The 72,089-nt window shown below is 31.6% G+C and overlaps 5 protein-coding genes across 6 annotated transcripts; 4 read left to right on the top strand and 1 right to left on the bottom strand.

The window, feature by feature from the left end:
* Positions 1 to 20,898: 20,898 nt before the first annotated feature.
* On the top strand, positions 20,899 to 22,959 carry LOC108322247 (exopolygalacturonase). The gene is made up of 5 exons (XM_052875944.1): positions 20,899 to 21,105; positions 21,211 to 21,534; positions 21,948 to 22,237; positions 22,427 to 22,646; positions 22,741 to 22,959. Exons 1-5 carry the CDS (start codon positions 20,899 to 20,901, stop codon positions 22,957 to 22,959), a joined length of 1,260 nt encoding a protein of 419 aa, XP_052731904.1.
* Positions 22,960 to 30,396: 7,437 nt separating this feature from the next.
* Positions 30,397 to 32,719, top strand: LOC108322223 (ethylene-responsive transcription factor RAP2-3). Its single transcript, XM_017554244.2, has 2 exons — positions 30,397 to 30,839; positions 31,694 to 32,719. Exons 1-2 carry the CDS (start codon positions 30,665 to 30,667, stop codon positions 32,212 to 32,214), a joined length of 696 nt encoding a protein of 231 aa, XP_017409733.1. The 5' UTR covers positions 30,397 to 30,664; the 3' UTR covers positions 32,215 to 32,719.
* Positions 32,720 to 44,893: 12,174 nt separating this feature from the next.
* Positions 44,894 to 55,689, top strand: LOC108322306 (phospholipase D zeta 1). Its single transcript, XM_017554354.2, has 20 exons — positions 44,894 to 45,397; positions 46,210 to 46,311; positions 46,449 to 46,573; positions 46,667 to 46,808; positions 47,686 to 47,856; positions 47,975 to 48,148; positions 48,493 to 48,735; positions 48,875 to 48,991; positions 50,064 to 50,203; positions 50,332 to 50,481; positions 50,772 to 50,928; positions 51,021 to 51,554; positions 51,777 to 51,887; positions 52,169 to 52,315; positions 52,402 to 52,596; positions 52,668 to 52,769; positions 53,785 to 53,916; positions 53,996 to 54,061; positions 55,036 to 55,097; positions 55,192 to 55,689. The coding sequence occupies exons 1-20, from the start codon at positions 45,146 to 45,148 to the stop codon at positions 55,436 to 55,438; spliced, it is 3,369 nt and encodes a 1,122-aa protein (XP_017409843.1). The 5' UTR covers positions 44,894 to 45,145; the 3' UTR covers positions 55,439 to 55,689.
* Positions 55,690 to 56,086: 397 nt separating this feature from the next.
* On the top strand, positions 56,087 to 59,571 carry LOC108322313 (uncharacterized). 2 transcript variants are annotated; one of them, XM_017554363.2, is made up of 8 exons: positions 56,087 to 56,577; positions 56,659 to 56,789; positions 56,949 to 57,026; positions 57,329 to 57,366; positions 57,470 to 57,514; positions 57,625 to 57,676; positions 58,367 to 58,473; positions 59,044 to 59,571. In XM_017554363.2, the coding sequence occupies exons 1-8, from the start codon at positions 56,322 to 56,324 to the stop codon at positions 59,207 to 59,209; spliced, it is 873 nt and encodes a 290-aa protein (XP_017409852.1). In that variant the 5' UTR covers positions 56,087 to 56,321; the 3' UTR covers positions 59,210 to 59,571. The 2 variants fall into 2 exon arrangements, with proteins under 2 accessions (XP_017409852.1, XP_017409853.1); XM_017554364.2 differs by having other exon boundaries at positions 56,101 to 56,577; positions 57,322 to 57,366; positions 58,377 to 58,473.
* A 317-nt stretch (positions 59,572 to 59,888) lies between these two features.
* LOC108322312 (uncharacterized) lies at positions 59,889 to 66,057 on the bottom strand. The gene is made up of 7 exons (XM_017554361.2): positions 65,544 to 66,057; positions 65,197 to 65,394; positions 62,422 to 62,694; positions 62,073 to 62,175; positions 61,412 to 61,530; positions 60,997 to 61,173; positions 59,889 to 60,815 (listed from the first exon to the last, which is right to left on the bottom strand). Exons 1-7 carry the CDS (start codon positions 65,847 to 65,849, stop codon positions 60,063 to 60,065), a joined length of 1,929 nt encoding a protein of 642 aa, XP_017409850.2. The 5' UTR covers positions 65,850 to 66,057; the 3' UTR covers positions 59,889 to 60,062.
* Positions 66,058 to 72,089: the final 6,032 nt, after the last annotated feature.

Below are 72,089 nucleotides of genomic sequence, written 5' to 3'. Positions count from 1 at the left end.
AGTGAGTCTTTTGTGCAAGACTCATATCCTCCAATTGTTTAGATAACCTTGCAAAATGTTCTTCCATAGAAATTGAGGAAGAGGAGGGTATGTTGGATGGTCCAGCATCAGACGGAGCAGCGGCACTTACGGGGTCAGCCATATGAGTGTCCATGTCATCATCTTCAACTACATCAGGATGATCATCATCTTTGTGAATAAGGACCCTGCCTCTAGTAATGAATCCCATCTGACGAAAGGTAGTGTCGCCGATTTCCGAGCCAACAACTTGAGTGGCTTGGGCAAGTTCTCCTTCAATATTGACCCCTTTGTACTCCAAGATTCTAGAAATAAGAAGAGCATAAGGAAGGTGATAAGAATGGGATTTCTTAGCTTTTACCATAGTGTCAGCAATGAGAGCAGGCCAATCGATGTGGATGTGATTCAGGATCCCATATAGAAGAAGTAGATCCTGTTCAGAGCATTGAGCATGATTGGTTGCTCTAGGACAGAGGATCCAGACAAGTAAGTAGTGAATCATCCTTTCTTCAACCTTGAAACCTCCAACAAGCAATTGCCTTCGATTAGTCTGTTGTTCAGGGTGACGTAGGAAGGATTGGAAGGTCAATAAGCGATCGAAATCTTGGAGTCCGAGATGAACTTTGACAGCATCATCCCAGATGGGTAGGTGGGCAACGTTGGTCCACACATCATCATCTAAAATTATAGGGACACCCTTGACTTTGGTGGAAATAATCCCATCTCGATATCGCAAGTTGAAGTAGAACACTCTGATGAGATCGGGATAAATGCAACCGTTTTGCTCCACCAGATTTGAGAGTCCTTGATCATTAAACAGCGCTGGAAATTGAAATCCATAGAAACCGAAAAAATCAAGGCGAATATACTTTACTGCCATGATGCGTCTCTCTTGCCAGGAAGAAACATAGTCCGCATGTCTTTCTTGATCTGAAATCCATCCATCAATCGTTGCCGGACGTGGTTGAGAGGAAGAGGATGCTCCAACAGCTCTGCGGCGATGTCTCCTTGAATCTGCCATGGAGAAAGGTTGAGGGAGTGATAGTTTGAGAGAGTGAGCAAAATTGGAGGGATTTGAAGCTCAAGATTTTGATTTCAGTAGTTTCTAGGTGCAAAGAGATGGCTAACAATCGATTATCGAGGCCTATTTATAAGAAAAGGGAAGAACTAGCCGTTTATGACCGTTTTGAGCCGTTATGGAGTCTCTAACGGCTTTATTTTTGAAACTGGTAGCGTGATAATCGATTATCGTAAGTGATAATCGATTATCTGCTCATTGGTCTCGTTCCAGAAATTGTGCGATAATCGATTATGTATGAAGATAATCGATTATTTGCTCATGATTTTCCAGGGATGAGTTTGAAGATTCATAATCGATTATGGTAGTGTAGAGGATGTATCCCAGGTTTGGAATAATCGATTATGACCTGATGATAAGCGATTATTAACGTTGATATTTTGAAAATTTGCAAAGAACCATAAATGTGGAGTCTAAGACATGTCTAATACCCCTAACTCTCTTCTAAGCTCATAGAATCTATCTTTAGGCAGGGCTTTAGTAAAGATATCAGCTAATTGATGTATCGTGTCAATGTATTCAATTTGGCAATCTCCCTTTTGAATGTGATCTCTCAAGAAATGATGTCTAATTTCAATGTGCTTAGTTCTTGAGTGCATTATGGGGTTCTTAGTTAGGTTGATAGCACTAGTATTATCACATTTCAAAGGAATGTGATCAAGGAAGATATCAAAATCCTCCAGTTGCTGTTTCATCCATAAGATTTGGGCACAACAATTTCCAGCAGCAATGTATTCAGCTTCAGTAGTAGATAATGCTACACAAGCTTGTTTCTTTGAATGCCAAGACACTAAAGAACAACCCAGAAAATGACAAGTGCCACTAGTACTTTTCCTATCAATTTTACAGCCACCATAGTCTGCATCAGAATAACCTATTAAACTAAGTGAAGCATCAGATGGATACCAGAGTCCAAAAGAAGTGGTTCCTTTAAGGTATTTCAAAATTCTTTTGACAGCAATTAGATGAGATTCTTTAGGATTAGCTTGGTACCTAGCACACACACATACACTTTGCATAATGTCTGGTCTACTAGCAGTTAGATACAGTAGGGATCCTATCATTCCTCTAAACATGGTTTCATTTACCCCTTCACCAGATTCATCCTTATCTAAATAGCAAGACGTTGCCATAGGTGTGTTGGCTTCTCTACAAGTATCCATACCAAACTTCTTAAGTACTTCTCTACAATATTTAGTTTGAGAGACAAAAGTCCCCCCATCTATTTGCTTTATTTGCAGCCCTAAGAAGAAGGTAGGCTCACCCATCATAGACATCTCAAATTCACCTTGCATGATTTGTGCAAATCCCTCACATAATGAATTATTTGTAGACCCAAAAATAATGTCATCTACGTATACTTGAACAATCAAGATATGTTTTCCTACTTTCTTAATAAATAGGGTGGAATCAACCTTTCCTCTAGAGAAATCATTTTCAATCAAGAAGGTGCTAAGTCTGTCATACCAAGATCTAGGTGCCTGTTTAAGACCATACAAGGCCTTTTTTAACTTATAAACATGATTAGGATATTTAAAATCCTCAAAACCAGGAGGTTGACTAACATATACCTCTTCTTTAATAAAACCATTCAAAAATGCGCTTTTCACATCCATTTGGTACAATTTAAACTTCATCAAAGAGGCATAAGCAAGTAATAATCTAATTGCTTCTAACCTGGCTACTGGAGCGTAAGTTTCATCATAGTCGATACCTTCCTCTTGACAGTAGCCCTTTGCAACTAACCTGGCTTTGTTCTTTGTGATGTTTCCATCTTCATCAAGCTTGTTTCTAAACACCCACTTTGTTCCAATGACTTGAAGATCATCTTGTCTAGGAATGAGTTGCCAAACATCATTCCTTTCAAATTGATTAAGTTCTTCTTGCATAGCAACACACCATTTATCATCTTGAAGAGCTTCCTTTATGTTCTTAGGTTCTACCTGAGACACAAAAGCTACTGTTAAGCAGAAATTATTAAGATTGTGTCTAGGAGTTACCCCTTTTAATATATCTCCGATGATGTTGTCCAGAGAAAGTCCTCTTGGTTGTTGATAGCTTTTAGGATCAACTACTTGATGTTCATTTTGAGTTTCTGGTGGATAGTTTTCATTTAGATACATCTCTTCAAGAGCTTCCCTCAAATAATCCTCATCACCTGCAATTGATTTATTTGACTCAAGAGGGTTCACCTCAAGGTCCACAATTTCATCAAAGACAACATGCATTGATTCTTCAATTGTCAAGGTTCTTCTATTAAACACCCTATATGCTTTGCTAGTTAAAGAATATCCTAAGAAGATTGCCTCATCAGATTTAGCATCAAATTTGCCTAAATTATCTTTACCATTATTCAAAACAAAACATTTACATCCAAAGATTTTCAAGTGAGATACATTTGGTTTTCTACCGTTAAACAGTTCATAGGGAGTTAGCTTAAGAATAGGCCTAATTAGCATTCTGTTCAACACGTAACAAGCAGTACTAACTGCATCAGCCCAAAAGTATTTTGGCACATTTGATTCATTTAAAAGAGTCCTAGCTAGTTCTTCTAATGACCTATTTTTCCTTTCAACAACACCATTTTGTTGGGGAGTTCTTGGAGCAGAGAAATTATGAGCAATTCCATGTTTTTCACAAAACTTTTCAAAAGATTCATTTTCAAACTCACCACCGTGATCACTTCTCAAGGTTTTGATTTTCAATTCCTTTTCATTTTGAACACGTTTTGCAAACGATTTGAATGCTTTAAAAGCTTCATTTTTAAGGGTTAAGAAGAATGTCCAAGTAAATCTAGTGTAATCATCAACAATCACAAGAGCATAGTAGTTTCCACCAAAACTTTTAATTCTAGATGGACCAAACAAGTCCATATGCAGAAGTTCTAAAGGTTTTGATGTTGAAATCATAGTTTTAGATGAGAATGAGGATTTGGTTTGCTTTCCCTTTTGACATGCAGAGCAAAGTTTATTTTTCTCAAATTTTAAATTTGGCAAACCAATCACAAGATTTTTTGAAATCAATTTATTCAAATGTTGCATATGTATATGTGCAGCTCTTTTATGCCATAGCCAAGGGTTTTCCTCTTTAGCAACTAAACATGTTATATTATGACTAGATGCATTTTCAATATCAATCAAGTAAATGTTATTATGCCTAACACCTTGCAAAGCAATTTCAGTAGAATCTTTAAGATATACGGTGCATCTATCACGTTCAAAAGTTACCTTGAGACCCTTGTCACATAATTGACTTATGCTTAGGAGGTTATGTTTGAGACCTTCAACACATAATACGTCCTTTATAGTCAATGTGTTTCCTCCTCCAATGTCTCCATTTCCAATGATTCTACCTTTGTTGTTATCTCCATAAGTCACAAAGCCTTGCTTCTTCTTCTCAAAAGAAATGAACTTTTTCTTGTCACCGGTCATGTGTCTTGAACAACCACTGTCAAGATACCACAGTGACTTTTTTGACTTAATAAGTTCCTACAAAACAAATTTGAGCAAGACTTTAGGTCCCCAATCTTATTATGGGTCCTTGGGGTTAGTTTATGCCAACATACATCATTTTACAGTTTTAACCCATGCATATTTACCATTTGGAACACCAAAGTGTTTGATGCTGCATTTGTTTGAGGTGTGACCAAGTTTCATGCAGTAAAAACAACAAGCCTTATACACTTTATTTTTCACAAAAGTCCCTTTTTCTACCCAAACTCTACGGGTTCTTATCACTTTAGATTTTTTGTGTAGATGTGTGTTTCCACTTCTTGCATTGCTTTTCTCAAAGTTTGTTTTGGCATATGATTTAGACTTAGTTGCCTTTGCAAGTAAGTGCTCAAGAATGTCAATATCAAATAGATGACTTTTACATGATAGACATTCAATAGGATGTACAATAGTATCAGATTCAGATAATTTAGTTTCCAAATTACTAACTTTGTTTCTTAAAACAACTTCGTCATCTAGAACTTTTTCATATCTCAATTTCAATTCATTATGCTCTTTCTTTAGCTTTTTATGAGCAACATCAAGTTTTTCAGATTCATTTAACAAATCAAGAAATGCCTTTTGTAAGTCAAACTCATTACTTGACTCTAAGCTAGAATCACTTACTTGGCTTCCTGCATCTTCTAGGTCTGCCATTAAGCACAAATTTGCTTCTTCATCTGAAACGCTTGAGCTTGAAGAACTAGAAGCATTCTCTTCCCAAGCTATGTAAGCTTTCTTCTTCTTTGGAAACTTTCTTTCTTTCTTTTCTTCACTTTTCTTATTTTTTGGACAGTCAGTCTTCACATGACCTCTTTCTCCACATCCATAACATTTAATGCTTGAAGAAGATCCATGATTTTCTTTCCTTTCTTCACGGTATTTGTCTTTTCCCTTGGCTTTCATAAATTTTGCAAACTTCTTAATCATAAGACTCATGTTTTCTTCATCATCATCGGAGTCATCATCTTCAATCCTTTTAGAGTTCTTTCCTTTGGAGATCTCGGACTTGAAGGCTAGTGTCTTTCTTTTGCCTTGATCTTCTTCAGCCGTCAATCTTCTCAACTCAAGCTCATGCTCACGAAGCTTTCCAAAGAGAATCGCCGTTGACATCTGAGTGAGGTTTTGAGACTCCGAGATGGCAGTCACCTTTGGTTGCCAAGATCTGTCTAATGATTTCAAAATTTTCACATTCAATTCATCAGTGTCAAAATTCTTACCTAAACCTGTTAGGTGGTTCACAATGTGAGTGAAACGCTTCTGGACATCAGAAATTGGTTCTCCAGGTTGCATTCTGAACATCTCATACTCCTGGATGAGTGTATTCTTCCTTGCACGTTTCACGTCGTCTGTACCCTCATGTGTGACTCTGAGGACCTCCCACATTTCCTGTGCTGTCTTACATACTGAAATTCTATAAAATTCATCAAGTACAACAGCAGATGAAATAATATTACGAGCCTTAATATCAAATTGGGCTCTTCTATTTTCCTCAGGAGTCCAGCTAAAGTATGGTTTTTCTACTTCTACACCATCAACAGTTCTTTTAGGAATATAGGGACCATTTAGTACAGCTTCCCAGATGCCTCTGTCAACAGACCCCATAAAAATTTCCATTCTGACTTTCCAGAATGCATAGTTATCACCAGTAAAGAGTGGTGGTCTGTTGATGGAAGCACCCTCGGCATATACTTGAGTTTGATGACCGGCCATTTTCGAAAAGATTTGAAAGAATATCAAAGCAAGCTCTGATACCAATTGTCGGAACAATCGGTATCGTTATAGAGTCGCGCAGCGGAATAAAATACTTAGAAAGCGTGTTACGGTCACAAATCAAGTTTAATGGTTCGTTTTAGAAATTTAATTTTCTTAGAGACAAATTTCCAAACGGTTGATGTACGTACAATAAAATAAGTATAGGGAATAAGAAGAACAACACAGAATTTTTATCCTGGTTCGAATCAAAAGATTCTACGTCCAGTCGTTAATCACTATAAATAGTGATTAACCTTTTTCACTAAAAATTGTTTAACAGATTACAAGATAATGAACAATAAAAATGAATGGAACTACTCTACCAACTTGAAGAGAACCACTTCAGCAATCGACCAACGATTCACAAGCTTCTCCTTTCACAAGACCAGGCAGAGCACCTTGCTAACTTGAAGAGAGTCTGCTCCGACTATCGACACACGATACGCGAGCCTCTCCTTTCACAAGACCAAGCAAGGGAACAATGAACAAAAAGCTTTCTGAGAACGTTCCTCTGACACACAGTGTTCTAAGCTTTCTCAGTTCAAAAACAACGTTTTTCATTCTAATTTCTCCAAAACAAAATATATAGCCAAGTACACTGAATGCCAAAGGTCAGCTCCCAACTGCCATGAATAATCGATTATTGTAAGTGATAATCGATTATTCAAAGTCCGTTATAGGTTTTCAAAGATGTGATAATCGATTATATGAAGTGATAATCGATTATTCAAGTATGACTTGTGATAATCGATTATTGCTTCATCATAATCGATTATTGTAGTTAAAAATGTAAGTTTACAGGGTTTACAAGAATTTCCTACTACATTTAATTTCTACAAATTGCTTTTAACTAATTCTAATATCTTCTGCAACTAAAACTTCTTGTAACATCATCAAAACAAATTTCTTCAAGATTTACCAATACTCCTTATTGGTAACAACCTTATCCTCACATCTTGCGGGTCCCAAATTCTTCTTCTTTTTCATAAAGAATCGAATCATTTCACCATGATCATATCATCATCATCATCATAATATGTCTGTGAAATTAGTCCAGATGAAGATCTTCTACCACCCATCATCTCCTTATGATCATAATTGTTCTTATCTCTGTAACCTCTTTTCCCAACCCTTATGCTCAGCACAAACACAAGCACTCAGAGATTCGTCTTCTTCGCAATAGTTGCACCTATTTGCACTTGTTTCAACCACAATTATGATTTGACTACACAGAAATCTACAGATAAAACATAGAATCGGAATCGATTTCGAGGTAAATATTCACTTTTTAATGTTTGTGCTCATCAAATCTTACACCTAATAATAACATATTATAACATTTTGACTTCGTTTAGAAGGTGCTGTTTCTTCTCCATAAAATGGGACGATATGATCGTGTCAAAAAGCAACATTTTTTATTTATTTTTTTATCTTAGCTTTTCTTCCTCTAAGTAGCATCACTAACAAGACTCTTCAAATTTAATCTATCATGTGTTTCTTTAAAGAAAGATATTAATATATTCCATGTATAAAAAACCTATATTCTCTAATGGATTTTTAAAGGAAACATGAGAAAATTTGTACATTCTATCATATTAAACAAAATATATCTTAAAGTTCAATCTTAAATCAACTAATTTATCATCACATTTGTTATCTTCTTTATAAATATAAATTACAAAACAAGTAATAATTTACAATGAGTATATAACAATGTCATTTCTGTTTCATCGACCACTGTACAATAGAGAAATTCTTGAAAATAATTGCAACTGAAGTGGAATCACGAACCACTTCAGATTTTAACTTCACAAAGTGGGACAATCAGATCATGACAGAAAGGAACATCTATATAACAGAAAGATTAACTGCATATGTGCATGACATGACAATTCTTAACTTGGATTTATACAATTTTGTTTTCAATTTTTTCATATTTTCTGCTTTGTATTCGATAATATTTCAAAAGGTAATCTCTCTCATACTAGCCAAAGAGAATAATCTGATGTCCACGTCTACTACTGTGCCACCAGCCTTGATGCTATAACAATTCACTGATCCAGCAGATTCGAACCCTATTGAAGGAAAGTTACACCATATATATATATAGCCTTCAAGTTTTACAGTCAGACAATATAGAGCAGTTGTTGAGTTGTTCTTTGTGTAGCTGAGAAATGGCACCACAAGCTGATTTTGCTAAGATTGGGTATGAGATAGAAAAGTTCTTTGGTGGGCTAAAGAGTTTCAGCAATGGCAATAACCCTCCAGCCACTCAAAATCTCTGCCGATACAAATTTTACCCATCTTATGCAGCTACCAAGGTTGTTCAAATGCATGTGGAAGATGTCAAATGCAACGAAGCTGCTTCAAGATTCACACCACAAAACATAACAGGGCTGCAGATCAAAGGTTTGGTTGGACAGTGATTATCAATATTACACTTCTAATCACAAATATTTACCAGTATTTTTCTCCCTTTTATATATTATACACTTTAGAATTCTGCAAGCTCTTGAATCGTTTGGCATATGAGGGCTAGTTTTACTGTTCTTGTACTGTAAAATACACTTATGTATGCCTCAGCTCGAAGATAAACATGAATGTCTTCTGCAGCTTCAAGACTAAAATTATCAGACTCTCATGTATATATTCCTCTTATCAAGAAGTTTGTTCTTGAATATTTATCACCTCTTATAATATGTGCAAGAAGGGAAAATCAATTTCATCAGATTAACTTCTCATAGTATGTAGGATAAGTATTAACTTCCTTTGCTTTTTAATACAATAAAAAAATACATATTTTTGTTTAATCTTTTTTCACTTTTGCCATGTAAATTTAAAATTTATAGTAATTTCCTTAAAAATAATAGCATATTAAGACTCTTTTTTTCTTCAAAGACAAAGGTTATGATTATTAGAAACAAAACAGATATTCAATTGTGCTAAATATTAACCAAGTTTTCTTTTAATTTTCTTAATATTTTTCAATTTGTTTTTTTAAAATAATGTTTGTTGTCACAGGTATTTGGTGTGACATGTGATTATCATTTCAATTAAATTTTTATACGTGTCTGTTAATTTAATTTAGTCTCAATTTTTTTTAAAATAAAATATTATTGTCCATTTCTAAATTGAAATTAAATTTATTATTTGAATAAATGTTATACTGATATTTTTTTATAATAAAAATAGTCTTTTAACATATTATATTATTATGTATTATTAAATTATATTTTTTTAATTCATGTTTTTTATAAGATTAAAACTAATTAAACATAAATAATCTTAAAAAAAATGTAAGTATTTAAATTTAATATATTATTAATCCGTATTTATTTATAAAAATTATTTATATAAATAATAAATTTAGTCATGGATCAAATTTATTATTTGTATAAATATATAATAATATAATATGTTAAAAAATTATTTTTAATAAAAATATTACTATAACATCTATATAAACAATATATTTGTCACAATTTGAAAATAGTATTCTTCTTTTGGAAAAAAATAGAATTGAAATTGAATCAATAAATACATATAGATTAAATTGAAATAAAAACAATGATATTGTTATGAGACACTAATAATGTTAGCGGTTAAACTACGAAGTGATATTTTTTTTTTTAAATTACAAAAGCTATAAATTCACACATGCCCTCATATCATTAGTAATTTTTTTTTTAAAAAAACTTCATTTTGCCACATTGTCAAAATTAAGACGAAATTTTAAAAGCAAGACCAACTTAAAATTTTTTCACTTTATTGAAAAAAAATGTCACGTATTTATTTATTTAAAAACATTTTAGAAAATAGTAAATACATGTAATTATATTCTTTTATTTTTATTTTCTAATTTTACTATATTGTGTACAATTTGAAACATAGAAAGGAAAATGAAAAAAAAATCATATTAAACTTTTTTCGTAAGATTCCCTTACTTCCGAATTTCTGAGCTTAATAATTAAAATGATAAAAAATAGTATTTTTTATGATGTATATTTGTATAATGCAATAGATTTTAACGTATAAATTATATTAAAAATAAATATATATTTAGAATTAGGATAATATTTTGCACTGTAATAAATTTTTTAAACTACAAATAATTCCTAAAATTAAAATTGAAAAATAAAGTTGTAAACGAAAAACTGAAATGAAGTAAGAGATGGAGTGAAATTTGTAAATATTCTCGTTAAAAAAAGTTCCTGGAATTATTCTTCTCAACGAACTCTCAATTAATACTTTTACTCTAATTTTTATATATATAAAAGATTCCTTTTACGCTTTTCTTCTTTTTCGGCTTAAATATATTCTCCTTCTTAATACATGCACAGAATAAGTGTGTGTTATTTTTTTTTATAATATTAAAAATAATATATATTATTATTATTATTATTACTATAAAATTTTATTGTCAGTAATTTTATAATTTTATTATAAGGGATTTTTATTTATTTTATATGTAATTTTTAATTAAAAAAGTAATTAAACTTATAAAAATATTAAAGTAAGAAAATATTAAATTTAAATAAACAAACAATTAAGAAAATAATATTGATAAACTAATAATTTTAATTTAAAAACATTATTTGAAAGATAAAATTAAAAAACAAATATAGACAAAAAAAATAAACCCTTTATATATATATATATATATATATATATATATATATATATATAGATATATAAATGAGTTAGTTCGCATAGAAAAAATCTTGATTTTTATCTTGTAAAATTTGTAATTATTATTCTTATTAGCTTTACAAAATAAGAAAAAACTGTTTTAAATTTTATAAATTTGTTTAATTTTCGTTTGTCAATTATTTTCAAGAAATTTCTATCCCTAAAATTAATTTTCAAATAAATAAATAACATTTATTTTTTGAATCTTAGCATTTTTTCAAAAGGTAATAGTCACATTATGTCATGCCGATGAAACAAAAAACTGATTATGTCATAAGGATTACTATCCTTACCTTGAAATTATTTTGTATAGTACATAAATAACTTTGCGATATTGAAAATAAAAAATAATTATTTATAATTTAGAAAAATTATAATAAAAAATATTGAAAAACAAAATATTCATTTATAGTTCTAGAGAAAAAAAAGTGCTTATTTATTTATTTTAAATTCTTACAATCAAGTGAAATTGGAAGGAAAAATTATTAAAAGCCTTAACGTTTGGAATTGAAATTGGATTAGGATTGGAATCACATATCATATCACTACACCATATTGATGAGGAATATGTATAGCTGGAAAGAAAAAGGAAGCACTTAAATAAAGGAGAGATTCCACAATGAAAAGTAAACTGAATCTTATATTCTACTATCGTTATCATCTATTCATGTTCTTCTTTATAATAGAAAAAAAAAACAGAAAATGACTTAAATATTAACACACAGTAACTTCTGTAAAATCCTTAGCAGAAAATATTATAATTTTTTTCTCTATTGAGAATGATAATATAAATTTAGAGATGAAGCAGGTAATTTAAATTTCACTATGGCACACGTTCTTGGTGGAGCAAATAGATTTTGCAAAATCTTATTATCATCATGAATCCTAGAGACATGAAATCACATACTATATGTTGGAGGTATTAAATGTTTTAATGTTTCTGTTTTATTTCTGGTAGTTTGTTAGGAAAGGAGCCTCTCTGGGCTTACCGGAACCCTATATAAGGGATTCCAGCTTCTGTATTAAGATCTGATATCCATTCAAAAAGAATATTATACAATTTCATTTTCTCTTCTCTGTAAACATTGATCAAGAAAGAAGTACTTACCTTTGTCACGCGTGACCCATTCCGATCTCCTCTTTTCGATCCATCATCATCGCCGCTGGTGGCCTTGCCGGAGCTGGTTGAAGATCGCTCTCCCTCTCGCCCTTGCAGCTGAACGTACTCAACAAGCTTCTGAAAACCAGAAGCTTCTTTCGAGACTTTTGTCTCAGGCGCATGTGGGCCAGGGAGCTTTTGGACTGCTTTTCTTTTCAGATTTGGACCAGCTGTTTTTCTTTAGGAGGGATAGTAATTGTCTAAGTTAATGACTAGTTTCTTATAAAATAAGTTAATGACTAGTTTCTTTTGATGATTCTTTTGACTAGTTACTTATCCACATATTTTATCAGTGGGTAAATTTGATATTTTTTTTTCTTTTTTAAGTATTCACAGTCAAGAATTAATATAAATCAACATAAAAGAGGAACAAGAACGTTGGAAAAGAATGAGAAACAAAAGAAATTTCCATTTAGATCAAACCAATTGTGCATGAGAGAATTCGCTCAAGGAGACACATACTAGCAAGAAACAAGGGGGACTCTCGAGCTCAGTTACGCTCAAGCGAAGGTATTTTAGCATGAAATTTTTCGCGGCTTGAAGCATAGCATTAGCTTGAGTGAAATTTCACTTGCTTAAGTGAAAATGAGTAAAAAATTGGGATTTTTTTTGTTAGTTAGTAGGTTTTAAGCCTAACTCAACTCCATAAAACCGGCTTAAACTATGAATTGGCCTTATCTCTAGGGGTGTGTTCTTTTGGGGTGATTTGTGGGAGATGATTTGGGGGATATGATTTGAATGGATTTGAGAGTAATTTTTTAGTTGTTTTTTTGAGTGGATTTGTGGGTAATTGAGAGTGGATTTGGAAGTAAAGTTTATGATAATTAGTGTAGGATTTGATTGATGTGATAGATTTTAAAAATTAGTTTAATTGGTAGAAAATGAAGATGATCAAATTGCCCCTAGTTATAAAAGTATTATAAAATGTAATTTTGTAATGTTATATTTAATTGTAAAAATGTTTTTGAATAGGAAAAAATTACAAATAATTGTTAAAATTAATGCTTAAAAATTATAAAAGTTATAATGTAGTAAAATGAATGTATTTTAAAATGTAAATTTAAATTGTAATATAATTTAGTACGAAGTGATGTGAATTTATACGTCATTGAAATGAGAATGATTAATATTAATCAAACAACCACAATTAAGTAGCAAATTATAATATTACATGACCTAAAAAAAATATTTATAAATCCGTCATAGAAATATAAGTCACATACAAAGAAACTTATATATATTAAAGTCATGTAATACATTATCGGAAATATAATGAACTTAATCATCTAAATGGTGAAGAATCGAGTTCACATTTTGATTGAGGTGAGCAAATTGGCGGTTCATGTCTAAGGAAAGGTTTGCCAAGTTATCTTCAATACGTTGAACCCGCACCTGCATTTGTTTCATACCCTGCATTCTGTGTCTCAAGTCTTGTACTCCTTCCCACATTTGAGTGATCATGTTAGCATTAGATAGAGGTGGATGAGGCTGCACAGTGTGGTGATGAGGGTCTGCTTAGTCTTCTTCTTCATCATCATCCTGATCGTGTTGCCAAACACCGTTGACATTAATAATTTTCATCCTCTTCAAAGAATTGATAGAAAAGTGATGTCGGGACCCTATATGAGTGCTGGCATCGGCATCGACGTGAACTCCACAATATTGCATGATCTGTGTGATAAGGACACCGTATGGGAGGGGTGTGTCACTGGCCTTGCATTTAAGCATATGCTGCATGATGTGATGAGGCCAATTGATTGCTATATTATTTTTAAGCACCCATATCATAAAAATATCTTCATGCAATAACCTAGCAAAATTCCCTGGTCGTGGAGTCAACATATGCACAATAATATAATGCAGAAGCCTATTATTGATATTCAAACAACCAACCGTTAAAACACCTTGACCACCCTGCAAATCTGGTATGATCATAGTAGCTAATGCCATGTCGTGGTCATATGGAAAGTCCTGTGGAATATTTGAATAACATAATTTCTGACCGTCGTACTTCAAGTTGGCTACATTCAACCAATCAGCAGGTTTGAATCTAATTTTTCTCTTGTTTACCTCACTGAGCATATATCCATTTGATGATATCTTCAGATTTGAATAAAATACCTTGATTAAATCCGGATAGTAGGGTCCCTGTAATGTAAGAAATTGGCTCAACCCTTGAAATAGAAGATGCTGCTGGAAAAATAACCCTGAACCGGTAAATGAATCAAAATTCATTATCTTGGGAGGAACTATAGTCCTTGTACAGAAATCAGCTGCATAGTTTTCCATTTGATGACTGTGTGTGAAAAAACGACGCTGATCTAATTGCTCCTCTACAGATGGTCTTACAAGGGGTGCATCTTCTGCCTCAGTGAGAGTTTCTTTTCCCTTACGGCTTTTTCTTGGCCTTTTTGTTGATGATGAGGCCATCTGATAATTTCTTCAACAAATCATTTCATTAAAATAAGAAGAAAGTTCATCATAAGATATTACTTATATTTCATAATAACAATGCATAACAACACATAAGAACAAATGTCATACATCGTAACCATTAATATAACTACAAAATGACATCGACCATACAAATATAATAATTCATAACTAAATTACTGATACAGAATTTCATTTAATACTAATAGAAATAAGTCTGATATGAAGATTCCTAACAGTCACCGCCCGATATCATTTTACATAATTTATTCCACCGTTTATGTGGTGGCAGTCCCATCAACCTCTTTGTACATGTGGGGTTTCCACATAAGAAATCATAACATTGGTCCAGCAAATTCTCGTCAGCAATGTTCATAGAAGTCAACATTTCATAAATGTCCGCCTCTGTATATATGTAATTCGGGTTGCGACGGAGTATTTTATTTCTATCCTCCATTACTGACACTTGACGCACGGCTGCATCAGAGATCACACCAAAATGAACATTTGATGAGCTAAGGACATTTGCGAAACCATCCAGGCTGGTGGTCAACTTATCAAACTGACAATCAATAACATCGACCATAGGTGTCTTCCTTTTCGAGCCCCGTGAAGATGAAGTTCCACCGGATGGGACGGAAGGCACAGATTGAGTCTGTCCTGGACTATATTCATCCACAAATGGAGGAGGTGATGGTGGAGTTGGGTCTCTATACCCCGTCCACTCAGGCTGTTTAAGAATGTACTCAATATTTTGATTCAAATCAACACTGACACGAGGAGCAACCTGCTGTCGACGAGCTTCACGAGCAGTCCGAACACCACTCCCAGTGGCTCGATCAGCTGCCCATAACTCGACCATTAAATCATAATGTCTTATACTATTAACTCTCCACTTTGCCGCAGTTGGCCTGGACTGAAAGAACAAATAGAACAATCAACATTTCATCATATTATGTGTTATAAGGATCCATAAAATGTTTGCATTTTTATAAATACCTGACTGAGGTCCATCCAAACTTCGTCCTCAGCGTGGAATGTCATACTAACCGGGTTCCACGCAAATCCACTCAATCCAGAAAACAAGTCATGTACCTCCTGCCATTTTTCTTTCAAGACTTTCTGACGATTTTTCACATTATTTTTTGTTATTGCGACATACCCAGAGCTATGAAGATGATCAACCATGTTACTATATGCTTGGGATGTCCAGCTTCCGTCAACCCTATTACCGATTCGTGATTCCTCAATCATAGAGTGCAGAAGACGTGCATCCATGTCCTCTGTCCACTTAATAAACTCTCTAGTAGGAGCAGAGGACTGAATGTATGTTGCCTTACCTCTATTCATTTTATACCTATTTCATCAACAAAATTGTAAGAAGTTAACATTAAACATCCTTAATATAATGTTCAACTCAAACACAAAATATCAAATAGTCATACAATACAACAAAATATAATAACTAAGAGTTTTCATAATCTCGCCACATATGATCGGCTATAGAATCCCTAATACTACTACCAATCCTATGGTCCTCTTCTATGACTTGAGATGATGAAACATTATGGTCTTCCCTATCATTCAAGTCGTTATCAACTTCTTCAAGTAATGAGTCATCGTTATCCACGCCACGAAGGAAGTTGTGTAAGATACAACATGCTAGTATGATGTTTGTCATTGTATCCAATCCATAGTGTGGTTCAGTGCCACTTGCAATGATAGGGAATCGTTTTTTCAACACACCAAAGGTTCTTTCAATAACATTTCTCAACGACGAATGACGATGATTAAACAGCTCACGTGCATTTTGTGGTCCTCTGTGTGTATATTCTTTAAGGTGATATCTGACGCCTCTATATGGAGTCAAAACTGTGCTTTTCAACATGAATCCTGCATCACCAAGGTAGTATTTTCCTACAAATTTGCGCATATAAATGTAATTAGTCAATACACAATTTAATCTTCAACATCTCAATGTAGACACTAACCTTGGGGGATAACCAACGGATCATCTCGATCAAGAGCATTTTTTAAAATTCTAGAATCAGATGCAGTTCCTTCCCACCCAGCAAGAACGTAAGTGAATTTCATGTCAAAATCACACGTCGCAAACACATTTTTTGTTGGCCAGTCTTTTCTTCCTCGAAATCTTTGAGCATTACTTCTTGGGACCTTGACACGAACATGAGTTCCATCTATGGCCCCTAAACAATCCTAAACATACAAATAACTAATCATCATAAAACTGAATAATTGTTAGCATCCTTTGATCACAAAACATCTACACATATGATGAAGTAAGTACCTTAAAGTACGGGTATAAGCGATTATTGTTCAACACATATGGATGAACCTCATTTCCTGAAGGTTGAATTAGAAATTCAGATTCCAAAGTTAAGATAGCATCCAACACATTGTGAAAGTGTTTGCTAACCGTGGAACCGGATCGATGAAAGAAAAATGCGACACTGCGATTCTTAACATTATGGCCAATTATATGAAGAAATTGAGCTACTTGTTGCTCCACAGTAGACCGAATCGCATCCTTAACTAACCCAGTTGATCTTAGTTTCTCACAAAGTGTAAGAAATGCCTCTGGACCCATTCTAATAATGTCGCGACACCGATTAGTATGCACAAGATATGACATTAATTGCTCCCTGCGACGGTCTCTGTCCGGTAGGTAATTGCTTACACTACTCGAATCAGTCGAGTACATACGCAAGATACTCAAGGCGTGTGCAACAATGCATAACATTGTCAGTGCAGCCAAGGAAGTGGTTATTTGTAATTGTTGACGTATCATTGCGATAATATTGAAGTTTACACCAACAACATCATCATCAATATCTTCACCGTCCAAATATGATAAATCTAATTCTCCTTCCATCTCTATTTACTTAACCAAAAATATAACATTAAACAACCATATAAAGACAACTAAAATTAACAATCAAATTCATTTCATATATTCATATTTTTCTGTGGGATATTAACAAAATCAAACATTCATACGAGCAATAAAAAAAATTACATTCATATATATATATATATATGTATATATATATTTATATATAATTATATATATATATATATATATATATTTATATATAATTATATATACTGAGTAAAGTATTATCAATGCTCATGCACATTAATTTAATACAATAATATTGAACATACCTATTTCAGTGTCAAACTTATCAAGATTTCTTCAGCAGATTTCAACGAAGATAGAATGAATGCTACCACCAAGTAAGATATAAGATGGATATTTTTTTTCTAGAGATTCAAATATAACATTAGCAATTCCACACGAAACCTGTTCAGAAAATACATGAATATGGTTATATTATATACTGCTTTAAGCAAATAAAAAAAATATAACTTGGTTAAATATGTACCTTTTCTCAGCATGCGTCTTCAATGACCATCAAATAATGCCTCACCACAACCATTTATGAAGGTGAACACAAGGTAATGCAACACCGTTGCTCGCATACAGCCACCAACCTTTTTCGAACCTCAAAACATGCTCTACTCATGGTATAAGACAAAGTTCAGTGTAACCAACAAATCAAATTCCAAATTCCAAGCACAACGTTGTCTTTAACAATATTTTTCATAAACAAAATGGACACAACACATGTGTCTAACGTGGTCAGAGTAGTTATCCCTCAGATGAAGTTATTAGCTTGCCAACTCCACGTTAATCTTTCCAAAAACCTGCAACACATACAAAGGGTTAGCCTCGTCCAATTAAAAAACAAATTCTTGAACATGTACAGCTTCAGGGAACCCAATTTCGCCGACGCCGACGACGTCGTGGGGCTGCTGCTTCATGTAGGGCTTCATGGATTCCTTTTCTGGCGAGGCACAGGGTTCATGATGATGGACAGAGTTTTCCTTTACCGTACACAGAAACGTCTTCCTCCTCCTCTCCACCTCCGTCTCCATCTCCATGAACCTCTACTTAGATTTCCAGTCCTCCATGGCCACCACAACCACATGTCCTCCAACAAACAAACCTTCATCCATTTTAAAATCTCCCTCATCTCCCTCTTCTCTATCCTCCCTTTCACGCTGGACCCATCCATAGCCTCAGTAATGACGACGCGAATGCACCATTGGGAGTGGATTGTGCATGATTTCGTCAACCATAACAGCAAGCTGTAACCGGTTACGTTCACATGTAACCGATTACACCAGGGCGTGCAAATCTTCCAAAACCTGTAACTTGTTACGATCATTGTAACCGAATACAGATCCGATTTCGGACTCCTTCTTCATCGTCAACCACGTCCTTCGTCGGCGATTAACCACTGCCTTCTTCTTCATCACCATGACGAACTTCAACCTGAAACAACCACACCAAAATTCAAAAATATATTATTACCTCTACTCCGTCCTCACTGCCGACACACAACTCCAGCACACACACACTTCTCAGTCGCCCTCAGCTGTTGGAAGGAAACCTCTTCACCCTTAGCTCTGTACGTCCAAACACGCTTCAACACACACCAAAGACATCTATCAAGCAACTACTTATTAATCCAGTCTTGTGTGTGTGGTCAGACCTTTGTTTTCACATTCAAACTCCTCTGTAAGCATTGTTTAGTCAAACAGAGAATCTCCCCACACTGCTATGCCTGCAAAAGAACGCTGCAGCTTGCTAGAAATGCATTGCCGAGGACACTAGAAAGTGCTATATCACATGGCCAAGAACAGTCTTCGCTACTCGTGAAAGCAGAGTTAATTTTTTAGATTATCTTTACTATGCATGGGAAAAACGTTTTCATGATATGCATTTTTTATTAACCCTGCTGAATACGTGTTTGGAAATTGCCAATTCCTTCAGGGCAAACCGGTCTTTGTCTAACAAATCATTGCAAATCTTCGCAAATTACCGGGATGGTGATAACGTGATAATCTCGCAAATCCTCACTTTTCCCTCCGCGCAAACCATCCCAACCGAACAGCACTGACTTCAGAAATCAGTCCTCGCAATTCAGCGTGAATAGTTGTATCCACGCATGCGAACACAGGCTAGTAGATGTGGGACTTCCAACACACCCCCTTCACGTCGAGGTATAAACATCTCGTGCGTCATAGTAGAAATACGATGGTCCGATAACGGCATTAGCTTGAGTGAAATTTCACTTGCTTAAGTGAAAATGTGTAAAAATTTGGGATTTTTTTGTTAGTAAGTAACCCCACAAAACCGACTTAAACTATGAATTGGCCTCTCTAGTAGATGTGGGACTTCCAACACAGAATGCCCACTTAGAACTCACTAGGATAGACTCGCACTATGGCTTTGATATCATGTTAGTAAATGGGTTTTAAGCCTAACTTAACCCTACAAAACCGACTTGTAAGATAAAGTTTGCACTCATTTATAAACTATGAATTGACCTTATCTTTAGTTGATGTGGAACTTTCAACATTTTTGACTCGAGTGAATGGTCATTGGGTGAATCAGTTCTTTCACTGAGCAAACAATAATTTTAAAAAATAATATACAGAAAACTGGCCATTGAGCGCCCTAGAGACTCATTAAACAAGTGTACCTTTAGGAGTAATCACTAAACGAGTGAGAGTTGTTATCTAGCAAGTGTGATAGGTTGGAAAACTCCTAATTGATCTCTTTGAATAAGCTTGTGAGCTCGTTGAGCAAGAGGAAAATTTCTTGGAAAGAAAATGAGATTTTGAAAGTCAAGAAGGATGATAGTATGATTTTACACGGATTAAGTTACCAGGCTCTTGAATTTTGCAAATTGGTGACAATAATAATAGTAGATTAAGTAAATATTCTGTTGGTTTGAGATACTAAAAGCAAATTTGTGGGACATCGCATAATTTTCCTCCCAAATGAACAAAAATCTATTTTCTTCTCTTGTTTTCATTCTTATTTTTTCTGAGTATTGGAAAGTGATTGCCAGAGAAAATATAGGCTGCTTTAGAAGGGTAATAATCAGAGCTAGAATTTAGGAGGTAAAAGAATCACGAATTTTATCTTAACCAAACTTAACCACAAAAGCTAACATTCTCCGCTCGTATAGATGCTAAAAATTACAAACCAGTAATAACCATTGTTTCAACCAAAATTGAAGAAACTCAGCTAAATAAAAAGGGATCATTTTCATCATTTTGTTCGCATCATTTTTCTCCTATCTAGCCTCCCCGGAGGCTTTATCAAAAAAATTGAAAAAAAAAAAAGAAAATTGAAAAACTTAGAATTATATGTAGAGAGAACTTAATTAGGTACAATAATGGACATGACAGAGAGAGTAAGTGTTCTTATTCTGTACGTTGCACTGGTTTATCATGTGGGTGCTGCAAAGAAAGTAATGCCAGTTGCAGGTCCTGATATCTACAAGAATAAAAACTTAGATCAGGATAAACTTGTTCCTGGGGAAAAGATAAACAATGTCATAAGCTTTGGAGCCAAAGCTAATGGCAAGTTTGACTGCACTCAGGTATATATATATATATATATATATATATATATATATATATCTTTCTTTCAATCATGATTATTACTGCAACACAAAATTCCTTGTTGATGTTGATTACAAGTTCAGGCTTTCATGGATGCATGGCGAGCAACTTGCCACTCCAAAGTGCAAGCCAGGCTTCTGGTTCCAGTGGGAACATTTGTGCTTTCTTCCATGTTTTTCGCAGGTCCATGTTCTACTCCAGAGCCCGTAACGATCCAAGTTGTAGGCACCATTGCTGCTACAACAGATCTCAGTGAATATGAGAATAACGAATGGCTTCTGTTTGAGGACGTGGATGGTATAAAAATCATCGGTGGTGGTACTTTTGATGGTGTCGGTAAGAATTCATGGAAAACCGCTACCAACTGTAAAGAAGACCCCGACTCAACCTGCGTCAGAAACCCTTCTGTAAGTCAATATCTTATAAACCCTAAACCAACTCACATTCGACTAGATATAAAGCAAATTTATTAGCAAATTTATAATATATAACTGGACATAAACTCACCTTACAAATCGATTTTATAAGTTGAATTAGGTTTAAAGTTCACTTCTTAACATTGTATAAAAGATACTTAACATTGTATAAGAGATATGATTAGAGTCTATCCAAGTTATATTTGTTGTTTATTGAGGTGTATTGAAAGTTCCACGTCGACTAACTAATGAAATTTACCTGTTTTCTATCATCTAAACGTGATTTTAGTCTCATTGGAGTCAGATGTAATTAGCCTTTTTTTTCTTCCAAGATATGTTGGTTTTAATCTCTACAGATCCTTAGAGTTTAGCACTAAGTGAACTTTGTATATTTCGAAATGCAGAGTATATATTTCCACAGAATTAAGAATGGAATTATACAGAACGTTAAATCCACAAACCCCAAAGGCTTTCACATATTTGTGACTAATTGTGCTAACATCAGACTCCGACGACTTAACCTCACTGCACCAGAAGAAAGCCCTAACACCGATGGAATTCATATTAGCCAATCAATCGATGTTGAAGTAGCCAAAAATACCATTGAAACTGGAGATGATTGCATTGCCATGTTACACGGATCCCACCAAGTTTCCATCAACAATGTCAATTGTGGTCCTGGACATGGTATAAGGTAAAAATCAATTCACCACTGATGTAAGTAATGTCAAAAAAACATTTTCTTAATTCGTCGAGCATAAGTAAAACAGTAACATTTTGCTAGATTTGTAATAAGGGTGTGTGTATATCATGCAGATAAGATTTAAATTTGCTGTTTAACTTTTCTTTCTGTTAATTTCTTGGTCTTGAATGTGCATGGCAGTATTGGTAGTCTTGGAAAGTACGAGGAAGAGCTAGAAGTGAAAGACATTCGTGTGAACAACGTGTCGATGGTTGGTACAGAAAATGGCGTGAGAATCAAGACATGGCCAGATCGGTATGCTGGCAATGCATCAAACATCACTTTCAGTGACATCACCATGCAAAATGTTAAAAACCCTATCGTCATTGACCAAGAATATCAATGCTCTTCAAAATGCAAGGTTGATTTATTTGTTTATGTCATTCTCTGTGTTATTACAAGCCTTCCCATTTGGAACATGTTATGTATATGAACATTCATTTATTTCCATGCAGGGTTCACTTGTAAAGTTACAAGATGTTGTTTTTTCTAATATAAAGGGAACCACTACTTCGCCAATTGCAGTGGATTTAAGGTGTAGCGACAAGTTCCCTTGTGAAAGTATTAAACTTGAGAACATAGGCCTGTCGCTTAAATCCAAGCCTACCGGATCTAGATGTGCCAACATTAAACCAATTTACGAGGGCTTGCAAAATCCACCAGGTTGTCTATAATTGCCTCACTTTAAACTGCATGCATTCTGCAGCTCTGACAGTAAAGAGGGAAGGAAAAGTAATGTTTTTGACAGTTATTAGACCAAATTGGAGAACATGCGGCACATGTAAAAGGTTTTTAAGGATGGTTTTGAATCCCAGTTAAGTTTTCTCTGTACAGAGAAAATCACAAATTGTATATAAAGTACGACAATTAACTACTTAGAACTTTCTTAACTGTAAAAAGAATGTCTCTGTAGACAACAGACTTATTGTTTTATTCACATATGTTTCAACATATCTTTCAGTAGATATTTTATGGGACCGAGACACGAATCTTTATGTGATTTTGTCATTTTTGGATGATTTTATCGCTCGCTCCCCTATAATATAGATCGCACGCTCGTCGGGTTGCTCGCGTTCCTTCGGTCTCCACCGTTCATTGTTTATGTTATTGTTTTATTCATATACAACCAATGATATATTGTATATATAGATACTCCTGACCATACACTCAAAACAGAAGAAAAACAACTAAAATCGATTAAAACATTTTTTTTAAATTATTTAGATTTTTATTCAGTTGAGTTAACATAAGATAATAAGCCTTCTCTGTTCAGCTAATCCATCATTGAGCTATATTTCACATTTTCTAGCACTGCAACGATAATGGGTTTCCAAAAAAGAGAATAATAGGAACCTTAAAGGGTCCAATTGGTCATGAAATGCAACCATTTCTGACATGTACGTCTTAAAATTCAAATTGCTCAATTACTCAAATAAAAATTAAGGTTGATTGAGTCGATTAAAAAATGTATTTTGAAGAATTTGTGTTTGTGCAATTTTATGATTATTTTTTAAAAGGTGAATTTTAAATTTAGTCCACCTCTACATTTACTTATAAATTTATTTTATTTTTAATTGACATACAATCTTTTAAAATAAGAATAATCCGATAGTCTGATTCACTCTAGCACAATAAATTTAATAAAAAATCAATCGAATAGATACAATAAATCTAAAAAAAACAAATTTCAAATTTCAAAATACTATAATATCATCTTAAGACGTTATAAGCCGTTTTTATACTATTATTCTGAACATCGCATATTGTTGTCATGATTCAAAATTTATTTTCATTTCAATTTATATTTTATTGCAATGAAAAATATATTTTGCATTAGTGTTTTAAATTTTCTCAAATTACATTCAGTTTACATAAATAATTTGATTAATTAATTAAATTAACTAAAATTATAAAATCAATTACAACATCATAGTCAATTATTTTTTTTAAAACATTCAAATAAATAAAATTCAGAAAATTACATCTAACTACAAAAAAAATACTACTAAACATAAAGCATGCTATTAAACACAATTTTAAAAAAAAAAACTATGAAAAGATCTTTACCAACATAACTTAAAAAAATGTGATGAAGTCGTTCTATAAAACACAATTTTAAGTGCGACAAAAATAAATTTAAAGCCAAAATTAAACTTTAATTCTTCATTCTAAAGTTATGTATATAAATAGAACTTATTTATACTCGTTATTTTTCTTTAAATATTTGTCCATTTTCATAAATTTTAAATAGAATTACACCGTTTTTATATATTTGTCGTCATCCACAAGTAGAACGTTTGATTTCATGGTATTCATGCACTTGATGAGACTGGCACAAACACCGATAGAATTACTATTATTCAATGTTCCATTAGAATTTCATCCGAGTAATTCGCATGATACACGTTTACGATAACAAAAATATGTTATTAGTGTGGAAACTTAATTTGAATAAAATACATACTTTAAAAATAAAAAATCATAACACCTAAATATATTAAAAACAATTTTTAAATAAAAGTGTTAGTTAAAATATAATATTATTAAAGTTGATTCAATTGATTTTAAAATAACTTAAAAGATTATTTTTTAAAAAAAAATTAAAATGCGTAGAATTGTTCTTTAATTTAAACTTTGTATAATATAAAATGTGCGTGTTGCTTAGCTTGAAGAATAAATTTATCTTAAGCAACTTTAAATTAATGTTACTTTTATTAAAAATAAAAGTATTTGTTTTAGCATCTACCAATTGGTTTATTAATCTCCATTGAAAGTTTGTGTTTTTATTATATATAATAGTTTCATAATTTTTAAAAGTTAATGTTTAAAAGAATTTAAATATTTTTTTCTTCTTATTTTTTGAAACGTCTTTTAAAAATAAAATTATAATGAAATTTCAGTTTTCAAAACAAAGATTACTTAAAAAATATAATATAAAATTATTTGATCTAATTAACATTGATATTAAAATTTAATCTAATTAACATTGATATTTTCTATTTTTGATATTTATAATTATTTAAACTAATATGATCAATACTGATTTTATTTTAATTTATTATTTATTTAAGTTATCATCAAATAAACTGATAATAATATAATATAATAACACATATCTTTGATGTTTACTTAAGTTAGTATAAATTTTATTATTATAAATTTGTGTATTGTCATGAAACCGAATAGAAATTATAAATTATTTTTAATTTAAAAACTCAATTTTAAAGATGAAAAATATCTTTTTTTACAATTTTCATTTCTCACATTTTTTTTAATGTAAATCACTCTATATTTATCTCCTTCATCATATTCTTTTTTTTTTGTCATCAACTTTCATCACTTTCATCCATTGCAATAAATTTTAGTTTATTTTTGTTGGGAAGGAAAATGTTGCATGACAATCTTTTTAAATATTTCAACTAGAGTAAATTAAATTAATATTAAAATTTAATTTAATTTAACATCAGCTTAACCAAAGTTAAATTAAATAAATTTTAAAATGAAAAATACATTGTCATCCATTTAGTTAACATTAAATTGTTTTAATTAAAAATTAATTTAAAAGTTAGTGATAAAGTAACATTGACGTAGTCAACATTACTTATAATCGGTCTTCAAAAATATTAATGATTTACCGTTACTGGCTTTAGAGTTCGACCATGTGTGATGCAAATTCGACATTATGTTTTTGCCTGTTAAAGTTAATTATTAATCGAAACTAAAAGTGTATTTTTTTCATAATAATACTAAGAAGAAAAATACAATTTCGAGAACATAAATAACTTTTAAAAAAATTATATATACCAATTTTAAAAATTATTCTAGACGTAATATGTTTTTAAATAAAAGTGACTTGATTTTCATTTTATACATTTTTTTAACCATTTTAAAATTTATAATTTAAAATTATTTTTTATTATTATAAAAATTTCCGATTTTGATTAAGTTCCTCTCCTTTTTTACGGTTTTAATAACATATAAATTCAAAATAAGAAATTAAGCCTGTTTAACTTAAAATATGTATAATATTTATTTAAGATTTTTTTTAACGTATTCTATATTGATATTATACAATGTAGTTTCTCAGATACTATTTAACAGGATAAATAATTTTGTATTTTCATAATTAGCTGATAAGGAATTTAGAATCTCTAAAAATATAATTATTGATTCGAAACATTAATAAATATTACGTAAATTTAGTTTCAAAAGTAAGGTCAATATTTTTCAATTAAATAGATTGTTGAGTATATATAGATTAATAAAATAGTTTTATATTTAACTCTATTAATAAAAAAAAGAGTTGTGTTGAATTTTTTCAATAAAACTATGGAACACAAACATTAATGAATAAAATTCTTACTTCACTTTTTTAAGTCTAATGTTCATAAGGCATATTGGTCTTATGTTATATTTTATGCAATTTATTTGATAAATAGATTGTCTTTTTTTTTTCTTAAAGGTAAGATCTCATACGACTTAATGTATGATGTTTCTCCTGCTTATCTAGACTTAAAAATATTTTATTACTTGTGTTTTTCTTCCACTTTTTAAAATAACCAAAACAAATTTGCTTTAAAAAAATAGTATTTTTCTTGATTATAAGAATGATATGAAAAGTTACATTATGCTTGACAAAATTACTAAGTAGATTTTTATAAGTAGTAATGTTATATTTTATCAAAATATTATTGAGATACACTATATTAGAGAAAATGAAAATGTTTTACTTAATGATAATATATGTCATTAGAATCTTGTTGAAGCAAAAAGCCAGAATGACAATAATGGCCAAAATGTACAACTGAGTTAAAGTGAAAATGCAGACCATCTCAACAACAACATAACAAATCCTATTGAGAGTGAAAAAAATCACAACTACAAAAGGTCAACCAAAGTTAGAAGTAATCTCGGATAATTTAATGACTACATACATTAGATTAACCGATCATCATCAAAAAATTTATGTACAAAAAATAGTTTTGAAACTCCACATCATATTTCTAATGTTCTATCTTATAACGTTTTATTTGAAAAACACTTGAGGTACCCCTTAGTCATATCCACTAGTAGTGAACCTCAGTTTTATTTTCAAGTCAGGACAGAATACGAATGGCATAAATTATACAAAAAGAAATTAAAGTCTTCTTCACAATTAAAGTTTCCATGAGTGAACAAAACACATTGACCTGAACTATCACATTGTATGCGAGAAAATTCAAACATTTTCTTCCATTCGCTTGAATGAAACATTGACGAACATCTTCACCAAGTTCTATCGTTTTAGATTATTAAATATATTATAAGTTATCATTTAGAAGTAATAATCAGATAAATTTTTATTTTTCTCCTTTTTTTTCTCTCTAGTTGTTGTGGAAACCTTATTTAAGTTAGAGATTTCGTTTTTTCTTCTAGACAAGAACACTCAATAATCAATTATAATTTTTTTTTCCTGTTATGTGTTTTTGTTTTTTTTTTCTAAATCTTTTTATATTGGAAATCATGGATGTCCTTGTTGCTCCTACAAGTCTCATATGTCATACATGATAAATATATAATCAATTTTATACGTACAACACGTAACATTGTCGAAAGCGTATTACGAACATTGATAATTTTATCATAAAAATTTACACAGTGCATATAAAAATTATTAAAAAAATTAGAAATAACAATGAGTTATTTAACTTTATTGAAAATCATCACTAAACTTTTTACTAAATGCGTGCATTTAACGGGTATAACAACAGTATAAGAAACGAAACTTTTAACATTTTAAAATTCAAAAAGCAAACAAATGTTTTCATAAAAACTAAAATTTGATATATTTTACATAGCATAAAAATTAATTTAAATTCAAATTTAAATCATACAATGTGTTTGTTTTATTTGTGAGAAAACCAGCTGAACTCAAAGATTTCTGTAAGCAGTTTTGACTACTTGGGCCCACCCTACTTCTGCATGGGGTCCACCATTTTCAATCATTCTGATCGCTGCAGACAATACCAATCAACAAAATCGAATCCACATAAAGTCAAATACAAATACAGTAAAAAACTAAATGATTCAAATTTCATATATGCATTATTTTTAATTGTTTTAGACTTAATTTCTAAATACCTGCTGCCAAGGTTACTTTTACGAAAAATAAGTTTGTAACTAGATTTCTCACAATTTTAGTTTCTAAAGCATAATTGAACTATTTAAAGATTTTTAATATATATTTTATTGATAAAAATATTAAAAAGTAAATTTTAAGTGTATCTTAACCTTATGAAATTAATTTATAAAATGAAATTTATATTTATTTATATATTCTAAAAATTTTACTTTATTTTTAGTAGATATAAAACAACAAATTTTATTAAAATAATCTCTAATAATAATTCTAATATCATTTTAAAAAAGAGATTTTAATCCCAATTCAACTTTATCAATTTAACATACAAAACAAAATTTACACTCACTTATATATTCTAAATTCAATTTATTTTCAGTTTACACATAACTTATAGAGACTAATTTCATTTCTCATACTTTACTACAAATTAATCGTTATATTTAAATATTAAAAAAATTATATGATGGTTTTTGGTTGTGAATAATGAGTGAGGTTGGAATGACGACATGATATATACAATCCCAAAATTGTCGCACTCCACTGAGATCCTAAGCAGGACCACTTTTTCATTTTCATTTTGATTTTCATTTTGATTTTCATTATTTCATTTTCATTTTCCAACCTTAATAAGAAAAAGGTGATCATGCCCCATTTATAATTACGGCTGAGAAATAAATATCTTCAACTTTAACAACTTGCAAACAAGAAACAAAAAAAAAAAAAAAAAACACAAACCTTCGAAATGAGAAGCTCATTATAAAATAAATAGTAGTATATGATTATGATATACTAAAAATCAACTCAATGTAATCTTATCAAGCTAAGAGGGGACCTCATATATTTTCTTTGCAGAAGGGCATGGCGGTTGAAAATATATATGTTTCTTTTTCATTTTCTGAAGCATTTTCGTTAATTTATTTATTTATCTGTTCTTCACATAATTATCTTAAGGTGTTCATATAAATCGGTTAGGACAGCGTTTGATGCATGCAGTTTGATAAGTCTCATCTCAAAGTCCTTCGCTTTGTTTGCGTGTATGCATGCCATGTCAAGGACTCTGCAACTCGTTTGTTTTCTTCTGCAATTTTTCTTTTTTTTATCTTCTTTTTAATACAATTTTACAACCTGTATTATCTCTATGCTTACGTTATTTTTCATGTTTGGGATGTTCGTGCACGTACTGTACGTTATATACGTACATTTTTACGTATACATACCTTTCTTATACGTGTTCCTACTCTTACTGCACTCTACTTTCGTTTTCTTGCCATTAAATATTCCCATTGCATGGATTTGTCTTCAACTGATATTACCTTTCTTTTTTATATGCATATGGAAAAGATACAAGAAAAACTCAAGAAAAGGAAATGAATGAAAATGCTCTATATTTTGAATTATCATGATTTATTACTCTTTGAATGAAAACTAGAAAAGAAGAAGAGCTTATATTGCAGATAATAAATCTGGAATATCATCATATTATAATGATACTATTTATTTTAAAATATATTTTAGAAATCTTATATTACTTTTAAATTAAATTTTATATTTAGTTTAGTTTACTATTCGTGTATAATACTAAAATCAAATACTCTTAGTTATCTCAGATATATATATTCTTCAAGTTTAATCCCACCAGTTTTAAACTTTATTCTTATACATTTATATTTGCATTTATTATTATTTTTATTATTTTTGTTCTGATCTACTTTCACGTGCAGTGATTTCCCTTTCAAGTTATCCCTAGGATGAAGGGAGCAGTGAAAGTTAAAAGCACTTTTAACCGAGAAAAAAAAAATTCACAGTGGTTGGTAAGTGATTGGTTGATAGCAGTAACGTTGCATCAATGGCTTCAAGCGTTATTATTGCTCACTTCGAGGGTGACACATGAAACCAACGTAACTCCAAAACGCACTGGTCCCACCAAAAGCCCGTTTCATCTATCTCTGCCGTTAAATCATGGCGACGAGCGTTAAATACGTCTCTGCCAAAACAAACAAGGCGCAGCACCGTCTCCATCCAAACCAACCAATTTCCGCCACGTCACCACCCCTCAGTCTCCACCGTCTGATCACCACACACCATTCTATGATTCAGGTCTCAAGTGGGACCCACAGGACACGCCAGAATCAACTCAACCCAAGCTCTCTATATAAATTCACACATCCATCGTCTTCTCCTCTCTCACTTGCTCATTTGATGTTCGTCACGAGACTCACAGTGCCAGTAGTTGTTATTCTCCGAAGAAGAAGAAGAAGATGTGTGGAGGTGCAATTATTTCCGACTTCATTGGTGTCAAGCGTGACCGTAAAGTCGCCGCGGAGCAGCTGTGGTCCGAGCTAGACCCTTTCTCTGACCTCCTCGGCTTCGACATCACCACCACAACCACTTCCAAACGCCAACCACCCTTCCCCGTAATCTCAGACAAAAAGGGTTAGTTCTTACCTAATCTAAATCAAGTTCAATTTTTTACACCTACCTACCTATCGCTGCCAGTTTATCTTTTTATTCTTGTTCTAGGTTGTTCCATGTGCCTATTCTATTTCCCCCATGTTCCGACTTACCTGTCTGAATTTTTGTTACCCAGTCAATTAACTTGTTTGCTACTGTTTTGAGTGGACATAATTCAAAAAAGATCCAAGGTTTTAACTTTCTTTTTTATCTTTTTTTAATCCAAAAATGATATATAATTTTTTTCTTTTCTGTATCAACCACAAACCTATGAGTTTTTTATAGTTTATAATGTAAAGATTCTGCCTTGAGTTACTAATTTTGTTAATATCTATGGATAATACAGCATGCAATCGAAAAATAAGATATCTTTGTGTAGTGTCTATTTTTTTTATTTCGAAAAAAAAAAGTATCTGCTTGATGTTGAGTTGCTACTGATGATTTTATTTTCTGAACGATGATGAAAAGTAAGTTGAAGTTATCATTGGGTGGCCTAAAAAGAGTTTTTTTTTTCTTGTTTACCTTGGGGTTTGGTTTGTGGTGGTAGATAAAGAAGTGGTGTGTGTTGATGAAGTTAGAGAGAAATGGAGTAAAGTTGAAGCTTTTCCACCAATTTACATTAAAAAATGAGAAGACGCAAGCGTTTCTTTTGTTCACGTTTTTCCTTGCAGTTGAATGGTAATGGTAAAAAGAAAAAAGCTTATGAGTTTTTTAAAAGCAAACTTTATGACAGAAGAAAGAACGTGTCCCTAAAACAAAAACAGCCATTAACGGAAGAAGTTTGTATGGTGGGAAGTGTGGCAAGGATTAACGCATTGTTTGTCTGTACGTGGCAGTGGAATCATGTGCCAAGAAGAAGAAAAGCGTGGATGCAGGGAAGAAGAGTGAGCGTGCTCGCAAGAACGTGTACAGAGGAATCAGGCAAAGGCCATGGGGGAAATGGGCTGCAGAAATAAGGGACCCACACAAAGGTGTCCGCGTTTGGCTCGGCACCTTCCCCACCGCCGAGGAAGCCGCCAGAGCCTACGACGCCGCCGCCAAACGCATCCGTGGTGACAAGGCCAAACTCAACTTCCCCGACGACACTCCACCACCCTCCAAGAAGCGCTGCCTCAGCCCCGACCTCCCTCAACAGAGCAGCTCCTCTTCCACCGCACCACCGCCTTCCACCGTCTCCTACAGCGGAGACAGCAGCGGAGGAGAGGAACTCGACCTCAAACAACTTGAACTCTTTCTTGGCTTAGAGAATGAGCAGCCTCTGCCCAACAATGGTGAGGAATGGGACAACGGTTACGTGATGGATGACTTGTGGATGCTCGACGACGTCGTTGTGGCCAACCGTAATCTAGTTTATTAGAGGAGAATAATAACATGTTTAGATAAACGTTTTCCTTAAAAACTTGTATTATTAGAAGAAATAATAAAAATAAAATAAACTGAGGTTTTTCTTACAAATTAAAATCGGCTTATGTGAGTTTTATTGTCCATCTTTTGAAAATTAAAATACATAAGTTGGTTTTAATTTGTGATTAAATCTCGATTTATTTTATTGTTTTCTTCTTGGGGTTTTTATAGGAAAGATTATCGAACATGTGGGGTGTTTTCTATATGTTGTATAAAACTATGTTGGTATGTTTTCTTCCAGTTTATGTTGTGTTGTCCCTTCTTCTCGCTAGCTTTGGTAGCTCGTGCCTTGGACGGTCGAATGTTTGAAAAATCAGGTCCACCGTATTAGCGGGAAGATTATCGTGTATTAATAAAGGTAAGTTAGGGCGTAATTATGATTCTAAATGTGTTTTGTTGGTGTTGTAAATAATATTAATGGCATTATTATATGGTGCTACTTTGTCGTTTTCTGCAAACCTAGTTTTTGATTGTGGTGCATGAATCTGATGTCTACTTTGTGGACCAAGTTCGATTGTCTTAACATGTATGTTTAGTTAATTATTTAAATAAAGCTACTTGTTAATAATATGTGATTAAACTATTATGCCCACTCCGTTATTAGTACTCCTTCTATTCTTTTTTGTTTTTTATCTTTTAAGGTTGTTTATGTAAGAATTAAAAAATACAATAGATTGTTCCATTCTAATAAATTATTTTCAGAATTGAGATAGACAAAGAGGAAATATAGGGTGGGAGTAACTGTTATGCCTAGTTACTGATGAATAATTATCTTGGAAATGGATAAGTTTCCTAAATTAAATATATAATTTTTTATTTATTTATTTTCACCTTTTTGTTTTATCAAACACAATTGTTAGTCATTTAATTTAAAACATCTATTTACATAAAAAAAAAAGTAAAATAGACATGCAATAAATACGAGTCTTGTTTGGAGTGCCACTTTTACTATTTCAATCATAATGTACTGAGATATTTTATTGGTGAGATTCAAATGTTCATCCAGCACGAGCAGGTTTGATTTTTGTAATTAAAAAGAGAAATTGCATTTGACAATAAATAATGTGAAATAATCAGAATTTTTGTGACATGTGCTTCCTTTATTTATTATGCATTAACATATGTAAATGTTATTTTCCTCTATTCCATTAAGAATTAACTTATACCTATGAAATCACTTAAAAGTTATTCCAATTTGCTAAGTTTTGTCCTCATCTACATGGATCATATTATTAATATATAGCAATTTGAAATAAAAAATTAAGATTTTGGTTAAACATGATTGCAATATTGATATTCCTCTGATAAAAAAACAAACATCAACTTGTTATTAATATATATATCTTCTGACTTTGGAAATTAAACTTACCTATATTGACTCTGTTTTTGTTCTTTTCAAATGCTTATTTATTTCATTTCTTGAAAGTTGATGGATTCAAAATAATTTGCAATTTATACAGTTGAAAGTATTAAATTTATTACCTACAAATGTAATTTCTCTTTCACTTTAGCCATGTGTCCTTTGAATTATATTTTAAAATAAATGCTTGTGTATATGTATATCATTTTCGTATCTGCATTTAAATACAAATTTTTAATCAAATGTGTTACGTGTAAATAATAAACACAAATATTATCATTTTCCTTCTCTTATATATCCTACATTTTATTTGTATCTTCAACTATCTCTTGTGATACTTTTTTATACCAGTTTGTATTATTGATTACTAGATAGACTTATTGATATCGTGTATAAGTGTCATATTAATTTTAGCTATCATACAAAAATAAAATAATTAGATATATTATTTATTATATATTTTATTGAAATTATATCATAATAAAGAAGTAAATATAATCAAATATTTTGAATACGTACTGATCAATATTGTATATAAAATGTGGGAAGATAATTTTTTTTAATTCATTGAAAGTCTCTCTCTTTTTATTTTATATTGTTTTTGAAATATCATTGAAGGTAAAATGGTAAAAAAATTTATATTTATTAAATTGGATAATTTTTATTGCATATTTAAATGTCATATTTATTGACAACCAATTAATTATTCATTTCATTAAAAAAAAATTATATACATGGTCGTCGTGTGATAAATTAGTGAACTGCCAACTGCTCTTGTGTCATCGATGAAAGATATCTTGAATAAAAAACATCTCAAGACTATAAAACTGCCAAAAAATATAAAAAAATATTTTAGGAAAAAAATTAGTACACTATGATGAATATCTTTTTCACAGCAATTATGATAAATAGTATACGTAGGGAATGTAATATTTTATTTTATTTAAATAGTCACTTCTCAATTTGTGAACATGATATTCATTAAGTTACGTAATCCAGTTAAAATTTGGTTTTATTTTAACTATAACAATTAATAAAAAAAAAACTTATTTGCTGACCAAATTGAAGGTTGTTTTAATAATGTAAGAATATTTAAGAATATATAACCATCCAGTGAAATGAAAAGCTCCACAAAGTAACCAAAGAAAAATATATACCTTCCTTTTTGTTAGTTTGTAAACACTAAAGTGATTCATTTTTGTAATACACGATATTTTTGAAGAAAAAAAATTCATGTTTGTAGAATATCGAAGACTTGAATAAATAGATGTTATATTTCTAATCTCAACTGATCTTTTTTTATTTGTCAAAATGTGTTTATACAATTTGCATTTTCTAGTTTTAATATAAATCTAAAATGTTGTTTAATATGTATAAAAAATTTAACGTTGTTAAGTTAAAAAAATTATATCATTCAATTTTTTAAATTTGAAAACTAAAATGTATCAAAAGTGTAAAACATAAATTAATTTCAATTTTGAATATAATTTCAAAGACTGCAAACATATTTAAAATTATAAAATTAGTTTGAGAATAAAATAGAAGAAACAGTAGGAGAAACTTACTAACAGAAAACTATATAAGAAATAAGATTCACTTGGTAGTAAGGATAGAATGGAAAATTGAAGATTTCATGAGTTTAATTCCATTCATTAACACAAATCTAATATAATCTTAATAACTAAAATTTATTGATAAAATAGAAAAAAATAAACATATCAATTGAGGGGGGAAAATATATTATTATTTTCATCATAAAATTATGTGAAAGTTTAGTATTTATAATTTTGTTTTAATTAGTGGTTTTATTTCTGTTGGATACTGGGATTGAGAAGTTTTCAGCAACTAACATGTTAAATAATATAATACAGAATTAATATTTAAGATATTGTAAAAGAGATTAAGGAAAATGATTTTCTTTTATACAAACAGTCTTAATAAACGCATGCAAAAATTAGCATAGTAATTAGAGCAATTATCTAACACTAAAAAGTTGACTAACTAAAAGAAGAATCAGCTGTTATACCAATAAAAAAAGATAAACCATATTTCCTAAACTGTTCTCAGTTAACAAGTGAATCAATCAAACATGAACTAAAACGCAACAATTTTCTCAATAATTAATGTATAAAATAAATATAAGAATGAGACTATTCTAATAAAATTTATTGAAAATACGTAATTTATTATGTTAATATATATCTAAAATATTAAAGGAATTGGGAAATACGTAATAAAAGAGAGTAATATGATATAGTTTGCTTCATAATATAGAAACATTACCAAACAACGACAATAAAAAAATATATTGGTACATTAAATAATAATAATAGATTATAGATTATTGTGATCACATGTAAAAAAAGTTATTTAGAATATTAAATAAGATTCTTATATAAGTTGCAAGTATTTTTCTTTTATCACCATAGAAATAGAACAGCTATATAAAGTCTATTATCTATGTATCAAACGTATGGTCCAACATAGATCAATACTTTATATATGGTTGAATGGTCTAACAAATACTTTTGTTTTGCTATGGTTGAAACTCACAATATTTATTGTATTTAGTTTTAACTTTATTAAATTACTTTTTTAAGATATATATTTAATCATTTCAGTTCTTTTCTTTCTTTTTAATATTTTAATTTTTGTTAATTAAAACGTATAACTATCAATTTTAAATATTCAATTATATAAACATTTAGTTTTTTAAATAACTTATAAAATTTTATTTTATTCTCTCTCTGGTTTTTAGTTTTATTTTTGTTTCATTTAAAAAACCTTTGTCTGGTTACACATTTTTCATTCTTCATATTTCAAGTCCAACAATGTATGTTCTCTTTCAATATTTACATAAAATGAGAAAAGGTATGAGATTTCGATTATTTTCTCTTTTTCTAATCACCATTTTTATGCCATTTTTTATTTGATATTTTATTTTAATATTTATAATGCATATCCTTTTAATCTTAAATATCTTTGAGATCATATCATGTTTGATTTTTATGTTTTATAAAAAAAGTTAATATTTAAAACATTACAATTAAATATGATTTTAATATTTTATAGAAAAAATATTGAATTAATATTTAAAACAATATATATAATTATGAGAACATCTATAATCAGAAATTCAATATTCAATTATAATATTGAAAGAAATAAAGACACAAATAAATAAAAGGAAAAAATAAAGACATAAATAAGTAAAACATTTTATTTGAGAAACAAAGTCCAAGTCACATTCTCTTTCCTATCATCCTTAACTACAAAATAACATAACAAAAAAATACTTTATTTTTTTTATTTCTTTTAAGTTAAAACTTTTCAACATTCAAAAGAGGATAAGGTGGCTTCACTTAATGATCTAATAGGGTAAGTTATATGTGTTAGTTTGGCTTAAGGTAAAATCGTGTAAAAGTTATTCTGGTCTTCATGTTGATATTTTGAGAGAAAGTTAAAATAAATATGTAAATAGTTTTTTTATAGGTGTAGACTTTTATTTATGATGAATTTATAGGATCATTTATGTTTTGAAAATTTTTGGAAAAGAATGTTTAGAGATTTTGAGAAGTAGGTGCATGCATTTTTGAAAACATAAGTAATTTAAAAAATTTATATTTTTTGTAAGAAAAATTATTATGCTAATAAATTAATTAGTTTAATATTTTTCCTTGATTTTGTTTAAGGTTTATAAAAAGTAATTTTTATTAGTCTACTCTTTCATTCATTCTCTGTGTTTATTTATTTTATTTTATTATTTTTATATGAAGAGAAATTACATATCATTAAAATATCTTCTTATTTAGGGAACTTATTTTTCGTACGATTAGATTTATTAGTCATTTTCGCTGTGTTAAAAATTGCATTATTGTTTCCCCATTCCCAGCCAATATTTTGACGATGTTTCATTATCAATAGAAAAACAATTTTACTTAGGAAAACTAGCCAGTGCAGGCTGACCAGGTAATAATCAGTTCAAAACTAAAAGCATGGATTGCCATCCTCAACATAAGAATTATAATAAAAATAAATCTAACATTACAGAATTTGGGGACGATTTTATTTTTAAATAAAATGTTAAGAAGTTCTGCCTTTTTTTTTATTTGTTTGAGAAACATTAGTTAAAATTGATTAATTAATTATTTAATTAATCCCTTAACTAAATGAATTTTATTGATTTTGTTATTAAGAAATGGGATTTAAGTCAAACTCATCCCACAAAAACGACTTTTAAGGTGAGGTTTGCACTCATTTATATATTATAAATTTGTCTTATCTCTAGTCGATGTGAGATTTCCAAGGTGGTCCGATAACAATCATATAGCGGGTGAAAAGAGAATGCCCACATAGATTTCGCGACTCTGATATCATATTAAGAAGTGAACTTTAAGCCTAACTCATCCCCACAAAACCGATTTGTAAGGTGAGGTTTGCACCCATTTATATATTATAAATTTGTTTTATCTCTAGTCGAAGTGGAACTTTCAAGGTAGTCTATCATGATTCTGATATTATATCAAGAAGTGAGTTTTAAGTCTAACTCATCTTCCACAAAACTGACTTGTAAAATGAGATTTGCACTCACTTATATATTATAAATTTGTTTTATCTCTAGTCGTTGTGTGACTTTCAACATTTGTTTCTCTCGTTAACCCAGAAACCTTCGGACCATTACACAGTTGACAGTCAAAAGCACATAAATTTCTATGCCCTCTTGTGTTCTTTCACTGTGCATCACGTACGAATGTTTTTGGAAAGAATGGAAGAAAAATAAAAGAAAAGAGAAGCAGCATGTCAAATATGAACAAGAATAGTTTGAAAGAGAAACATGCAGACAATATAGTATTATAAAACTACGTAAGAGGAAACTTCGTCACGAAATGTAACTAGAACAATATGTAAACTTTTTGAACATGCACATGTGCACCTATTCTAAATCGATGCATATAATCTTTCGAGTTGACGATGCATGACACATTAGAGACTCAGATACAATTCAATAATTTTTAAGTTGAAAAAAGAACAGAAAAATTAGAAGGTGCATGAACCAACAATGGATGTCCTAACTTTTGACCTCCCATCATCAGTGGGACCCCATACATAGTATAATCAGATATTTAACGTAGTTTTTCAAAGTGTCCTTTTCATATATGCAGTAGATTCCATTGTCTTTCAATGCTAAAAGCAAAAGGAAAGAAAACAAGACAAAAAATTGCACTGAATATGGCAGTGGCAATCGAAATTAATTATGCTTTCACGTTTTGCGTTTTCAAAAAGGATTTATGGAATTATCCGTTCTGTATGTTTTGTTTAAGTATTAAGAACAAAATTTAGTTTTGGTAGTCAAGATATATAGAATATATGTTAAGATAGGATCAATTATTTTATTCTATTTTAATTAGTTGTTTAATGTACCCATAATATATGTAGTTTACTTTATCTTATTATCTTTTTTGTCATGTTGGGTCAGTACAATATTCCCTGTAGAAATTCGTTAAAAAAATTATTCCATCTGACGATGTTATATCTTTTATATAATATATGTATTTAATCATTTGATTTCAACTATATAATGTCTTTACACTAAAATGTATTAAATAAAGAATAATGCTTAACAAATACAAGATATAATTGAGTTAGTAATTATATTGTATTTTGTTTTCTTTTTTCTTGAAGAAAAATAAAAAAAATAATATAAATTGGAAAAAAAATTCCACTTATTAAAATTTGGTTTTCTGGTGTTTTTTCTTTTTTAAAGTTTGGTTGTTTCGTGCTTCATATTGAAATTATTTCCCGTTAGACTTCTAAAATTAGGCTTTTGAGACAAAGGGTTGTAATTTGTTTACTTTTTAACTTTAACCTACCCTACTATTTACTTTGAAAGAGGGTGACACCTAATAGAATATAGGTCAAATGTCTATTATGTCAATGGTTAGTAGGAATCACAAAAACAAATTTTGCAAGTGTTTTTAAATGTGTTCTTTACAAACTGTGTATTTGGTCTAAATTTGAACGGTTTAATTGAGTTAGATAATTTAATTATTCAATCATTTCAATAATAGAGATAACAATATAAGTTGGTTTATCCGTTTTGATCTACTCTATATTTAATTTATGAAAAACAAGATAAGTCGGTCCAAATAGAAGATATGGGCTAATTTTTCTGTCTTTTATCGCATAATATTTGGTAATTGACTGGTCTGTGCTATGTGTAAGAAATTATTTGTTTTATAATTTCTTCTAAATATTAAGACGTGAGATTTTAATACTTTTATTTTTATTAAATTATTAAAAATAATAAATTTATAAGTTTATTTTTTAAAATAATATTTATAATTTTATAATTTCTAATATTTAAGTAAATCTTATTTAGAAATAGAAATGACTTTAAACTGAATTTAAACATTAAAATAAATATGAATTGAGAAATTATTTTTGGATAAATTGGACCTGAATGAGTTAACTACTTTTAGCTGAACTATAAAAAAATATAAATAAAAAAGTTGTTTAAAAAAACATACAATATATTGTTGGTGTTACTGGATTTAAGAATTTAAATAAGTGTTTTTATAACTAAATACACTTATTTATAACTAAATAAGTGTTTTTATAACTAAAAAAACATACAATATATTGTGTTTTTATACACAAATGGTGAGTTATGCAAGATGGATATAAACAGATCCGTAGGCTAAAATACTCTGTTTATTTGACACTTTTTCTCGTGTATTTGCGGAATATCCTGACTCACTTCACATTATCATTCCTAATTAATAATTTAATAGATTGACTTAAATTATATAGGATTTAGTTAATTTCAATTCAATCTATAAAAGACTTTTTTTTTCTGATTAAAAAGATTACTGTTCGATATTTTAATTATTTGTTATTTTTTTTATACTTAGTCTACAATTATAACTTTTTACTTAATTTTACACACAATAAATATATAATCTACTTTTAAAAATTAAATAATTTTAATTTAGTTATAAGATCATGGTAAACTTTTATATTTTAATTAAGTTTTTATTAATATTTTTAGTTTATTAAATGTTTAATAATTTTTATATTTTTTAATTGAATATTTGAAGTTTGTTTTCTAGTTGTTCCATATCTTACTTTATTTGTTTCTAAAAATATGATAATTTGTAGTTAACTTAGAATAATATTGGAATTGACGTGGAATATCGAGAGACTTTTAATATTTTAATTGCAATATTGTTTTATATTAATTATAAAAGTTTATATTTTTTAAATATGTGGAGACAAGAAGGTAAGTCGATAGACAAATTAACAATCACTTCATCTGATTAATTAAAAAAAAATTCAAAAACTTTATTGAAAAATATAAAAATTTTAAATGCTCAATAAATGAAAAAAAAAAATCACAGAGTGAATTACAAAAAAAAAAAACTCAAATTTATAAAAGGCTTTAAACTCAGTTAAAACTAAAAAAAAGTATTCTTAAAAAATGTTTAAAAAATATGAATTGTAATAAATTTTGTAAATTTGACTTAACTTACTATGATAGAATTAAGTTTAAATTGATTCATAAAGCATATAGAAAAATCGGACCCCATTAACTAAGTTTTTATTTATTTTTATTGAAGTTGAAGGATGAATATGCTCAAATCCAATTCAATCTTAAAATGAGTCTCTATCTTTCACATTATAACTATTACATCTACACCTATTCTCATGTTTGAGGCTATATGATTTTTTTTTATGTGTATTGATTATTCATTTTTATGTATTTATTTGCATCGAGTGTGAAATATAATTTTTGTAAATTTCACATGAATTTTTAAATTTCAGTTTTATTTCTGGCATGCAAAACACTCTTCCTTTCTCAGCCATCCCTGTTCTACTAAAAAATAACGTTAATGAAAAACTTTTTGAGATGAGTGATAGTGATGGTGTGGTGAGGCGAAGGGTGTTGGAGTCTTTTCCTAGTATTTCATGGTGTAATTAGTAATTGTGGAGGTTGAGAAAGCAATGGCCTTATTGTAGTCAATGTGGGTTCGTAAATAGATATTAAGCCCAGTCCATCTCTACCGAGGAAGAATAGTAATATTTAATGGAAATTTTAACCCAGTACCACATTTAAAAGGGATTGTCCTTAGCACAATATGCAACAATATTTATCTATCTAAAATACTATTTTGTACTACAAATAAATAAACAGTATTTAACTTAGTACAATAGTAGTGTTTTGTTTCTAAAGATAAAAAACAGATGATGTAAATTATATATTGTAGATTTATCCAAAATCAAATGAGTTAGTGTGTTTAATATTTAATATGCATTAAATTATAATACCAATAATAAAACGATAATTATAATAATAAAATTATGAGTAACAATGATACTCGACTAATAATAGGTAAAGAATTTTATGTCATATGAATCGTCGATAACTAAAAAATATTTAATTATTGGACTAACTTTTCCAAATTATTTTAAAATTAGTGGTATTTACACTTTTCTTTATTGATAAAAAATTAATAAAATTATCACTATAAAAAATAAATATAAATAATTTTATATATAAAAATATTTTTTTCTTATTATAAATAGTTCTTTTAGTTTAAAAACAAGATTAAGTTTGAAATAGTTAAATATAAAAAAGTTAAATTAAAAAAAAAAAGTCATTTAAAAATAAAATATTTTAGGTTAAAAAATGGTTATTTATCAGAAATTGTGTATAAATTTTAAGTTAAATATATTAGAAAATTTATTTTAATATCTATTTTACTTTTTAAAGATTGTGTAGAAATTGTTTTACTTTTTTATTATTTTATTATTTAATTTCATTTTTATTTATACTTATTTTACTATCACACGTGATGAGGGTTATTTTATCTTATTTATTTATTTATTTTAATTTTTAATTATATATATATATATATATATTTATTTATTTATTTTACTCTTTTATTCATTTATTTATCTCTAACATCTATAATAATATATAAATAGAATACACTATGTCCACAGTTACTATTCTACTTCTATCCTTAACAATTATTTTCTTAACTTATTTTTATATTTAAAATTGAAAATTTGTGTCAACTCTTTTTTGAATATATCAATTATTAAAAACAAACCTTTATCTACAGAGTATAATTCTCTCTCTATTCTCATTTGCTTGACGGTTTATTTGTTAAACTTTTATTCTATCTTTCTCAACCATTTGATATTTGATGGTGGGTGATCTTAACAAATCAAGTTATAATAAACTCATATGTAAAATTAAAATTTTAATTCAATTTTATAAAATTACTTTATAAACTAATGTTTATAGTTATATAGAATTTGTCTTTATTTTTAATTTATGTAGAATCTCAAACAAATTTTTTATTTGGTTTTTTAAATAAATTTTATTATTTAATAGTTATTTAGTTATGACTTATTAAAGGCAATGATTTAGTTTCTTATGCATAAATGTATATGCATGAACCAAAATTATTTTGAAGTTGTGAACACAATAATAGTTTTAAAAAAAATAGTTTTTAAATGAATATAAATATTTATAACGAGTTGTTGATAAGTTTCTTTCGTGTGATGATGCATTTAAGCAGAATTGGAAAAAACATTTGCAAAATCAGGCAAATTACGTGTTTACGAAGACTTTCTTCATTTAAAAAACTAAACAAACCTTTTGCGTATCATCAAAAGAATAAAAAACATAGTAAAAATCGATGTAACAAAATTTAAGAAATTTTAATTTTAATAATCTGTGATATGATAAAGTTTTGATAATTTCAGTTTTAATTTTGAACTAATATGATTATCTGTTTATATTTTCTGATTTTTTTAAACTAATAGCATCTACTAAAGTTTTAATAATCAAATGACTATATCTTTATTGTTTTATTTTTTATTTTTCTTTTTTATTTTTACAACTTCAGCTCTTACAAAGCAAGTGATAACAACTTCTCAATAAAAACAAATGTGTGATGGAAACTTCAACTCTAAAATATAGATTACACTTTAAATATGGTGATTAATATCAAGGAGGTTAATTAACATCAAAATATCACCACATATTTAGGGTTACTGTTATTTTATTTAGAAAGCAATTATTAATGGATGTAAAACTTTAAATAATATAGAGAAATATAAAGAGAAGAATTATATATAAATATAACAAATGTAATTTACATTATTATGTATAACTTGAGTGCCATGTTTCTTTCTTAATATCAAAATTTGAGGCATATGATTTGTCAATATTTTTTTCAAGTGTGTTTTGGTCAAACGTTCAATCATCTATTCACCAATGGATCAAATTAAGGATCCACCATAGAATTTGCAACTTTCATTTTTCAAACAAATCCATTTTAGCCGTCTTTTGACCCATCATCCAACCTACCATTCAAAAACGTTGAACCCTAAAATCAACTAACCACTCTTTAAATCTTATATATTTCTACAACTTTTCAAACCCTACCTTCTAGATTGCATCCAAACAAAATAAATAATAATACCCATCTAAATCACACTAACAAAAATCATTAAAACTTTCGATGATTTTCTTCGTGATATTTTAACTTAATGGCTTAATAAAATTTTTGATATATACAGTTTTTAAATTATATATGTTTGTACTATATTCAATAGTGTTAAATTGTTTAAAAATTAAAATTTAAGACGGTTTAAATATTCTTACTCATTTTATTATTCAAAATGTCTTTTAAAGATTTTTAAAACTAAAATCGTGACAAAATTTCACACTTCAAAACGAAATATCTTAAAGTATGATTATTCACACTAACAATATTATTGCTCGACGACTTTGGAATCGAAAAACCTATTATTCACCGTGAAACTTATATGTTTAACACATTCAATAGTCTCACGTGAGTTCGAGATTAAAACAATATCCTTATTTTTCTTTTTAATTTTTCTATTTGATTTATTTATTTATTTTTAATATGAGATTAATCTCTTTTATATTTTTTTATCATACATTCCTTAATTAAGTTTTAGAGCTATCTATTATATGTGTCATGTTTAATTTTTTAAAAGCATCCCCTTTCCCTTGATTTATTGTAAAAGTTATAAAACAAAATTTCGAATCTAATTAAAAATTAATATTGAAAACGTCAAAAGAGTTGAATGGTTTTCCTAACATAAAATTGTAGAATTTAATAGTTTTTAGTCCTAAGATATTTTAGCATTTAAATTTATTTTATAATTAATTGAATTTTTTGGAAAGGAAAAAGGCAAGGACTAGAAGGCGAGTGAAGAAGAAATCAAATTTGTGCGCACTCTTTTGGCGTTGTTCACAGTTCAACTCTTATTCCGAGTTTTCCTCTTCTAAAGAAAACTAGCGTTCTTCTCTCTCTCTCTCTCTCTCTCTCTCTCTCTCTATCTCTCTCTTTCTTTCTCTCTCCCTGAATTTGTTTTTGGATCCGAAACCACCAACGACGTCGTTGCACCACCTCTTCCTTGAAACGTGTTGCGTTTGATTACCTAATCGTTCCCTATCGCCGGCGACGTCGATTCAATTTCAATGGCCACGGAGCAGTTGATGTCCAGTGGCGGTCCTCGCTACGTTCAGATGAAATCCTCGCCACCGCCGTCTCCGCCGGCTGCGACTGCCGAGGAGATGTCATCGGTTCCGTCGTTCCGGCACAGCGGCGCCGAGGCCAATCGGATTTTCGAGGAATTGCCGAAAGCCTCCATCGTCTCCGTGTCTCGCCCCGACGCCAGCGATATCAGCCCCATGCAACTCTCTTACACCATTCAGGTTCAGTACAGACAGGTAACGTGCCATCTTGTCTCACACTCACTGTGTGTTCGTGATTTCGTGGAATTCAATTCTTAATAAAATGGAAATCTCTGATCGCAAGCACTGGTGCCAATTGTGTGAAGCTAAAGCGTGCGAAATCCAAGCGAATTGGATCCTTTATCTGAATCCGGTTGCTTCTTCATACGCCGTGTTTGTACGTGTGCGTATATACTTACGTACGTAAGTGTGTATGTATTTGGCAAGTATATCGTAGGGTTTAATTTGAACCAGAAATTCGTGATGCAATGGCTCTGTAGTTTGTTTCTATTTTCCTAACACTGCAACTTAGTTAGCTTTGGACTTTTCCTATTAATTTTACTTTCTCAGAACTACACTTTAAGCTTTTTCTCATTTACTTCTGCTGTTCATCGGCTTTGGAGTTGTTTAGAGTTGAAGTGCGTATAAAAAAGACAAAAAATAAAAAATAAAAATAAACGGTGGTGTGAGAAATAGTTTAAACCTTTATTGGCCTTGTTTGAGGGGCAGCCCAAGACTTGGCTGTAAAGTTGAGCCTTAGTGACCAGTTTGTCATGAATTCTTATCCGGAAGTAGTCTCCTTGTACATGCAAGGGTAAGACTGCGTGCAATGACTATCCTCTATAACTTTGCATAGCTTGGAAACTTCTGGCACTGGGGTATGTTAGTTTTAAATGTTGGCCTGGCCTATATAGCTGTCGCCGCCCCAGAGATATTTGTACGGAAGAGAAGCATTGTTTGTTAAATATTTATTTTTTTCAGTCTTCATTCCTACGGGAGGATACTTATATATCTCATTTGCATTTTAGTTCAAGTGGGAGTTAATGAAGAAAGCTCATCAAGTATTTATTTTGCATTTCGCATTAAAAAAACGTGCCTTCATTGAGGAAATCCATGAGAAGCAGGAACAGGTGAGCAGTGTTATTTATATTTCTTTAATGATATATACACAATGGCTACAGTACATTATTGTCTTATTTGTCGATATCCTTTGTGTCTAGCTAAGTTTGGATTTTGATGTAATGTTCACTGAAATATTATATTAAAGGTTAAAGAATGGCTTCAAAATCTAGGAATTGGAGAACACAATGCTATGGAGCAAGATGACGATGAAGGTGATGATGAAACAATCCCATTGCATACTGATGAAACTCATGAAAGTGCTAGGGACAGGTGATCCCCAGCGTGCAACTTCTATGGAGCACTCTATAACTGTAACATGTTGATTTGTGATCATAATATTGTATACGTTTGTTTCTTGCGCAGAGATGTTCCATCTAGTGCTGCTCTACCAATTATACGACCAGCCTTGGGAAGACAGCAGTCTATTGCAGAGAGGGCAAAGAGAGCAATGCAAGGATATTTGAATCACTTTTTGGGAAATATCAGTATTGTGAATTCTCATGAGGTATGCTTTGTGTATGAGCTTTTGAAATTTATGTTGTCATGTTATGGAACACAGTCATTGATTCATTGTCATTTGGTGTCAGACATTTCACATATGCATAGAATATTACAGTTTGATGTTATGGGTTGGGTTATTTGTTAAGCAAATGTAGACATGTCTCTTCACTGCTGTGGCAATGGAATGACTTAATCTTTTATATTAGTTTCATTGAAAAGCAACGAGATGCATGTTATCCTACTATTGTGGGGGGTGGCAAGTATCAGATATTCAGATGTACACATCCATGCCCCCTCATTAGCTGAGGGGCTTCCATGAGGAAAATCCATCTGTACTAGATCACAAGCTAGTAACTTTACTGTTGCACCAAAACTTACTATGGGATATTAGTTTTATTATAAATATTGATCATCCAAGTTCGTCAACACACTTTGCTTGTGAAATCCTGGCATCTGATTACTAGATTTGGCAGGGAAGGCTGACATCATGAATCTGTTTCTAGTGTGGCTGAATTGGTTCTTGTTCTGGTTCTAGTCTGGAATAGCCTCTCCACTCTAAGGGTTAAAGTTACATGTATCTGATCCTTCCTAGTCCCCACTATGGTGGGAGCTTGGGCTCTGGGCTGCCTATTGGTTCTGCAGGGCTTGAATTTAAACAAATTACTGCCATGGTTTTTGGCAGCCATATTTAATACATGTAATGTGATGTGGACCTTGAAACTTGTAAAGCATATTTTATTTTCAGCTAAAATCCATGCCTAATTAAGTTAATTTTTCGCTGCTTTATTGGTTTTTTATCTTCTCCATTTGATTTGTTGTTGAAACTGTGGTTTTTATGATCACTAAATGCTGTTTTTACTATAAGAAGTGTTTTTCTCTAGGTTTGCAAGTTTTTGGAGGTATCAAAGTTGTCTTTTTCACCTGAATATGGCCCCAAGCTAAAGGAAGAATATGTGATGGTGAAACATTTGCCCAAAATCCTGAAGGATGATGACTCCAGAAAGTGTTGTTTGTCTGACTGTTTCAGTTGCTGTAATGACAACTGGCAAAAGGTAAAGAATCATGCTTTTGGATATGCTTCACTTATCTCGTTATTTAAATATTTTTAGGTAACTTTTGTTATATTTGGTTTAATTTTACATTATTACTTCCCTGTATTTTTATGTTCAGGTATGGGCTGTACTGAAACCTGGATTTTTGGCATTGCTGGCAGATCCTTTTGATACACAGCCTCTGGACATAATTGTTTTTGATGTACTGCCAGCCTCGGATGGGAATGGGGATGGTCGTTTATCACTGGCAAGTGAAATGAAGGAACGGAATCCATTACGCCATTCGTTCAAGGTGAGATGGGTGCTCTTTTGTGCTTAAATATGTTTATTTTATATCATATCTTGAGTAAATCCCCAATTTGGTCTTTCAAATAGTTTCAGAACATCAAGTGGATCCTCTAATGATAATGTTTGGTCATCGAGTGTTCAATCCCAGTAAACTAGTAATTTTGGGAATTTGAAAGCTTTCTTTTGACAACCAAATTGATGTTCCAAAATTCTTTTCAGGACCGAATTGAGGTTTATTCTTATGTAATTACTAGCAATTAACTGACGAGTGGTTGTTATCAGATGTATGGTAATACTATACAGAGGAACATACCTTTTCAAACTTTAACACCAAACTAAATATTATAGGTGGCTTGTGGAATCCGCAGTATCAGAATTAGAGTGAAAAGTAGAAGTAAAGTCAAAGATTGGGTTGCTGCAATTAATGATGCTGGACTCAGGCCTCCGGAAGGCTGGTGTCATCCTCACCGTTATGGTTCATTTGCTCCTCCAAGAGGCTTAATTGAAGATGGAAGTCAAGCCCAGTGGTTTATTGATGGGCGAGCAGCATTTGAGGCCATTGCTTCTGCAATCGAGGCTGCAAAATCAGAGGTTTGTTTTTTTACTGCCTTAACATTCAGGCCCACTTTTTTACACACCTATACATAGGCAGAAAGGTAGAGACTGAGAGGGAGAGAGAGATTAATGGTTGTTTTAGAGATTATGCTCAATTATTGAAAGATTCATGCAGATATTTATCTGTGGGTGGTGGCTGTGCCCAGAACTGTATCTACGGCGACCTTTTCACACTCATGCTTCATCAAGGCTTGATAATTTGTTGGAAGGAAAAGCTAAGCAAGGGGTTCAGGTAACAATTTATATGAACTCGTGCGCAATGCCTTGCCTTTTTAAGGGACTCTTTTTGTCTGGGTTATTTAACTTGTAAGAGACAAGTATAATACAACCGTTCCAAAGATTTTAGTATGATAGCTTTCAGTCATCTTATCTGCAATCGTTTTCCAATGTAATAATGTTGTGTCTTTCACTGGAGGACTCCTTGTTCTATGTTGCTGGTCATGTCCCGAGTTTATTTATTTGCAAAGTGTCTGTGTTCAGTTTGGGGCCTTGCCCACATTTGACCTGTCTTTGAACCCTTGGTTTGGCTGAAGCAAATGGATATGGACCCGTAAATATGCTTGTGTGGCCTAAGGGTTTGAAATTTGATTAACTGCTCCTTGTAATCTTCACTAGTAAAAGTGAATATTGTGTTCATCCTTGGACATTGGCCTAAATTTCACTGTAGGTACACACATTTAAATTTATGGTCTATTTTTCTTCTCCCAGGTTTCTGTATGAGCATCTTGTTTCAACAGTTTTTTTCTTGTTTCTAAAATTTTGAGTCATTACATAGCACATGAATCATGGACTTTAAGAACGCAGTCAAAAACTACTTAAGCAATGTATTAAAACCTGTCAAATAATTTTTTGACAGTGTCCATGCTTCTGCTTTTTGTCGTATGTGAGCCAAAATCCATGCATTTTACTTGATTAGGTAGGGAGGGATGATTGCTTGTTGTCTTTGAATTGTCTTGCATAGCGCTAGGATATTTCTAAAAATGACTGAGTAAAACTTTGTTATTGATCTCCCCTCTCTTGGTAGAACAAGTAGGTCCACAATTTGCTTTATTGTTTGTTCTATGAATGGTGTACTGGCTGAATGTTTTCATACCACATATAGAACTGTATTTTTTTATAAACGATTTTAATGTCATAGTGGAGAAGAGTAGATGAATTGATTTTATAAGATCAGTACAGTCTATACTATCAAAACGTAGTTGCAAAGGCACTCATCTGTGTTGTATGCCACCTGGGCAATGCATGTCCAAACTCCTTTATTTCCATGGAAGTGTTGAGATTTGCTTGAATTATTTTTAATGCAGATTTACATTCTTCTCTACAAAGAGGTGGCTCTTGCTTTGAAAATCAACAGTGTTTATAGCAAGAAAAAGCTTCTTGGCATTCATGAGAATGTGAGGGTATTACGCTATCCTGACCACTTTTCTACTGGTGTTTACCTGTGGTATGGAATTACCGAAAACTTGGTGTTTAGTCTATATGGTCTTATAACAAACTTGTATTTTTTCCAAGAAAAGATCATTTATACTGCACGTTTTTGGTTTCTTATTTGTTTGTGATTATTACATACAGGTCACACCATGAAAAACTTGTCATTATTGATAACCATATTTGCTTTATTGGAGGACTGGATTTATGCTTTGGTCGTTATGACACATCTGAGCATAACGTAGGAGATTTCCCTCCTCTAACCTGGCCGGGAAAAGACTATTATAACCCAAGGTAAGTTTTGTGAATAGAGTGTATAATCACGAAGGCACATTGTAAGATTTTGTTAGCATGCTGTGATACAATTATACAAGTATACAATTCTATATCAGTTCCTAAGATTGATCCTAACATTTTATATATATAATATATGATGTGCCCCAATAAATATCTATGAAAATTTCAAAGGAAATGATTGGCAAGGTTGTGCCTGGAATGTGTTACAATATGTCATTCATCTTTGATTGATTAGAGACTAGCTCTTACCTGTTGAACACAAGTCATTTTATTTTCAATTTTGACAGAGAATCTGAACCAAATTCATGGGAAGATACAATGAAAGATGAATTGGATCGTGAGAAATATCCTCGTATGCCTTGGCACGATGTTCATTGTGCCCTTTGGGGACCACCTTGCCGTGACATTGCTAGGCACTTTGTTCAGCGATGGAATTATGCAAAGGTTAGTCATATTTTACCATTGGATGCCTTGAATCATTCCAGTTCTATTCCTATATTCCCAATAGGAAATAATCTTGTTTTTGTTCAAATCAGAGGAACAAAGCTTTATATGAGGAAGCAATACCATTACTAATGCCTCAGCATCATATGGTTATTCCACATTACTTGGGAAGAAGCCGAGAGATACAGATTCAAAGTGGGAACATAGACAATCAAACAGTTCTTAAAAGAGAAGATTCTTTTTCCTCATCTTCCCAAGACCAAGATATTCCTCTACTTTTGCCCCAGGAGTCTGATGGGTCGGATACTCATGAAGGAGACCAAAAGTTGAATGGTGTAATCTCCTCTTCACATTGCCTGGACAAGCCAAGAAGGATCAGCACTGGTCTTCCCTTTTCATTTCGCAAGGCTAAAATTGTAGCACTTGGTTCAGACACACCAATGAAGGGCTTTGTAGATGATCTGGATTCTGAGCATGATCGCGAGAAAATGTCTCTAGATAGAGTGGCTCATTCTGATTTGCAAAATACAGATCCAGAATGGTGGGAGACGCAAGAACGGGGTGACCAGGGAGGTTTTCCTGAGGAATCAGGACAAGTTGGTCCTCTTGCTTCCTGCCGTTGCCAAGTGCGTTGTTCTCATGACCTACTTAATAGTTAACTATTATTTATTGAGAAAAGTCAGATATTTTTAACACTTGGCATTTATCCTGAGTAAACTATATTGCTGGAATTATTAAATTTTTACAGGCGTGTATTAAACACTATTTTATTCCTTTTGTTCTTGTCTATCCTTTTAATTTTTCAACATTTGTTGGATATTTTTCTCAATAAACCTTTTCATTGATAGGTTATTAGGAGCGTGAGTCAATGGTCTGCGGGAACAAGTCAAACCGAAGAGAGCATCCATAGTGCTTATTGTTCTCTTATTGAGAAAGCTGAATACTTCATCTACATTGAGGTATTAAATAAACTTCCTCCTTTTACATTAGAATATATTAGCATATAGAATAAAAGAAAATCATTTATCTCTATTCTAATATATGCTAATATATATTCTAATAAATATATATTGTGATAGGTTTTATGGATTCTTGAACTGATGAAGCAATATTATATATTCTGCTCCTCTCTTCATTTTTTCAAATTAAAGGAGTGGTGGTTGTGATATTTTATTACATCCTTAATGTGTTCTGGATCTTTCTCTGACTGTTGTAATTCATTCTTGGGCACATATTCCAGAATCAGTTTTTTATCTCAGGTCTTTCTGGGGATGAGATGATACGCAATCGTGTGTTAGAAGCTTTGTACCGACGAATTATGCGAGCTTACAATGACAGAAAAACTTTCAGGGTTATAATTGTCATACCACTGCTGCCTGGCTTCCAGGTTCCTATCAATTTTATTCTTGTTTTATTTAAACACTGTAAATATTGCTTTTGCATAAATGTTAGACTGACTTTTCTGTTAACTAGGGGGGCCTTGATGATAGTGGTGCAGCATCTGTAAGAGCCATAATGCACTGGCAGTATCGAACCATTTGCAGGGGGCAGAATTCTATCTTGCATAATCTTTATGAACTTCTTGGTCCTAAAATACACGACTACATCTCTTTCTATGGTCTAAGGTCTTATGGTAGACTTAATGGGGGTCCTATGGCAACCAGCCAGGTATTCTTATACATCAATGGTTATGTACAGAGTTTGTTTCAGTCAGCTTAATGGTATAAACTTTTTTGCAGGTGTATGTTCACAGTAAAATCATGATTGTTGATGACAGTATAACTTTGATTGGATCTGCTAATATTAATGATAGGAGCTTACTTGGCTCCAGAGATTCTGAGGTACAGTTCCATGCCCTTTTCACTTTATTCGTTGCACATAGGGGTTCAAATTAACTTGTACTAAGTTCTCTGTATCTCATTTCATGCACCCTCATTGAAATAATTTTCATCCGTGCTAAATTTCATTATAGAAACAAGTTAGTTGCAATTGTTGAATTTGGAGGGGAAAGGAGAAATATAGAAATAAATGTTTAAGAGAGAATTGAGAATGATAATTCTTTATTATTCAAGAGAATGTGCATGTGTACATAAATTATACATAGCATTCATATCTGTAGACTCTTGGTAGTCTTAGGGGAGATTATTTTCGGGACTCATTAATTGACTGCAACTGCCTACTTACTAATTTCCGCAAACATTAAGTGCATTTTATCAGGATACATTAATGTATCATTTGATTCCTAATGAAACTGATATTTTGTTATCTTGTCGTGTGTATACATTTTATTGGAAGCGTGTAGACTGCAAATCTAATTCTCAGCCTTGATAAACTTTGAATTTTCTTCTTAAAATCCTTAGTTTGACATAAATGTGTTTGTGATAATTACGGAAATAAGAATCGTTCTTCATAGATATCATGATCATATCTTTATAATCAGAAATATCAAGATCACTCTAGGATCGTATCTTTATTAGTGGAGGATATAAAATTTCCTCTATTTATTTTATTGATTTCTGTTTATAAATATAAACAAACCATCCGTGCTTGTCACAAAAGCATACGATTTCAGTTCAATGTTACTCTTTATATATATATATATATAGTTTAACGTGTTAACAAATTCAGGGAACTCCCTAAAATAAAATATGTAACTAATGAATGAATAATTTCAACTGGCAGGTCTGTCTTATTGCAAACCCCCTTTTAGTCACCTTTAAAATTATGTATTGAATACATAAATTGGTCTGCTTACCATGTACTTTTTTCATATTCTTATTTTTGGCTTTAAGTTATCTGTTAATGCATAATTATTGAACCCCTTTCTGTTCCTTGAATCTTCTCACTGGAATTCAGATTGCCGTAGTTATAGAAGACAGAGAGTTGATTGGTTCTTATATGGATGGAAAACCTTGGAAAGCTGGAAAGTTTTCCTTGACCCTTCGATTGTCCTTATGGTCTGAGCACTTGGGTCTCCCTACAGGAGAGGTTGTTAATTTTACATTCTTAGTAAGTAGTTGTTTCATGTGCCTGATTTGTAATGATTATTTTAATATCTTTTCCTCAGGACAATCAAATAATGGACCCAGTTGTTGAATCTACTTACAAGGATATTTGGATGGCTACGGCAAAGGTAGTAAGAACAATAGAATGTTGATACTCGTTGCTAATTTCACCTCTTTTGATATGAATGATGGTATTTTAAGTGATATATTCTTATAAACTTACTAGTGTTATATGGAAATTTTCGTGCATAAGTTTATTCTTCTAAAAGTATTTTTTGCATAAATAGTTATCCTTTAAAGTGGCCTCTGCTTTCTTCATTATATCATTGCCCATCCATTTAGTTAATTATTGAAGACCGGAATTGATGATAGCTGATACATATTTGCTTGTTCATTTTGTGTCTGTTTTGAGGTTTATTTTCTTTTCTTTTCAATTTCTTTTTGGCTAAATAGCAAATTGCCTACTTCAACTTTAATTTTGTTTAAATTGGATATGATGGAGAATACCCTTGCAAGTTGGAACCTAATGAAGTTGGAACCTAAGAAAAATCTTTTTGAAATCATTAAAAAGGACATAAAACCTAATGAAGTTGCTGAGGATTTGATTTTATGACAAGTAAATGATGATATTGTTTGATTCATGTGGCCAACTATATTAAAAAAAGATTGTCAAAATATCTAGCATGGTCAGTTAGTGTCAGTTTAAATTCTAATCTCAGTGTGGGGGGGATAACGGGCAATACTGGATATGCATCTGTGAAGGACAGATCTATAGTATGTGCTTGAACTTTATGGCATGAAAGTTTTGCACTTAATTGTTGACTCTTCCAGAGTCCTTTTACACTGCAATGCACCAAAGCCCGTGGGAAGTTATTTAGGTTGCATTACTATTTAGTTGTACAAGATATTTATGATTATATATTTTCGGTTTTACACGGTTAGCCTCGTAACATTGCGGACACAAAACACACAAAAACAAATATGCACATGTTTTTCTAGGTGATTTGAGTTCCTCTTGGAGATCTTGTGATGATTCTGAATAGCTTAATGAGAAATTTTTTCAGTAATAAAACTGATAATTATCCCTGGATACGTTTTACAGACAAATACTACAATTTACCAGGATGTCTTTTCTTGCGTACCTAATGATCTGATACACACCAGGTATGTCAGTAATAATTTTGCCCATCGTACATCTTTTGATGAAACTTCTCCATTGTCAGTCCCTAACATTTATTTTAATCGTATGTTTTTGCAGACATGCCTTCAGACAAAGTGTGCTTTTTTGGAAAGAAAGGATTGGTCACACGACCATTGATTTAGGAATAGCCCCAGAAAAATTGGAATCCTATCGTGATGGAGGCATTAAGAACACCGATCCCTTGGAGAGATTAGCATCAGTGAAGGGTCACCTGGTCTCTTTTCCCTTGGAGTTCATGTGTCAGGAAAGTCTGAGACCTGCTTTTAATGAAAGCGAATACTACGCTACTCAAGTTTTCCATTGAGTACGATGTCTCCCAGTACATAACATATCTTGGGTTTTCTTTTTCAATTTTTATAGGTTATAATTTAATACCTGCAGAATTCTTTTTATTACAATTCTGCTGGTGAGAAAAAGAAAAGGGTGGGGTGGGGGTTCGGAGACACGGTATAATCACGATATTCTTGTAGAGAATGTATCTGTAACTGTTCACTGTATAAATGATATCAATTTAATTTTTATAAAAAAATCTGTTCAATAATATTCGTAGACAAAGATGTACACTACAAACTGACAACGTTTCGTAAGAATATGCTATATTTCGTTGCCATTACTGGTTTCTTTGTCCCCTATTGTTGAATTAACCTTTTTTTGTCTTAAAAACCAGTCAATATAATCTATGATGATAAAAAATGTGATGTAAACGTGTGCTGTAAATTGAATCAGGCACCCTCTCAATTTAGTTCTGATGGTTAAATTTAGGAAATGTTGGAAGGCATGATTTCAAACAGCCTATCCATGGAAGCATTGGTTCTTTTGTGTAACATGTCCATTGACAGATTCTGCTATAATAATTTATTCCATTCTAGCTCAATATAACATGTCAAACTAAACTTTCTTCATACAAAGTTTTTTTTACCATATAAATAGTCTCGTCAATATTGTTATGAAAAAGAAAACATCACCTTAACTTTGATAAAGCTCCAAATCATCTAAAATTATATAAAGTTCATGTGACTAATTTTTGATCGTGAACATGTCATTATGGCTAATGTAATTGAATTAGGGAAAAAAGAAACAAGTGTAAGAATTTGTGTCTGAATTTATCAGCTTCTCAACAAATTCTAACTACTCAATCGCGCCCTGTCGCGAGTCCGCTTCGAGCTTTTAACAGTCGCTGTTAGACGATGAACATTGCCTCCACCACTGCCTCCATAAACTTCCCCTTCCAACTCTCATCACTCGCCTTTCGCGCGTCCCACAAACGCGCCACTTTCTCACTTTCTTTTGCTCCTCGTTCTGTCTCCAAAACCGCCATGGCATCCGCTGCTCTCCGATCATCCACTCCAGTCCCAGCCGAACTCAACGATGAGTCCGACTTCGAATCTCTCCTCTCTCCGGACGGTTACATCTCCATATGCGGTTTCGGCTCTCTTCTCTCCGGTAAACTATCATTACTACCACGTGCACTTTCTCTACTATTACTGTTCCCCTTCATCGACGTAACCGTTCCTTGCTTCGCAGAGAGAAGCGCACGAAGCACTTTCCCCGATTTGGCAAACTTCCGAACCGCACAGTTGAAAAGCTTCCGGCGGGTCTTCGCGCACGTCGCTCCGGTTTTCTTCGAGCGCGGCATTGCAAAGCCCGAAACCATGGTTCGTTCTGACAACACCGTAACTCTTACTTCTTCATAGTGTGGGAAGAACAATTGTGCCCATTTTTATTTCTTTTATTGTGAAATTGAAAATAAGGAAAAATTGGAAGGGACGTTGGAACTGTAATGCTTATGCTGTGTGTGATGAAAATGTTATTAGGAGATTTCGAGCTTGAGTGTGGAGCCATGTGAAGGAGAAACTCTTGTAGTAACAATGTTTGAGATTAGAAAATCTGAGGTACTGTACTGAATACTTTAAATTCTGGATTTGTTGCAGTCGAACTTTCCACGCATCACGTAATCAGAGAATTGTAGCCATTGGATGAAGATTAGACGGCTTTGATCTCGAATGAGTGGTTTAAGTTCTATCTACCAAGATAGAATGAGTTGTCTAATCTTTGTTTAATGATACGATTTACTGAGTGCGTAATGCGCCGAAAATACAGGGAATCTGGCAGTTTCAGATTTAGCGTGTGCCGGTTTTTTATTAGCTTGAGCACTGGAGCTAATATTTTCTATGGATGAATTTTTAGATTCCAGATTTCATCAAGAGGGAGGTTGAGTTTCGGTTTCTTGCTGTAAGCATCTAGATGCAGATTTTTAGCTTGCTGCTTTTATATTTTGAGTCTTCTGATATTTTTGTATGTGGTGGCTTGAGATCTCTGGTTCCTTGTGTGTTAGGTTCTTCCTGAAACGCTTGATGGCCATGCTTTTGATTTTCCAGCGGTATGTGATGACTGTTGTTGTTGTGGCAAAACATGAATTGTCTCTGCTCATAAGGAATGTTGGTCATTTCATTAGCAAATTGATCATTCGATGTGGCAAAATTTTTTCAGGTCCTTTGTGCCCGTTACAGTGATGAGGAATTTTTCAACATTAGATGTAAAGGTAATTTTTCATTGGCGTGGTGCTTTTTAAGAGCAAGAGGCATGTAATGTTTTGGAAACTTGAAAGGCTGGTTCTTCCAAATTATTTTTTCACGTTTGTGTCCGGCATACTAAATAGTATCTTCTATTCTTAAATCTAACCCAGAATCTGATTAAGGAGAATACCAACTAATTTCTTGTGAATTGAATAGAGTTTGTATTTGTGGAAAAACTCGTGAGGACTTAGATGATCAAAAAACAGTGAAGAAAAAGGAGAGAGTAGAGATTTGAGTACTGAATCTAAAATTTTGTTTCTCACACGTCCATGTATAGTAATACATCATATTACTATTTATTGTACAATAACAAGCGGTTAAATAACAGCCTACTAACTACTTAACGAATATACAATACTAACTGAATTATTTATAACAATACCAGTTTTCTATATTCTGCTTGGTGGGATGTTTACAACAATCAAAATATTACTAGACATTCCTCACTATTTCATACCTTTCTGGCTAGGCAAAAAGAAGGGTGCGATAGTTCACTAAATTTGATTTTCCTCCAATCATAGAGCTCTAGGTGATTTATATATTTTACGTAAAAGAAAAAATCTGACTGTCTATTTATGCATGCCTTTTGTCATACCTAGATTGTTTCTCTCTTATTTCTTGTCTTTTGTCTTCATTTATGCATTCTTACATTACAGTTGCATTCAGGAATCAAGGAAATCTATTTTCAGCAATATGGACGGTGGAATATAGATAAAATTTGGAGAGATGATGTTTTACCTTGTCGGGTTTATCTTAGACACTGGTAAGCACTGGGTGAAAACCCATTTGTCATTTTTTTCTTAGTAGATGTTCAACAGGGGAAATAGTACAAGGGTTATGCTAACTAAGGCACCAGTCAAAGATTTAATCGTTAGAGTTCAGTGGGAAATCACGTTGGAGCGTAAAAACATTCTATTTTCTTATTTCTTAACCAATGTCTCAAGGACTCTTGTTAGCATTCTCTGTAGTATAAAATCACAACGTTTCATCTAAATTTCTAATCAGCTAACCTCGCTGTCAGATGTACTCTACAGATTCATTTATGCAACTGGCAGCAATTTACTTCCTAATGACGATACCTATTGTGTAAATTGGATTGCCTGTTCACACAGGTCACAAATTCACGAGCAACAATTCTCCTCATTATAGTTTCTGTCTACTTGTCAAGTTTTCACGTATCCCTTTTCAATTTTCTTTCAATGTGAGAAACAAAAAATTATTAGTTTCCTCAAAACCATGATAATAGAATTGGCAAACAAAGCTTTCCACTATTTAGACCCAGTCTAGAGTTAGATTCCCTGTAAATTAACAGTATTAGTGAAATTTTTTGTAGTGTACTAGCAGCAAAGAATCTTGGTGAAACAGCCTACAACAACTTTCTGGATCACACTTATCTTGCTGACCGGAAAACAACCATTCGCGAGTACTTGGCAACAACAGGTTCTGGTATCATGGAAGAGCAGCCCCCTGAATCCCTCAAGCACCGCTATGGCGGTTGATAATTTTAGCAGCAATGAATATATCAATGTAAAGTGATGGCAGATGGGCTGAAGGGCTTGATTCTTCAATATAAAAACTGTACAATCTTTAATAATTCATGATTCACGACTTTCACTCTTCCGATTTGGTGCTGAATATCAAGCTAAAAACAGCATCAATACAACTGACCTTAGCATGTGTGTAAAAGAACTTTGTTGCTGAGTACCGTTTAATTGTTTCCTTGGTTGAGCACATTATTCTTTAGCGCCCAAGATTCAAACGTGTTTTTGTTTCAGAAACCATGTGCTTCAACTTCTCATTTTCATTGTGATGAGTACCAATTTACCTCAGTACTGCAGTATACATGCTCCATCTTCCATCATGATTTTATTGCTAATCCTCAATGGTTGTTAGATTTTAGTTAAATATTATATTTAAGATAACGATCCCTAAGTTGTCCTAGAAAAATATGCATTAAGTAATTTCACATCAAGAGATAATCAAGCTTGAATACGAAGTTGACCACATAATGCATGTACATCGTAAACAGTGAATACCTGAGCATCGCTGTACTTATCAGCCGAGGTCCTGACAGGCCTAATACAAGTATTTAAGTTAATTTTACTCCTCCAAAACGAGTGAATGCATTGGACAAAAAACTGCATTTCCAGTTTGTTAGATGTACAACCTCATAAAATGAACAATAAATACATCTTTAATTTCTCATTTTATACATGTACCTACCATAAAAGAATCAAATTCATACAACCAAAATTTTCTACAGCATGGCAGTAGCCAGCAAGGATAAAAAAAGAACTGAAATATGTATGTACTCAGTCCACTAACAATTTTGCAATTGCTATTTTGTTTCCTTTAATTCAAGATATTACAGTTGCTATCTTTCTCTAGTTCTCGTATTAATAGTTCCATCATCTTCTTATACATGGGCATGTAATGATCATTTATCATGGTTCTTGAAAGTCTGAGCTTGCTGTACAGCTCTCTGGGAGTTTCATATAAGCAGACATGTTCTTCTATAGGGTCATCAGAATTTGAATTTGATTCATCCGATGAAGGTACAGGAACAATATGCATGATCCTGCCAGGGGGATAAAATCGATGGCTGTCCAAATTGTCTGATGTAGTGATTGAACTGCTACTGCATTCTGCAGCAGCATCAACAAGTTGACTCTCTTCTTCTGTGATCTCTTTTGCTGCTGCGGCCTCTTCTTCTTGAGCATGAATGTTCATAACATTATCCTGCTTTTGAAGCTCCTTCTCTAGCTCATACCATAACTGGCCTTCTGTTAATTCGTCAACAGCTGTTGCAGTGATGTCTTGATTAGCAGGAATGAGAGGCTCTTCTTCATCTGTGTCATCATGGCCAGATCCTCCACTTGAGGATGTACTTTCATCCTTAAGCATAGGTTCTACTACTACCTCTTCAGTCATAACAGATTCTGTGTTCCTTGCAGATATTAGAGATGCTTCGGTTAAATCCTCTGATTTAGAGTTTACTGATGGACCCACATTTCTGCGGCGTGCACTCATGCAAGACCATGATGACAGTGATGACCGAGTTCTGACAACAGCCTCAGCAACACTCTGTGCACGCCTCATCACAACCTGCAATATAAAACACGATCTACATCAGATTAAGGATGATCCATGTTAAGTACAGATAGCTAACTACAAAATTGACCAACTGATGGGGAATCCCATATTGAAAGCTAGATCCCAAATAGCACTATGTGCTAGATGTTAAATAATGTTAATTGGATATGGCACAGCTTGAAGTTGAAGTTACCTGTGTGCCACTGGTTACTGGCCATAGAATAGCACCAGCACCAGCTACCCTAGCTTTTGCACTGGAAATAGATGGTAAGCGAGATCCAAGTGCAGTTGCAGATCGGTAGACAACATTCAGGACCTTCGTATGTTCAACCTGATCCCGTAAATCATTCAACCAAGAGGATGCAGTGACCTAGTAACAAACCAACTCAAGTAAGACGCAGAAGCAAGATTACATCACAAATTGAGTCTAATGTACACCTCCAGCATGGTTCATTGCCACTCCTATTTAATTGACTTTTGCATAATTTTTCAAAATTATTAGTTTTGTGATAAATAAATAAAAAAAGCCTTTTAGATAAAATTAATTTACAAATTAAGTAATGAACATTAATGTTTGTCAAAACCATCGAAAGTCCTAGCTAGCTCACCTCAGATCGGAGATCATCAATGGATGAAGTTGAAAATGTTGGCACCAAATCAGAACCATTTATAATGGTTGTAATAAAGTGTTTTCCTGATTCTGCTAACTCCCATGTCATACAAGCAGCTGCAAAAGAGACAATCGCGATACAAAAAAATTAGTATTGGCTGTATAATGAGACGGGAAAGGATCCCGTGTTAGAGAAAATTCAATGTCTAAAGAAAATTGAGCAAGGAAAGTAATCAAACAAGATCATAGACAACAATTTCAGTGAATAAGGATTTTCAAAACAAATGAATATCATGCGATGTGTTACATTCTTCACTCATCCATGCTTTAGTGTTTATTTGAAGAAGTAACTAGACACTATTACATTCTAATGCAAAATAGGCATGCTTGCTATTAAATGTTAAACCTGTAACAAAACCATTGACTTTGTGAACAAACAAATCGTAAGAAAAATACAAACGTTGATATAGTACATCTTATGATGAACAATAATAATGAACTGAAGTAATTGGAAATCTCTCATTGCCACAAAAAGTTCAGTGAACTTGTAGTCTAGCACGCACATTCCAATCAAGATAATATGAGATGTGGTTTCAAAACTGCAGAAACTGATAAATAATCTAATATCTTAATTGAATAAAAACTTCATCAGTACATGCCTGGAGCAAAAGTGACACATGTGCTTGAAGAGAACTCTTTCTGCTCTCTAAGAATATAGGTCAATAGTGCAGCAGTACCGCCACCAAGTGAGTGTCCAACAATCTATAGAACCATAAGATAGGATTACCGTTTAATAAAGATACTTGTACATGTGTATATGCAATAGTCATTAGATAAAATTAAAAAGTGAAATACAATTTAAAAATATTGAAAAAAGGAATAGTGTAAGGAACAAAGAAATGAGAGAAAAAAAAAAGATCCTATAACAAAGCCATTACCAGTGGGTCATCAATTCAGTACACTAATGTAATGATACAGTTTTCCAAATCAAATGTTTTAAAACAATACCTTGACTTTGAAGTCTGGAAATTCATCAAGAGCCTTAAGTAGGGTAGGAGTGCAAAGCTTTGCAATCCATCTAGCAGCAGCAACCATGCCACAATGTGCATATCCCAAAACCAAGTTGCTAATCCCACCATCATTTAAAACTGAATGGTGAAAAGGGACTACAGCACCAGTTGCAGCTGTCAGTGTGTCCTTTATGCTATGAGTACCCCGGATCAGTAGAAGTAAACATTTTGATTGTGTATCACATATAATTGTAAATGCAGGCTTCAGAAGCTGCAAAATATATCATGCCACAGATCATCAAATTGAGAAAAGATTAGGAAAACATAAGGAAATATTAAAAAAGATCACAGTAACACACACAGAGTAATAGCAGAAGACAATGTAGATCATATTTTGTAAAATTAATGACTAAAATAGGTGAGTCAAATATTTTCAGAATTTAAACTCAAGTCTACACCTGTTTGTGTGTGTTTCTCTAGAAATCAATAACCACCATCTCATACAAACAAAAACATACTGTTAGATATATTATATCTTTTATCTTTTAGTTAGTTTGTTATTATTTCTCATTTGTATTTTGGGCTTAGCCCATATTTCTTCTATTATAAATAGAGAACCCTATGTGTGTATTTAACACAAGGGAGATCAATCTAATATATAGTTTTTCACTATATTCAACATGGTATCAGAGCAGGTTCTCTGATCCTCTTCTAGTGATCTCTGCTGTCTGCCGGCGGACGGCCGCCATGGCCGCCGGCAGCCCCTACAGTTTCAGTCGGCAGTCCATTTTCTCTTCTTCTCAGCTGCTGATGCCGTTCCAGCACCGTTTTCCGTTGTACAGGCACCGTTTGCCGCTGTCCGGCGCTGTTTGCCGCTGTCCCGCGCCGTTTGCCGCTGTCCAGGCGCCGTATGCTTCCAACAACTGTAGGCCCCCATCACCTCGTCAGTTAGTGATGGCAGTCCCTGTAGTTTTGTCGCTTCCAGCCACTACAGGCCCCATCAGTCAGTGATGGCAATTTAGTCCCTACAGTTTTATAGCAGTCAACCGCTTGCAGCTTCAAACAGACGCAACTGCGTCAGTTCTTCTTGGGTTAGAGTTTAGCCCAATCTTCTTGTGATACACTGCTAAGTATCACACTTGGGAGTTGTCCAGCAAAGAATTTTGGACCTCCAACGTATCTTTGGATCTTTGATGTCTTTGTTTCAGCATTGTAGCTTAATATTTTGTTTTGTTTTAGTGGTCCAGCAATTGTGATATTCCACATTTCCGCCGTTCACACTGAGGGGGAGTACGTTTCCAAGACACTGCAAGTCAAGTCACATATATATGGGTGTAGTCCCTGCAGTTTTGTAGATTTCAGCTACTACTGTTGATCCCGTCACCCATCCATCATTGATGAGAATTTAGTGTAGTCCCTGCAGTTTTGTAGCTCTTAGCTTTCAGCTACCACTGTTGATCCCGTCACTCATCCATCATTGATTGGGAATCAATCCTTGCAGATTGTCATTGTCCACCACTGCTTTCCTTCATCCACTTTTGAAGTTGAAGTTTCACAAGCTGCTGTTAGTTCATCTATGTTTGCCTCACACTCTTGAAGACAAATCATCTAGTTTAACACTGAGTTCATCTATTCCAAGCTTAGTTCATACAATTTGTATGCTCCAGCTTGAGGGGGAGTGTTAGATATATTATATCTTTTATCTTTTAGTTAGTTTGTTATTATTTCTCATTTGTATTTTGGGCTTAGCCCATATTTCTTCTATTATAAATAGAGAACCCTATGTGTGTATTTAACACAAGGGAGATCAATCTAATATATAGTTTTTCACTATATTCAACACATACCTACCTCACTTTTTTCTTACAGGGAATTTATAACATCACAGCTTCGTACAACACAAGTCTCTCTTACGGATTATTTTGGACATCAACAACAAACTTATGATTGCTTTAACAGATTACTCTAAATGATAAGCCAACATTCCAGACTTCTCCAAATACTGACTGTTTACAAAAGAATAGCAGTTGAAAATTACAGTAATCTGAAAAAGGTAGCCTGGCTTTGTATACTCATTTTGTCTTCAATCTCTTGGGATTTAAATTTGTTGAAGTACACCTTGTTTTATTAGAACATGCACACTTCCACTACAAAACATAAGTTTTACATATAGATAATAATACAGCAGGGGGAAAGGATTCTCTAATGTGACATGTTGAATAGTGTGTAGGTTTCTTGTCTCTCTATCTCCTTAAGCCACAAGGAGTCTCCTATCTCTTAATGTTAAAAAAAAAAAAAGCAAGAAAAAAATAGTGTAAAAAATTTTCAAAATGCCTATTACACCACAGGTAATCCAAACTATAGCTCCCTATTATCTCAAAGAGTAAACAAAAGTTTCACATATAAACCCAAATATGGGGACAAAGATTAAAGGGGAAACGTAAGAGCACTTTTTGTCACCTACAAAGGACCCTAAGAAAAACTTGTGTTTTTGTGCTAATAGTTTTCTTTTAGTATATAAAATATTACAGTGAGGATCAATATATAAATACAGTGATCTGTGGATTCAATTCATTGTCGTTTCTTCTAAACAACGGTGAGAATGATGCCACTATCTCTAAACTCATCTGAGTGGCTGAGTCAGACTCTCTGTGAGAGCATGTGGTCTGTTCTACTCCTCTCCACCACTCACCTCAAAATTATAAAATACACAAACAGAAAGTAATAGAGCAGAGAGAGAGAGAGAGAGAGAGTGGATAAGGACAAAACATACCCCAGCTTTCGGTTTCTGAATGAGCACATCATCAAGGGAAAACCCAGCAGAATCTAAAAACACAGGAAATGGCTTCTTAGAGAAAAGCATACACAAAGTCAAAAGCCTCAACAACTCGTACAGCTCCACAATTATCCCATCCCCTTTGAGCTGCACAGAATCACTCCCAGCATAGACACTTGCAACTGCCAAATTACCCTGCAAAATGCAAACCATTACACACACGGGCCCATTATTCCCAAAGTCAGAATCCCCCAAAAGCCTGCACCTTTCTACATGCTCAGAAACAGAAACCACTCAATTTCACTTAAAACTATCAATTTAATTCAGAATCTCATAAAACTTACCTGCTTGCGCATGAAGTAGTTGATTCCGAAGGCCAAATCGCCGATTGGCCACTTCCCGAAGGTCTCGGAATACGTGAACCTCAAAGTCTCCGACAGCGTTCCGATCGACTCCAGCAGCGTCGCCGGAGCCTGAGCCGGCCGCCTCGAAAGCCTTCTCCGGCGCACCGATCTGCTCGATTTCGACACGTCGCCGCCGCCTCCGTGATCCTCGCTGTCCTCCTCCGCCTTCCGCGACAGCCGCCGGCTCAGCACATAAAACAGCATCAACGCCGCCCCGGCAGCCGTCGCCATTGTCCCCGCCGCCATGAGCTGACGGAGATCGGCCACGCGCCGAGTAGACCGCTTCAAGAATCAAAGAAACGACAAATGAGCGGAATTAGGGGGGATTTTTTTTAGGGGAAACAATGGGGTTTGGAAAAAGATTATAAATTTGGGGTTTGGGTTGTGAAATGGGAATCGTGACAGAAAAAATAGACTATTGGGTGTTCTTTCTCTTTATGGGGAAGGTTACCCACTGGGAACACATCATCTGGAACAACAAGCTTCGCATACTGTTTGGACATGATTACTATAATGCCCTTTGTTTATTTCGAATATTTGTGGATTTTGTAAGGGTATATTAGACATTAGGGTGAGTTATCATTTGCTTCCAGTGCAAATATGTTAAAACCGTTGAGTTTGATTTTTGTCAATGTCTATTATTATCAGAAGAGTTAATGCTAAGTTCAGTTTTATTTGAATATTGTTTTTATTTGAAATTTGTACTCACTTTTTGCTTTTTTTTCTTTGTATTCTAAGGTTATTAATGTAAAATTGCATAACTAATATTCTCTAATAATTCTTGGTTGTTTTACAATAAGTCTATAAAATATTCAATTTTTCTTTTTCAAATGTGCTGTTCCAATAGCAAAATTTAAAAGATTAATTTACTATAAACAAATAAGGGATTTGAAAAATAAAAAATTATTAAATAATGATATGAAAATGTTTTACCCTATCATAATACGTTTTCTTATATTTTATTAGCATAGCAAAACATAAATTACACATTGTATTTAATAAGTTTTCTTAAAAAAAATTCTGAATCTTTATTTTTTAAACAATCTTTTAACGTATTTTTTTTGTTATTTTTTATACACATTGTTTTTTTTTTTGTTATTAAATAACAGCATTAACAGATTATAAGTTATCATATCTTAACAAGTAGCTATTTTTATTCATATACGAAAAAATCACACGTTATATTGATTCTCTTAAAAATTTCAAAAAATAATTCGATTTATTGTTAAGTATAATAATAAAAAATATATAATTCTCTATAATGCATTTTGAATTTTCTTCTCTTTTTATGAGAACTGATGTAAAATAAAAGTTGCATGAAATAATTAAAAAAATAAAATAATTATACTTAAGCATGTTTTTTCATACTAAATGAAGGAAGTTTTATTATATATTATTGAATTAAACTTTGAATATATCTTTCCACTTAATTCAATGAGTGAATTAGACTTTCTCAATAAAATGAAAATTAATTTTGCCAAAATAAATGTTTCATTGTTACTGATCACAATTAAAGGCAGTAGGGGAATTAAAATTATCAAAAAAATTATTTAACAAATAAAAAAAATAGAAATATTTAAGAATAAAAAATGTAAAACCCTAAATTATTTTAGAATAATAGAAAAGGAAGGAGACGAGAAAGAAGCGGTGCAATCTGAATAAATGGTTGGTTGTTGGATCCAACCCAACAATCACTGTATCATAAAATAATTTCAAGTGGGTCACTGTTTTGATAGATAAATTTTTTACATTTATTTAATATTATCTTTTTTTAAAATATATAAAATTTATTTTTTATAATTATTTTTTATAATATTGTCAAATAGATGTAAATATATATCATTTACTATTACACTTATCATTAATATTAATATTAGTATTAACACTTTCTATGAAATAAACAAAATATGAAGAAAAAAAATTATATCCCAATTTGGTGGTTATTATATTTATAATATGGCTTTTGTCTCTCATAACATCATGTGACTATATAGGATAAGATTAAAGAACAAAAAAGGTAGGGATGTCTCATTTCGTGGTTGGAAATCACTGCAAGCTGAAAATGAGTGGTGTTTTGATGTGTATGGAACTAAATAATTCATCCACAAAAAATTACATTACTTGTTTTTTATATTAAAATGTTACATTATATTTCAACAATTTATTTCAATTTTTGTTTTAGTGAAAAACTATAATAAAATAGTTAAACTACTCGTTATGTTATATATTTTTAATTTAGGTTTAATTATAGTACTTAATCATTTTAATAATATAAAATTAATTATTTTTACAAAAACCAATATCTTTTTGCGCAAATATTAAGTAATTGAATGGTTGATAATGCATAAAAATATTTTAATTTAAACATAATATCAATCTTAATGATAAAAATTAAAGGACACTGAAAATATAATATGCTTCATGAAATTAATTTTTCTTATTCTCTTCTAATTAAATCTATCTGAAGTTGGCAATGACAGAGATATTTTTGTCTTAAACTTCTCCGTGTGGAAAGTCTGAATGTAAGATTGGGACGAGGACATAAAATACTGTTTTCAGACTTGTACGTACGTATTTACCTACGAGTACCTTAATTTTGGTATGTACTAGTTTCCTACTGTGTCGGTGTGCATGAAAAAATAATTAAAAAAGTAAGATGCCACATGAGAACATAAAATAATTAATTAGGTTAACACAATTAATAACAATTAATAATATGAGAACAAAATATTGAAGAAAAACGGAAAATAGTTAAATATTATAAATTGAATTTAATGTTGAGAATTAATGAGATCAACTCTTTTAAAAATAAAAAAAATTAAGATTATATGAAGACCATAAATTTATTATTTTAAAGTTTTTTATTAACATGAATATTAATCCTTTATACTTAGGTTGGACTCATGTTCCATTATTACTTTATCTTTTTGATAATTTTTTTCCACAATCATAGTTCAATGTTGTGATTGATCTTTCTTTTTCCAATATTTATTTTTATAATCTTTTATTTTTTCGCAACAGACTTTTTCCTCCAATTTTACAGTGGTTTGATTTATTTTATATTCACAAAATTCAATTACATAATATATATTTTCTATTATCATAACTTTTTTATGGTTATATTCAAATGGTGTATTATTAATTAAGTAAATCAAATAGTTTTTATATCTTACATTTAAATATTATTTTTTTAATATTTTTATTTATTATTTATATTTTGAGATAAGAATATTTGGCTCTCAAATAATAAAAAAAACATACCTTTTATTTTATTTGCCTACTTTTTATTTTCTTTGATTCTTAATTTTTATTTCAAATTGAATAAATTTTATTTATTTTTAAATATTTTTATTATCTATTAATAATTTAACTAGATTGATATCTAAAGAGTTTCATTTGATATTTAATATATTTTTCATCTTATCATAAATTTAATTATATATTTAGTTTCTTTTATTTGATTTCCTTTAATGATATATCAAATTGTTTTTAAAATACTATTTTTACTCGTTTTTAATATTTTTATAATATAGAATACTAATTTGATGTTTTTTATATAATTTTTTTATTGTCTAACTTATTATCTAAGTATAATTTTATCAAAAATATATTTCATTTACTATAATATAATAATTTAATATTATTTTTATGAATTTTATTTATCACCTGTAATATAGATTGAAGTTTCAACAGATTAAATATATATCCCAAATTTCAATTATTATTAGTTTAATTTTTTTTATGTAGTTTTGTTCAATGGTGTATTATAATATTTTTTATTGTATAAAAAAATATTTCATTACAATTTAGAGTAAGGAAGTAAAGAAATATTTAAAATAATTTTAAATTAAATATTTTTAATTTTTTATAATTTTTAAAACTATTTTTTAATTTTATCAGCTCTGTTCCATTAAAATTTGTAAATTTAATCCATATTTTCTTTGTCATTAAATTTTATTTTGTACTATAATTTGAAATGTACCAATGTTTTTTTAAATATTTGATATTGAAGAAATTACTATACATAATTGTGATAATGAATATTTAATAATATTTTATTTTATTTTCATGATTTTTGTTTTTTTATAAAAATTAATTAATTAATATTGAAATAGTAAAAAAAATAATATTGTAACATCCCAAAATATATAGTATAAACTATATTAAAGAGAAACTACAAGCATGATAAAGTATACAGTTATTCGTCTAAAATATAAAGTGTTACCTTTACACTCATCCAAAAACCACTACAAATTTAAACTTTATATATACATACTAAAGGATACTCCAAAACTATACACAAACTAAACTAAGCCAACTACTCAGCAGCATCACCACCATGTCTCCTCTCATTAAGGATCATGAAATTACGTCCATTAACCATACTTTGAACTTTACACTTTGAAATCACCAACTTACACTTTTAAATCACCAACTTACACTTTGAAATACAACATACATCAATAACCAATGATATTACATGATACAACTTCAACTTACTTCATACAACACTCAATGTTTCATTTAGAACAACTTAAGATCAAAAGAAAATCGAAATAGAACTGAAACCCTCGCACAGCGCACACATTCGCATAGCGAAACTAGAGGCTTCTCGCACAGCGACCTAGCTCACTGTGCGAATCCTCACACAGAGAACACACCCTCTAAACCATTCGCATAGCAGTTACTCTCCCTATGCGAATAAATCGCGATTCGAATCAGACTCCAGACCCCTCGCATAGCGTCCCAGCTCGCTATGCGAGAACCTCATACAGTGGCTCATGCTCCTCAAGCACTCGCAGAGCGAAACTCATTCGTTATTCGAATAAAAAGAATAATAGTTCCAGACCCCAACTAGTAGCATAGCGACTTGATTCGCTATGCGGATCGACAAACAAAGAGCAACCCTCTCAATCCATTCACACAGCACACCCATTCGTTGTGAGAATGCCTTGGCAGAGAGCACCTCGCCAAGGTGACTCGCTATGCGAATCCATTCGCACAGCGAGTCTGCATAATCTGCAGAACGAAATTCTGCAGAATTATGCAACTCAACCACCACTTACCAATTTTACTCAATTTTCCCAACTTCTAACACTCCTAGATTGTTGTATATGCTTAATTAGACTTGACTAAGTGATTCTAAACCTTACTAACATCAATCTAAAGTGTTTATGCATCAAATCCTACTCTAAAACCTCAATTTCATCAACTTAGAGACCCAAATTCCAATTTACCACTTCACTTTCTATCTAAACCCTACCATAACCGGTTTCTCACATAAAATACCTCCAACCAGTTAAATCACCACTGATAAATTCATCCAACTCAATTCATAAACATCACAATACAGTTTCATACATTAAACATTCCAGTACATACTATTCAATCTACTCAGCATACAAACAGTGTCCCAAAACAACATACTAATTCAGAATTTATCATACATACATATCATACAACCAATTGAGATAAAGTTTCTAACTCCCCTTACCTCAGAGATTAACAGCCCAACTCATAGAGATATTCTGACAATGCCTTACAATGCAAGGAAACTCAACAGAAACCTACAACTCACTAATTGGTGATAGAAAACAGTTCTTAGAGCTTGAATTTAACTAGAAAATGAAGGAGGAAACTGCTAACCACATGCAAAGCAGAAACTATGCATGTTCACAGTCCAAAAAAGTACGAATAACAATGGAAACAACTTACCAGCTGAAGAACAAGAAATTGATCGGTCGAAAACGAAGCCTTCAACGCCAGGATCGCCTAGGCACCTCCTGATCGTCGAACAAATAACTCAATAGTGAGAGATTGTAGAGAGAAGTCAGAGAACTATGAGGAATAGAGTTCTAAAGAGATGAAGTGTTCTTAGAATAATGAGAAGTGTTTATAAAATTATATTTATATTATAAGATTGTTTTAAAGTAAAATAATATATCTCATTATTTTAATACACCTATCTACTCTATAATATTTTATTTTCTAGTTACTTACAAATATGATGTAAGGAAAGATTAATAAGTAATGTACGTAAGGATGAAAGTATGACAAAAATTTTATATTAGTTAAATATAAGTATAAAAATAAAGATAAATATATTTTTTAGAAATAAATATTAGATAATGAGACTTCCCGTTGTCATAGCTAATTGAGAAATAATAAAAGATGTAATTGGTGAAAACCAATACGTTGAACTTATTGTACTGGTGATTTAATGTTTTCGATTTAAAAAATTTCAAATATAATTTAAATTTGTTTATTAAATAAAGTTTATATATATATATATATATATATTATGATATCAATTATTTTCTTCATAAATATCAGTTTATATTTTTATGTTTTATTTTAATATAATGTATTAATTTTTCATTTTCTTTATATTATTTTTTTTTGTATAAAATTGTTTTTGCTAAAGTACGTTAATTTATCAATTAATATGCTTATTATGATACATTTTAGTAGACTATTGTATTTATT

This window comes from Vigna angularis, chromosome 4, assembly GCF_016808095.1.
Source record: "Vigna angularis cultivar LongXiaoDou No.4 chromosome 4, ASM1680809v1, whole genome shotgun sequence".
Lineage (NCBI taxonomy): Eukaryota > Viridiplantae > Streptophyta > Magnoliopsida > Fabales > Fabaceae > Vigna > Vigna angularis.
The sequence above is the reverse complement of the archived record's forward strand: the minus strand, read 5'-3'. Positions and strand labels throughout refer to the sequence as shown.

What these genes read in the sequence shown, in the direction of transcription:
- LOC108322247 (XM_052875944.1), top strand. Translation starts at nt 20,899, where the DNA reads ATGGACATGACAGAGAGAGTAAGTGTTCTTATTCTGTACGTTGCACTG. An exon ending in CCTGCGTCAGAAACCCTTCT is followed by an intron (nt 21,535 to 21,947) that starts GTAAGTCAATAT and finishes TTCGAAATGCAG; the next exon opens with AGTATATATTTCCACAGAAT. An exon ending in GGTCCTGGACATGGTATAAG is followed by an intron (nt 22,238 to 22,426) that starts GTAAAAATCAAT and finishes TGTGCATGGCAG; the next exon opens with TATTGGTAGTCTTGGAAAGT.
- LOC108322223 (XM_017554244.2), top strand. Translation starts at nt 30,665, where the DNA reads ATGTGTGGAGGTGCAATTATTTCCGACTTCATTGGTGTCAAGCGTGAC. An exon ending in CGTAATCTCAGACAAAAAGG is followed by an intron (nt 30,840 to 31,693) that starts GTTAGTTCTTAC and finishes TGTACGTGGCAG; the next exon opens with TGGAATCATGTGCCAAGAAG.
- LOC108322312 (XM_017554361.2), bottom strand. Translation starts at nt 65,849, where the DNA reads ATGGCGGCGGGGACAATGGCGACGGCTGCCGGGGCGGCGTTGATGCTG. An exon ending in ACTACTTCATGCGCAAGCAG is followed by an intron (nt 65,395 to 65,543) that starts GTAAGTTTTATG and finishes TGCATTTTGCAG; the next exon opens with GGTAATTTGGCAGTTGCAAG. An exon ending in TTCCAGACTTCAAAGTCAAG is followed by an intron (nt 62,176 to 62,421) that starts GTATTGTTTTAA and finishes ATGGTTCTATAG; the next exon opens with ATTGTTGGACACTCACTTGG.
- LOC108322313 (XM_017554363.2), top strand. Translation starts at nt 56,322, where the DNA reads ATGAACATTGCCTCCACCACTGCCTCCATAAACTTCCCCTTCCAACTC. An exon ending in TTGCAAAGCCCGAAACCATG is followed by an intron (nt 56,790 to 56,948) that starts GTTCGTTCTGAC and finishes AAATGTTATTAG; the next exon opens with GAGATTTCGAGCTTGAGTGT. An exon ending in ATGCTTTTGATTTTCCAGCG is followed by an intron (nt 57,515 to 57,624) that starts GTATGTGATGAC and finishes AAATTTTTTCAG; the next exon opens with GTCCTTTGTGCCCGTTACAG.
- LOC108322306 (XM_017554354.2), top strand. Translation starts at nt 45,146, where the DNA reads ATGGCCACGGAGCAGTTGATGTCCAGTGGCGGTCCTCGCTACGTTCAG. An exon ending in TCGAGGCTGCAAAATCAGAG is followed by an intron (nt 48,736 to 48,874) that starts GTTTGTTTTTTT and finishes AGATTCATGCAG; the next exon opens with ATATTTATCTGTGGGTGGTG. An exon ending in AAGCTAAGCAAGGGGTTCAG is followed by an intron (nt 48,992 to 50,063) that starts GTAACAATTTAT and finishes TTTTTAATGCAG; the next exon opens with ATTTACATTCTTCTCTACAA.